This window comes from Terrapene carolina, unplaced genomic scaffold (genome assembly GCF_002925995.2).
Source record: "Terrapene carolina triunguis isolate 2854851 unplaced genomic scaffold, T_m_triunguis-2.0 Scaffold69, whole genome shotgun sequence".
Taxonomy (NCBI): domain Eukaryota; kingdom Metazoa; phylum Chordata; order Testudines; family Emydidae; genus Terrapene; species Terrapene triunguis.
Genome location: NW_020664420.1, coordinates 12577405 through 12649493, shown reverse-complemented (window position 1 = coordinate 12649493; position 72089 = coordinate 12577405). Strand labels below are relative to the sequence as shown.

At 40.7% G+C, this 72089-nt stretch overlaps 2 protein-coding genes across 8 annotated transcripts in view; one reads left to right on the top strand and one right to left on the bottom strand.

The window, feature by feature from the left end:
* The window catches only part of CCDC68 (coiled-coil domain containing 68), a 22717-nt gene extending 11175 nt beyond the window's left edge, over positions 1-11542 (top strand). For all 6 annotated transcript variants that reach the window (XM_024197176.3, XM_024197177.3, XM_024197170.3 and 3 more), the window contains 7 exons: positions 580-705; positions 1390-1518; positions 4014-4087; positions 5229-5334; positions 6927-7010; positions 9924-10000; positions 11000-11542. In XM_024197176.3, coding sequence (XP_024052944.2) covers positions 580-705; positions 1390-1518; positions 4014-4087; positions 5229-5334; positions 6927-7010; positions 9924-10000; positions 11000-11066 — 663 coding nt within the window. In that variant the 3' untranslated portion in view covers positions 11067-11542. The remainder of the gene's footprint in view (positions 1-579; positions 706-1389; positions 1519-4013; positions 4088-5228; positions 5335-6926; positions 7011-9923; positions 10001-10999) is intronic.
* Positions 11543-22734: 11192 nt separating this feature from the next.
* RAB27B (RAB27B, member RAS oncogene family) lies at positions 22735-59627 on the bottom strand. 2 transcript variants are annotated; one of them, XM_024197168.2, is made up of 7 exons: positions 59562-59627; positions 47457-47506; positions 32299-32470; positions 30414-30499; positions 28349-28452; positions 26627-26750; positions 22735-23594 (listed from the first exon to the last, which is right to left on the bottom strand). In XM_024197168.2, the coding sequence occupies exons 3-7, from the start codon at positions 32449-32451 to the stop codon at positions 23405-23407; spliced, it is 657 nt and encodes a 218-aa protein (XP_024052936.1). In that variant the 5' UTR covers positions 32452-32470; positions 47457-47506; positions 59562-59627; the 3' UTR covers positions 22735-23404. The 2 variants fall into 2 exon arrangements, with proteins under 2 accessions (XP_024052936.1, XP_024052937.1); XM_024197169.2 differs by lacking the exon at positions 47457-47506 and having other exon boundaries at positions 59562-59626.
* Between the last annotated feature and the right edge of the window lie 12462 nt (positions 59628-72089).

Here is a 72089-nt window from a genome sequence, read left to right as displayed (position 1 = left end):
CTGAAGAGAAGATCCAGTTTTACCTGGATTAAAGTTCCATCCCAGCAGTGGCAGGAAAGCAATCGTTCATCATGGCATTGCCCTCTCTATGAAGTGCAATAACCCTGCAGAGTCTCATCAGATTTTCTTATTAGGATGAAATAGATTTTTAACTAGCTGATGGTGGAATTCATACTGAAGCTGTTGTTGGGAACTACAGCTTGTTGGGCTGTGCTCTGGGTTTGGATTTTCTTGCAGTGGCTCCTGGCATGAAGTCTGCTCAGCCAGTGGTCTAGAGCAGGTGTGCTTGTAACCAGTCAGAAATGTATCAGTCATTTTAAACCCTCAACCTTCATCTCTGGTCAGGAGGGGCTGTTGTATCACACAGAAAATTTGCATCCTTTATTCAAAAATTAGAATTTAAATTTTATTTGCCATATATTTTTATGGGTTTGTAGGGTTTTTTTTCCCTGCAAGAATTGGTGCTAACAGTTGTTCAAACAGGATAGCAACTGCATCATTTTTGTGCTACCCGATTTCCACACCAAACTTTTAAAGTGTGACATACGTTATTAATCCTATTGCAATGACCTTTTCCAGCTGGATGCGACAAGAGAAGCAGGTGCACAGTCTCTAAGACATGCCTCGAAAAGTCTATATGAGAATTACTGCAGTCGGTCTGAAGAACTTAAGAAAAAGCACGAAGATGATAAACAGCTGATGCAGGTACAGCACTCTCCTGTGTGTGGAAAAGGCAAACATTGGAGCATGCTGGGATACAAGTGTTCCTCCTGTCCAATATGCTGGCAACTCCATATGTCAACATAATAAATCAGTACCTTGGCTGTATAAATAGAGACCTAACTCTTTAAAAACACGACTCTGTGGGTCCAACTGATGGTTCCTTAAAGGGGCCTGATTTTCAGAGGATGCTCAGCACATTCTGAAAACCAGGTCCCTTTCAGGTGGACACCCAATGTGGAGGGATCCAAAATAACTAGTCACTCTTGAAAATGTAGGTCAGGGCTTCTAATGCAGACTTCCATTGTCTTATAGGCTTAACTTTAACTACAGTACAATATAAAAATGGAAAGCTTAAAACAAAACACTTGTTCTGTTTTCCCTGTGTCCAGTCTCAGATTTGATGGGTACAGTGCTCAAAATAAGGCAGGAATAAAGGGGTAGAATTTGCCCTATTCTCTCACTGCTCACTGTTGGGGGGGGGAAATAGCATGGATCTTTCTTGACTACAGGTGGTCAGGATTTTCACAAGGGCCTACCGGTGGTCAGTTGTGGGACTGGCAACATACTGAAGAATAGCAGCAAAATGGTTTTGCTGAAAATGGAAATCATCTTCATTCATTGGTTTGTTCTTTTTTTTTTTGTCCCTTCAATTTTCTCTAACCACAGGCCTGCAAACTTGAGCAAGAGCAAAAATTGAAACAAAATCTAGAAAATGTCAATTGTGTAACTGAAAGACTCGAAGAAAAGTACAGCCGGATTGCAGACATGGAGAAACGAGTGCAACGAATGGAAGAGGTATGCTCATAGGGCCCAGTCATGCAGTTCCTGGATAGGCAATAGGAGACTTCCCTATGCAAGGATCACGGCCACTGTCTCTGAGGCCATTATGTGGCTTTTGTTAGTATCTGTTGCACAATACTGAGGCCTGACCTTGCGGGCTGTTAGCCATGTGGCCAGTCCTTGCTCACTTGCATATTCTTCTTGATCTGGAATAGGTGCTATGAGTAAAGGTGTCAAGCTCTGTGGAACTACAGTAAATATCAATTTCAATTGTATTAGCTCCTACCTCTTAAGTAATAGAACTAGAGTGTAAAGGGTATCCTAAGCACTCTTTATTGTCAGTCTCATGTTGCAATCTAATTATAAAGAAGAGTTCTATTTCTTTAAAAAGTTTTTAGGCCAGATCCTCAACTGGTATAAAAGTCCCCTTGATTTCAATGAGGCTATCTCAGTTTACATCAGCTGAGCATCAGGCCCTTGAAATGTAATTTGTAAATGAAACGAGGGGTCAGGTTTCTTTTTCTTTCAGTTATTTAAAAACTAGATTTTTAAATCCGTTAACTTACTTAACCTAAGTGCCATAAATTCTAATTTACAAGACTTGAAATGTCCTGGTTTCCAAGAGGATACACCTTCAACTCCTACTCTTGCATTGTCAAAGTATAGTGTATTGCAATATGCTATTAATCTCCTCCCCTTTGTAGTGAATTTCTTTCCAAAATCCTTCCCAAGTTCTCAGCTGATTCAGAAGCAGTGAGTGTTTATAGAGAACAACTTTCCACTTGTAGTAAATAATCGTGAGCCAGTGAAAGGTATTGCAATGAACATATCACATAAAATTTAACTTTCACCATCTGTTCTGGAGTCATTAAGAATGCAGCAAGATTACACATCACTAATACAGTTCTGCCAAAAAGTCAGATTAAAAGCATTTAAATGCAATGTGCTTTCAGGACATTTTTGTCACTTGTCGTGCCAAGCTGTGGTATGCTCCTGCCACAACTAAGCTGCAGCCTGTGATGGGGAAGTAGAAGAGTTCGGTAACTGGGAGTTCCCCCAGCAATGATGAGTGACTAGAGATAATTGGGTGGGGGAAGCTCATTCTGCAGTGGGTGCTGCAATGTCATTTAATAGGGGCAGCATGTGCACTCTCCCACCCCCATGCTGGATCAGCTCCAGTACCTCACCAGTACAGGAGCTGGGAGGTGGGCCATGTCTCCACCCTAACCCCATTCATCACTCCAGTGGTGCTAGATTCTCTCCCTGTTCTTGTGGTTAGGTTCAGGAGGACTGGAAATGTGGTTGGCTTATGCTCCTGCAGCCAAGTGGAGGGATAGTTCCTTGTGCCCTCTCCTCACTTTCCCTGATCCCTATCTTTTTGCACACCTGAGTAGAGTCAGCCACAATAACTCATCTTCTGATATTTTTAATACACCTCTGAACATCTTTCTCCCGGAGTATATTGTCCCTTACTGTGTTCCTCTGAAGCATTTCTCAGTGGTGTTCCCAAGCCCTTCCCTCTGGTACACCCAGGCAATACTCATGCACATCAATAGGTTTCTTACACCATGACCTTTCTTACCTCACTCCAGTTTCTTACCCCATGCACTGAAACTTTCAGAGGTGCCTCCTATACCTCACATCTGACTGGCCAGGCTGATAGCAGATGCGGTTTAGCACTGTGTAGTTTGGCATTACAAATCTGCACACAATCTGTTGCACTGTGGAGCTGGCTGAAGAAAGGTGCTGTGGGTAGAACACACAAAGCTTCATTTTCATGGCTACATGCACCACAGCTAGGATCTCTTCCAGCCAGCTCCATAGACAGACAAGGTTTATATGTTGATGTGTTTGACTCATATCTCTTGCTCCTAAAATTCTTTGCCGTATTGAAGTCAGTTGTAAAACTCTTTTTGACTTCATTAGGGTCAGGATTTCACCCTGACAGGCTAAGAAGATACATCATGGGGTGGCTGTATGTATTAATGTACTCTTTAAATTTACAACTAGGAATTATTGTACTTTGGTAACTGACATCTGACTATTTAGTGACCTACATTTGTCACTTAAGAAGAAGTTTTCTAGTTGGATCAATTTTAATCTCTTGACCCTCAGATCCATCTTTGCAATGCAAAGTACCACTGCCCTTTTGGTATAGTTCCTGGAGCAGAAAGTGAATTGAACACATATCAGTCAAAAAGCTAATCTTCCTTACTGACAGGCTTTCCTTTAAAAAAAAATTTCTAATTGAAATAATCATTTTTTCCACTGTAAATCAATACACAGCTGCTCCCTGGTAACCCTGCCTTTTCTGACCCAATTCAGAATGATGACAGATGCTTTTGGACCTTGCAAGGGGATGAGGGTATATCTGTAGGTAAATTTCCAGCTGGTTACACCTGACGCATCTCTGGTGGTTTTGTATGTTTTCAGATAGTGATTGAAAAATTAGTTAATCACTTTACATACGTTTTGTATGTGCACATTATTACTTCTTCATTTTTCCCTAGGAAAAGAAAACATTAATAGAAAAAAAGCAGTCGTTTGAAGAGAAGCTTCTATCAAACTCTGAAGATACTAAGAGGTGAGCAAATAGCATATGAAGAAATGCTTTTTCTGTTCTGTAGGATTATTTCAAGTGAAATACCTAACAATAACTTGGCTAAGTTCTCCCAAGTAGTGGATATATACATGGTGTTAGGCCTAACGCCTTCACTGTCTTTACTTTTTAAAGAAGAATATAATTTCTCCTGTGACATGTCCAGTAGGGTTTCCAGACCTGGGTTTATTTAGAGAATAAGTAATTGTTCTCTACTACTCTGACATGTGAAGGCATGCGCTCAAATCTTGCTGTCTTTACTCTGGGAAAACTCTTGGTTCAATTAACAGGAATTCTGAGTAAAGACTAATTACGGATTGCAGGATTTGGCCTGCAGAGAGGAAACCATTCTACCCACTTCAACCCCACCCTGTTAACCAGAATTAATATCTTAATGGCTTTTGGGGCCTCTTCCAAAGAATACATTTTAATAATTTCTATCTTCTGTTCAGTTCAATTTCCTCTAAAGCCCACCTCCCTCCCTAGACTTCAGAGCCTGGTCTCCCGCCCAAGCCACAACTTCAAAGCACTTTCAACGTAGCTAGCAGAAGCCCTACAAGCCCAAGTTTGTCAACCTGGGCTGGGAGGCTTACTGCCACAGGCTATGTAGATGTTCCCAAGTTACTATGCAGTACACTATTACTTTGGCAGTATGTGCCATGATGAACTGTTGAAGAATTGCTCCAATATATTATACCTAAACTTTATTCTTCCAGTATGAAGTATGAGTGGTGCTGTTTTTCTTATAATTGAATATAGTTGTTAAAGATAATGTAAGAAATAAACTACAATTGTTCCTTCTTTTATGTCAGACTATGCTTATTACCCATGAATTAAATTAGTTCACATACAGCTGATATGAGTCAAGGCCGATACAATGACTTGGAATTCCATGTGGAATGCAAATTATTGGATCTGGTCACTAAAGGAATCTTAATGCCTGTATTTATAATTCATATATTAATACAACTTTGGCCAAACCCAAAAGGTTGGTGCTCAGATTGCTAGTTGGTATATTCTTAGTTCAGAAAGCATATGTCAGGCCACTCATTAGATCTTTTGGGAATAATATATCCCCTTAATATCCACTGAAAAAGTTATTGGTAATCTGTCTTTTCCCCACCAGCTGTCTTGATCTTCAAGTGGAGATTTTCACGGTACAAGAACAGATTTCTCACTTGCAGCATGTGATCCAGACCCAGCATCAAAGCCTACGCAGTGTGATACAAGAGGTCAGGTTAACCAAGCACGTTTAGTGTATGGGGAACAAAAATTAGAGACTTGTTTTAGTGCTTCCTTCACTTTGTGAAGTTTATTATTGATGATGTGATGATCTCCATCACAGGACATGCAAAAACAGTTAGAAATAGATGTTATGTACTATTTTATATATAATTTAAAAGAAAAGAAAGCGGCAACACTTTAAAAAATGGGGGTGATTCTAACCTCCCAGAGTGACAGTGATTGAAATAGAATGTTGCAAGGAAGGAAGAAAGGAAGGTTTTTGTGTCCTGCAAGTGGGATGGAAGGACTGAGGTAGCTGCCCAAGGAGCATAGGAGAACAGGCCCATACCGTAGGGCTACATCAGGAAATACTGAGTCCCCAGCCAATTTAAGGTACATTGGGAATATCCCTAAAATGTGGCAGAGCATGGATACTCACTCCCCAGGAGAAGACTTAATGTAGCTTCTGAAATAGTGTTTGGTTAGCTACTACTGCAGACAGGGCCGGCTCCAGGCACCAGGCACCCAAGCTGGTGCTTGGGGCGGCACCTGGAGGGGGGCGGCGCGGCGCGGCGCTCCCGCCGCCCGGGAGAGCGGGGCCACAGCAGGGCTCGCCGCCCTGCGCTCTGGCCGCCAGAGGGGGAGAGCCGAGTCCCAGCCGGGGCTCGCCGCCCTCCCCCCAGGGCTCCGGCCGCCCTCCCCCGGCGCCCTGCCCCCGGTGCTCTGGCCGCCGGGGGGGAGAGCCGCGTCCCCCCCGGCGCCCTGCCCCCCGGGGGGGGGGGGGGGGGGCGGGCGGCCGGAGGCTTTTTCGCCTGGGGGGGCGAAAAAGCCAGAGCCAGCCCTGACTGCAGAGGCAGCAATGAATACAAGAGCTGCAAACCTCTTATGTATGTTCCACAAAATGAACCGCCTTTTTATGGGGAACATTGAGTCTATAATGATGCTTGGCTGCTGCAGTTATAGGCACTGTGTAAGACAGTCAATAAAATAAACAGGTGTCTGGAAATCTATAGGCTGTTCCTTACTAGAGACTCAAATCCTGCTTGCCTGATGCACACAAGCAGTCCTAGTGAAGTCAGAGACTAAAGCAAAAAGGATTTGGTCCCAGATAAAGCTGGCACAAAACTTGAAGCCATTTTAATATTTATTACTTGACATCCCATGTAAAGAGGGTACTAATATGAGCTACTATCACAAAGAGTATTAATTTGTGCTCAACTAAACTACCTGTACAAAATCTAATTCACATTTTGTGAATCGTCATAGGATCATCAGAGAATCGTCTCATCAGCCTTAGCTTGCTTAGGCTAAGAAAGCTGCGTGTGGGGAATAAAAGTGTGTTTGGAGACAGAGACCAAGAATAAAAAAGGCAGACGGGTTACCCTAAATGGAAGTGTGACTTCATGATCTGTTTAAAAATAAGTCATTACACTTTCTCTAGAGCATTTTTTTTTTATCATGTAGACTTCAGACTATATTGACTTTCTTGATCCTCATGCTCTGACAGCATATCCCCCTACTTAAAGTTTGGTTATTGAAAGTGTATCTAATATATTACAAGGTTTGAAAACCATTGCTAACTTTACTTTCTAACTCTTAGATTGAAGAACTGAACAACGGACTACAAAACCAAGATAAAAAAATTAAGGCTATGAAAGAAAAGATAAATATGCTTGAAGCTCAGGTAAAGGGAAAGATTGTATCATACCAAACTCTACAATTGTGAGCCTAAAACTATTTCAAATCTGCATCTTTTTGAGTCTCCTTTTTTCTTCCCCCCAAGTAGTCATCAAGAGATTTATATCATCATCTTCTGCCAACTGTATGGTACAATAAGATTCTTAAAGTATTTTTCTGATGACACAGAAGTGGGAGTGGTTGGTACAGTTGCAGGTGGGGTTTTCAAAAGCATTCGGCAAGGGTCTAACTCTGCTCCTATTGAACACAGTGGTAAGTTTGGTCAAAGTTAGATCAAAGCAGAGTGCTTTTGGAAATCTCTCACCTACATGTCCCTATGTCCCTAGAGCTATTTCTATTCAATATACAATATTGGTGAGTTTGGGGGGAAGAAAGTCAAAACTGCTAATTTCTATTTAACAGTTATTATTTGCACTATGGTAGCACCCACTGCCCGCCAGGCACTTTCCAAATATGTGCTAAGACACTGTGCCTGCCCCAAACAGCTCAACCTGAGAACACAAACAACGTATGAAGGCATAAAGGTGAGGGATGAAAGGATAATTGCTTTTTTTGTATCCACTTTCCCCAGCCAGCCTTCTGCCTAATCATAATTCCTTAGTAATTTCTTTTAGGCCACAGGCTGGAAGTGGGAGTTAGGGAGGAGAGGGACCGCGTTCTGCATTTCATAGGGACTGGAAGGAAGCAGTATGCATTTTGGGGTGGCTAGAGAGGAGGTTGTTGCAGTAATGCAGATGTGAAATGAGTGCCTGGATAAGAATTTTAGCAGTGAGGATATAATTTAGGCCCTGATCCTGCAAACACTTACCCACATGGTGAACTTTACACACCACCAATAAAGTGAAGCAATTTTGTAAATATTCTCAGCATAGGGCTTATAATATATATTTTGGGCATCATTAAAAAAGGGATAGATAATAAGACTGAAAATATCATATTGCCTCTATGTAAATCCATGGTATGTCCACATCTTGAATATTGCCTGCAGATGTGATCACCCCATCTCAAAAAAGATATATTGGAACTGGAAAAGGTTCAGAAAAAGGTAACAAAAATGATTAGGGGTATGGAATGGCTTCCGCATGAGGAGAGATTAATAAGACTGGGACTTTTCAGCTTGGAAAAGAGACGACTAAGGAGGGGATATGATTGAGATCTCTAAAATCATGACTGGTGTGAAGAAAGTAAATAAGGAAGTGTTATTTATGCGTTCTCCTAACAAAAGAACTAGGGGTCCCCAAATGAAATTAATAGGCAACAGGTTTAAAACTACAACAAAAAAGGAAGTATTTAGTCACACAATGCACAGTCAACCTGTGGAACTCTTTGCCAGAGGATGTTGTGAAGGCCAAAAAAGAACTAGATACGTTCATGAAGGATAGGTCCATCCATGGCTACTAGCCAGGATAGGCAGGGATGGTGTCCCTAGCTTCTGTTTGCCAGAAGCTGGGAATGAGCGACAGAGGATGGATCGCTTGATGATTACCTGTTCTGTTCATTCCCTCTGGGGCACCTGCCATAGGCCACTGTCAGAAGACAGGATACTGAGCTAGATGGACCTTTGGTCTGACCCAATATGGCTGTTCTTATGTTCTGATAGTCTTAAAACATGTGTGTTTGGATTTTCTAATAATGTCCCTTGCTCACTTTCAGCTTCTGAGGAAATATTACATGTTGGTATTTTGGAAAGCATTAGGCTACAGTGAAGAACTGTGCATTCTGTCAAAATAATTACCCCATATTTTCAGCATTGCATAGAAACTAGCCTCTTGCAATTCTACATAATCTTCAGTAGCAATACTGTTATTGTTTTGTGTGGTTTTTGGCAACGTTTTACAGTTTGTAACAATCTTGTGTAATGACGCATTGCAGCAATATAGTTCTTGACATCCCATTGTAAACATTAGTCTATAATTCTGGAATTTACATTGGTACAAACATTAAATATATTACAAATAAAATGCTTTTCTGCTATTCAGAATCTTAATTTCAGTCATAGCAGATCCAGTAAATTGATTCTAATTCCAGTATGTGTGGGGCATTATATATAATCCACACACACATATAAATATAATAAATACATATGCTGTGTTAATTATAACTCTAATTATATAGTTATAGACATTTTCAAAGTGACCTGTACAGGCTAATTAGTGTTCCCATCCAGCCACCGTATCCCATCCCATCCCATCCAGCCACCCATCCAGGCCATGCCTGCCCCCAAGGATCTCAGTCTAAATAATCAAGACAGACCAAAGGATAATTATTGCCATGTTTCAGACAGACCAGAGGGGGGAGACTAATGCATCATGCAAGATGTTGTCCAGGCCATCGAGGAGAATGAGGCACCACAGCAGAATACCCAAATCAAAATATTTTGGGGGCATTGTTTTTTTGATGGAAGAATATATAAGTATATAAAAAAGTTAGTGTAATCAAAACCTCATCTTTCTATTGGAAAAACAGATTTGATGGAAAGTTTTCAACCCTCAAAAATGCTTTTCAACTAACAAAAATACTCCTAAACTTCAAAAGAGCTGGGCAGGATTTTCTTACCAAGAGAGCAAAATCCAAACAGTGACAGTAATGCTGGGCACAGGAACTTGTTTCTTCATGTTTTGAGGCTCGGCCAGCATACCAAGACTTGCAAAAGTGACTGCATTGTATCCCTCAGTGCCTGTAAACTGTATTGACATTCTGGAAGACCCAAAGGGCCAAATCCTAAACTGGTGTAAACTGGAATAGCTCTATCGAAATCAATGTACTAATTGGACTTGTTTCTATTTATCTGTGTTGATTTATACAAGCTGAGGATCGCACCCACAAACAGTATCTTTGACTTCCTTAAATGCTATAATGTACTGGTGGAAATGAAATTAATTTAATGTCTCAATTTCAGAATAAAGAACTTAAATACAAGGTGGAATTCTGGTCCGGTCAACCCAAGATTAAAGTTTCAAAAGGTGTCTCAGCAATGTAAGATTCTTTTAAAGTTATTGCCATATATCTGAAATCTCTCTTCCTACACTGACTGCAAATGTTGTTAATCGTAAAAAATTGTGTCAAATGATTAATAGGTGCTATTTGTGCGTTAATGTCACATTTATTCCAAACTGCTTGAATGATTCTATTTTGGTCTTGTTAGAAATAGTCATAACGTTTTTATGCTGTAGATTCTTTATAAAGAAAGAAAACAAAAGCCTCAATGTGAGAGAGAAATTAAGTAATTGACATTCTAAATAACAGGGGTCTTAAATGTCCAATTGGCAATAAGTCCATCAATGGTGTATCCTTCTGCCTAAATCTCATGTTGCATTCTGACTTGCAAATGGGAATGGCCCTCTGTCTTGAAAGAGATGTGATGTCTGTCCTATTTATTGAGACAATGATGCAGTCAAAATCATATAACTACACCAACCAGTGAGCATCTGCACAAAATTTTGTCAGATCAACACTAAATATGAAAAGTAGCTTTTAATAATTGGTGAAGAAGATGCTGAATACTGTGATTAGTATGGGCTTAGAGGCTTGCAGTTTCACTGTAAAAACATTTTACAGTAGAGGAATGCCATCTCCATTAATGTCACTTTAACGATGTGTGTAATTACATAGGAGAGAAAATTACACATTCACCAAAACAAATGTCTGGAGGAAAAAAACATTAAGACCCTTTCAGAAAACCCTCAGGTCTTGTGTGGGATCAACTTTAATTGCATTAGAGGAAGTGAATTGTTCACCAGAGGACCAGCACTGATGGGCTCTGGAGAAGGGAGAGAGTCATTACTACAGAGGGAAGGCAGCCATGATTCAGGTCTCTGAGGAGAGACTGTAAGGGGGGAAGAATGGGAGTGGAGAAGACAGAGTGCATTTCACACCAATATCTGGGTACAGTAGAAAGTCTAGATGCCTATACTAAGTTTGTTTCATATTGGTGTGCTTCATATTCTGAGTAATCATTATCTTCTCTTTTTTTAGTTCATCCAGGATTGATGGGGTGTCCCCCTACTCATTGCTAGCTAGGCTACGGAAGCAAAATGGCTAGATGAGGCCATCAGTGGTGTCTGTTTCCAGCTTCCTCGTAAGAACCTCTGTGTCTCTCTGCTAATGACCCTCCATTCAGTCCTTTTATATATCTTGTTATAACACAGCATGCTTGGCCACCAGGAATGGCACTTGGACAGAAGAGGAGTCATTAAATGAATAAACAAATTTGGATTTAAGGCAAGAACTGAAGAGACATTGTGTTCTTTAATGGATAGTCAAATGACAGCAGCATCCTGTGGACATTGCTGATGGTGAAATAGATACCATTGTAACAGCTTCTTACATATCGAAGAGTCCATCTTCAACAAGCATTTTATGGGCCATCAGGTACATCAAACAGTAGTTAAGAGCATATTCAGGATTAACAAACCAAAATTTGCATAATTATATCCAAAAAGGATTGGTGTTTATCAAATTTTAACACAATATTGTAATGTAACTAGAACTTTTTAAAATTGAGACGTTAATTGTAAAAAGCTATTTAATAAATTATATTTAATCTTTTCAATCTTTACATGTTAGCATCTTAAATTTATCATTTCTAATCTAGAGTAAGTGTGTGTCAATGTTTTTTTTTTTTTTTTTTAAGCTATCAGAACACGATATACTAATAGGTTATTTTGGTTTTTATATAAGCATTTGGTACCGTAGCTTCCTCTAATGGTTGCACAAGTGATGACATGTGCTATGCATGTCGATTGCAGTATTTTCAGACTTTGGGAAAAGTCTAATTAAACAGTTTTAGGCAAAGCAAAAGCTTATCTTCTATGGCACTTAAAACAGAATTTATTGCTCTTCCAGACAGATGATGTTAAACTGTTTTGCAATAACCATATGTAGGTGAAAATGGTCATCTGACTTAAGTGGGAATGTTGTAATCCAGCTACAGTATTTATATTTTGAAGCTTTTCTATGGTAAGCTTTCTTCCCAGAGCCTTCCAATAAGTCTTAATTAAGCTACTGCTACCATCTTCAAGGAGCCAGAGTAATTGTTTCTGTACCCTTTCACTGCTGAGAGGGTCTCCCTGGCTGTTATTTGTGAGGGAATAAACATTCTAAGACCTGCAGTGGAACTGAGCTACTTTTATATGGGCTCTATTAGCTGGCAGTGACCAGAATCCAGTGCTAAATTGACCAGATTCAAACCATTGGTCTAGATCAGAGGTGGGCAAACTATGGCCCGTGGGCCACATCTGGCCCGTGGGACCCTCCTACCCGGCCCCTAAGCTCCTGCCCCGGGAGGCTAGGCCCCGGCCCCTCCCCCACTGTCCCCCCTTCCCCGCAGTCTCTGCTTGCTCTGCCGCCAGCGCAATGCTCTGGGCGGCGGGGCTGTAATCTCCTGGGGCAGCGCAGCTGCAGAGCCCTGCCTGACCCGGTCTTTGTGCTGTGCGGTAGCATAGCTGGCTCCAGCCGGAGGGGGGCAGGGAGAATTGGATAGCGGACAGGGGAGTTGGGGTGGTGGTTGGGGGTGTGGATGGGGGTGGGGTGGTTAGAGGGTAGGGAACAGGGGGGTTGAATTGGGGCAGGGGTTCCAGGGGGGCAGTCAGGGAACAGGGGGGGTTGGATGGGGCAGGAGTCCTGGGGGGGGGGCAAGAAGCAGGAGAGGTCAGATAAGGGGCAGGGCCAAGCCACACCTGGCTGTTTAGGATGGCACAGCCTCTGCTAAACGGCCCTCCATACAATTTTAGAAATCCGATGCAGCCCTCCGGCCAAAAAGTTTGCTCGCCCCTGGTCTAGATTCTATGATGCATTGCACCTGTCTACTCCCTCACACCTCTTCATAATTTTGTAATTGGAAGTACTGTAGTATAGTTTGACAGCCCTGCTGGTCACCTTGTTTATTTTCACATTGGGGGAAGTTGCTTATACTAGTGATGGATGCAGTATATAAACTCACAGAAAATTATTACAAACCCATAAATTTAAATGAAGGGGACAGTGAAATATCACTTTGCTGTAATCAATGCAAGGCTTACAAAAATGCTAGTGATTAAAGTTAGGTTCGGTTTTTTTGAATAATTAACATGTACTGATACACTAGTTTTATGCACTGGTAGAAATGTATACGATGGGGCCAACCTAGTAGAAAACAGGGAAAAGACTAACTTATACCCTCACTACATTTGACCCTTGGCTAAGCTGATCTCACGCTGACATCTTATGAATTCTGGCACTTTTACTTTCTGCAAGGAGCTGACTTTCCTGATGTTTAGACCAAATATGACAAGTGGAGAGTTTCATTCTAGTTACCCAATGTGTGAGCTTTAAGGGTTATTCTTTCCAGCCCAAGTTTACAAGGCAGTAGAATCTCATCAGGAAACACTTGCAGAGGAGCTGAAGATGTGCATTACATACAGGACACAAATATAATCAGCTGCCACATGGTATTCTGCTGCTGCTCAGGCTTGCTTTGGGATTGTTGGGTAGCAGACAGTCTCCACTCTCAGCTGTTAATTAGAGGGTTGTAGTTTAACGGAGATGAGCAAACTGAGGACTTGTCTACCTTAGAAGTGTTACAGCAGCATACTCCCGCTGGCATAATAAAACCACCTCTTTGAGAGGTTGGCGGGAGACGCTCTCCCACGGACATAGCTGTCCACACCAGCTCTTAGGTCAGTGTAGCTTAGTCCCACCTCCGAGCAATATAATTATGCCAACATAACCTGTAATGCGGACAAGCCCTCAGGAACACAGGGGGACTCTGCAGCAGTGTAACCGTCAACGTTTAATGCCAAGATGCAGACACGCTCATTGCCCAGGCTAGATACCATGTGAAACAGCTGTTTAATGGGAATGGTTGTTGTAGAGTTCAAAAGGCAGGGCTGTGACTGCTCAGCAACACTGGCCGTTGTTGGCCATACACCATTTTTCTTACTCTGGCTACATCTTACATCACATAAACTGAGTTGTCTATGCTCTCCTTACTTCTAGCTCAGTGGTTTGAGCATTAGCCTGCTAAACCCAGGGTTGTGAGTTCAATCCTTGAGGGGGCCACTTAGGGATCTGGGGCAAAATCAGTACTTGGTCCTGCTAGTGAAGGCAGGGGGCTGGACTTGATGACCTTTCAGGGTCCCTTCCAGTTCTATGGAGATATACCTATCTCATAGATTTCAGTAGTTATAGTCTCTATAGGCTACTCATGGATCTGATGGAGGGAAAAATACACTATATGTAGCTAGGAGTGGAATGCCCCATAATCACTTTTGGACAAACTACAACTCCCTTTAGTCATCTGTCTTAAAATGAATCTAATTTCAACAAGATCTTAGTCCTGCGTGACTTAATGGACTTTGTATTCATGCAGCTTGTCACTTCAGGATTAGCCCACTGTAAGGTACAAATGAAGTTTACCTTCCAGCTAGTCTGGCAGTTAATTCAGGTATCACGCTGTGCATGATTGAACAGGCATAGGTTAGGGGGGAAAAAAAAACAAAAAACACTTGATTCTTGCATAATTACTAGACAATTGTAGAGTGCTAGCCTTGATCACAGCAATTGCTCTGCCCAATGCAGTCAATCAGGTACGATTCAGTCTCATCAAGCCAATCTCTTTTTTTTCTTCTGAAAGTGAGATTGTGATTTCCTCAGTGCACCTGCTAAACAGATGTATTTGTATAAGGCTTCAAGCAGCATCCCCTACATATCCGTATAATTATTGGGCCAAATTCTGAGTGAGTTTCCAGCCCCTTGAAGGACTCAGTATTTGGCTCTTTATGTCATTTTGCAAGCTGCTACTTCACTCAAGAGGGAGATTTTTGCTGGAAATTTGAACTGACTTGGCAATCCGATCAACCCTCTCTACAGAGATAGAACATGGTGTACTATTAATAGGCATACCTTCAATGTCACAGTGCTGTATAGCGACAGTCATTTTCAGTGACCCTACCACTGTACTGATTTAGAAGAACTTGATCTGGTCTAACACTTAGAGCCAAATTAGGACCTGCTATATGGAAACAGCCAGTAAATAAAAAAAAAAAAAAAAAAAAAAAAAAAAAAAAAGTGATCCTCTCTCTCCCCCCTTGGTCAGTCATTCTAAACCTGGAATTTTTCTGTTGAAAACACTAGACAGCTGGGTCATTTCATTTATGGAGGAGCTTTATTTTTCCTCCCCTCCCCTCCCCTCCCCACTCCACCCCTCCCCTCCCCTCCACACACAGCCAATACAACAGATATAAAATGCGTTTTTATTTTGAAAAGAACAGTGCAGAAGCTGAATCACAGGATTACATTCCTTGACCATATCATACAAACCCAGACACCAGAGAATCATTTGACAATATATTTTGAAGCCACCAGTAAGTTGGTACAACAAAATAATGTTAACAGTGTTATGCAGGCACCACAGTCTATTAAGGGGCATACATAATAAAAATACTATGTTCAAGAGTTTAAAAATCACATTCATATCACTAGGTATAACGTTTACAGATCTGTTGCAAAGACAAACATAAAACATGCTTAAGGTAACATAACAGAACATTTAAAAGGTAACAATAAAACATTGTTAGCATTTGTCGGCTGGTTACCTTTAACAAAATCAAAGAACAATTTAACTTCCATAAATAAGGTCCAGTAAGATACAATTGGTATCAGAGTTTACAGTATGTACATTAAAAGCCCTATTGAGTAATGAGGCTTGACACCTTTAGGGTATGCTTTCTAAAGAATATTTTCAGTTTTTAAATTACCATACGAAAAAGCACACAATGAAGTTACCATCTGTATTTTCCTGAACTAGAGAATATAGACAAAGGAAAAAAAAATATCTAAACAGATCTGTCCAACAGCCAGAGGGATGGTTCTCAGCTGACTGCCTGGTTTCCTGTCCAAAAATTGTCCTATATGCAGTGAAGGGAGGGGTGTTGAGCAGATGGCTTACATGCTATTGATGACAGGAAAGCAGCTACGAAAACAACTTCCTGTTGAAAATACACCAAAAAGACATTGCAAGCCTGGTCTTACTTGATTCACGTGGACATCTTTGGAGTTACACCAGTGTAAAAATGGGGTTTTGAGCAAAATCAGAATGAGGCCTGAAATCAATCTCTCTATATATAGTGTTTTGTTCCTGTACTAGTGTAGCAGTTGCTAATTTCTGTTTCCTGTCGAATTACCAGGATCCTTCAATCATGGCACCACTCATACAAGTGACTCCATTAAAGAAAGTAGAATTGTTTACGTGTCTGAAGACAATTCACAGCTAGGTTTGATTACTATTGGAAGTACAGTTCTAGCTGGATATTTTGGGTCTATGTCTCTAGAGGCTGGATGTTGATCAAGAGATCTATTTGTAAGCCTTACAGTATTAATTTTAGGAGATGAACTCTCCACTTTGAGTGAAACAGGTTTTGAAATATTTGCTGTCAAGCAGGTATCAAAATATCTCTATTATATATCTTTTTTTAAAGTTAGTCATATGGCCCAGTGTTCTCTAAAGTCTAAACAAGTGTTTGATAATTCTTTACATATTCAAAGTGTTAACTAAGATTTAGCCTTCACGAAATATTTCTAAGGCAACAGATTTTACAAAATTAGCAGTATAGCAAAACGGCAGCTTCTCTCAACTACATGTTGTAAGACAAGTGATTTAATTGTGGATTTTTGGTACAGCATATCCAACATCAGTCTCATCTACATAATCATGGAAATATGGGAGTAACAGCTGAAGAGGCACCTATGATCAACTACAAGAAAAATGAAATATCTACGCTCCTTTTCACATCTTTTAAAGAGAGACAGTCTTTATGTCAAGCTCCAGAAAAGTGCTTTCTTGCCTTCAATGGCTATGGTATCATATACAAGGAATTTGATATATTTATGTAAGCAAGTTTTAGTTAAAAACATACTTAGGCTATTAGCAACCCAAGTATATCTTTGGATACCCAATATATTTTCAGAGATAACACTATCTTTTTAAACATAAAAGGATATGCTCTAAAGAGGAAACATGGGATTTATACTCCCCAAAGGAAGATAGCATTTGGGGTTTACATAAATCGACAGTGACAATTGCAGTAAATTCTCCAACCTATGCAGTTTAAGATTGATTGTTTTGCATTCTAATTTTGGGGGGAAAAGGTCAGAATTAGAACAAGAGAATTAGCATAGAAAGTTAGACAGATGGATGTATTTTACAGAAAAAGGGGAGGCTAATAGTAGGTTTCATAATGATGTAAATTATGTAAATAACAAAACGTAGAAGAGCATTTTAAGTTCAAACTTTTTTTGCTGTCACCTTGAGTAGGAGTTTAATCCTGTAACAGTTCAGGATAGGCAGTGGTGCTGCCACACAAACAGGTGAGTGGCTATACTCTTAAGCATATGATTTATACTGATATAATGTAAAGGCTGCAACCAATCTTTGAGGCAAGTTAATGAAAAAACACTTTTAGCATTTTCCCTAGTGCTGATTTAAGTTTTTCGAGTCACTGGATGGTAAAAACACCCCACAAAACAAAAACACCCTGTTCACAAACTTACATAGTTTAAAAAAGTAAGTATTTTCTACACAGTTGCATTTTTAAGGATTATTTGAACTATGGTTATTCCACTCTGGCAGTTCTATTTCTCTCCATAAAGGTGCTCCAGCTCCTGATTCAGCAAAGCACATTGGCATACTCTTAAACGCTTTGCTGAGTTGGAGACCTGGTGAACATTTTATGCCAGGTCTATAATCTAGGGGTAATCTTAGAGACAGACTCAACCCCCATGAAGATGTCACTATGGAAAAACCTATGCATCATGTGAACCCTTAAACTTTGAGATTTAAGTGGTGCACTGGTCCATGTTTGGGCTCCTGTACTGAGGACAATGTCACCCGTAGAGGATGCCTTGTAACATGCAGATTCCATAGGCGACAATGAAGGATTTAAGAAGCTTTTGATCACAGAAGTAGCTGAGACATCATTTTAGAGCAATGTAAACATGGCCAGTGTAAACTCACTGCAGAAATGTTTTCTATATTTGCAAAGAAGTTTTTGATTCAAGTGCCACCACACCAGCCTTCCTTCGTTTTTCCCCACAGACACATTTGGAACACCCTTAAAATTCAGGCTAGGAGGTAGAAAATAAGACTAATTTAGAACAAATAAAAGATATGGAAATGGAGAAGCAGGATAAAAAGGGTAACTTTGGCTAAGAGGACTTTCAGCTTTGGGGCGTGGCTGGGAAGGAAGGCTTGTCTAAAATATTTCCTAAAGGAGTTTTGTGGACTCTCAAAATGGCAGTTTTCATGCAGCAGAGCACCACTCATTTCAGAAGCTTAAAACAATGACTTTAAGACAAGTGTATTTACCCGTCTGCACTGGTATTCTTCTTACCCATTGTTCCACCTCAACAGATGGAACTGAAGGCTGGGGTGAAGGTTACAGAAATAAAGATTTTTATAATATATAATAAATACATTCTAAAATAAATCTTCATACAGCGCTGTGGTTGCTTAATACACTAAGCAATGTCACATTTTTACATTCATGTTTGAGATTAGGAGGACAAAATACTTGTAGATCAGGAAGAAATAATGGACTACTACCTGGAGCTCAGAAATGATTTCTGACACTACAGTAAATCAAAAAGTGAATTGAGCATGGATGGAGATGATCAAGAAAACAAATGAAAGACAAAAATCTGATGACCTCTGATTTGTATAAAGCCTGGAGGCTACCTAAGAAGAGAGATGATGAACTTAAGACATACCGGATTCAAATCCAACAATTAAAAAGAAATCAGCATATTAAACCCAGCAACAGAGTCCTTGAAAATCAGAACTACATAGGTTTGGCAGTATTGTCATCTTGGGTGCTGCATGTCATTCCTTGATTAAGTAATTACCATGCTCAGGGTTGGTTCATGCATAGCGCCATGTAGAACTACGAACTCAGAAATGAGCACTGCCTAGAGCAGTGGTCTCCAAAGTGGGGTGCGTGCATGAGGATCCTTGGGGGTGCGTGGCAGGAGTAGCGGCTTTTTTAATTTTTATTTATTTAATTTTTTTTTTGCACGCTTCGGCAGTTCGGCTGGGAGTCCGAGCGGCTTTTTTTTTTGCGCTTTGACACGGCAGAGGGTGCGTGCTCAAAATTTCTTTACTGATGGGGTATGCGATCAAAAAAGTTTGGAGACCACTGGCCTAGAAGAGTGTTCCAAAAAGGGTATTAAGGAGGGGAATTTTGGAGGAAGGCACACATTTCTAGGAGAGAAGACAGAAACCAGCAGGACACAGGGATCAATGTGTGAATTAAATTTAAAAACAAAGGTTAGCAGGAGCAGAAGGTTTATACTGATATTAAGTACTTATATATATGCATGTATAACTGCAGGAGTCATTGTTCCAATACCCTTGGGATAGTTAACCACGCTACAAGCCTTCTGTGTTTGTACATAAAGCAGATGTTGAGCTTCTGATCTAACTGTACCACAATTTATGCAATAGCAAAATTGAAATACTGGAGTCTAGATTACTTGAAAATGAGAGTGGTCACTCTTTGCTGGACATGGTACATGAAAGTGAATTCATTTTAGGGCCATGTGGTTCTAGGGGTATTTGAAGGAAGGATTATGCTCAAATGCAGTGCTCCAAAGAATATTGGTGTAAAAACAGGTTTTGCAGTTGCTAAACTCTGTAGCAGTTCAGAATGAAAACCTAAAAGTTTGAACTGGTAAATAGTAGTGTCATGGCAAGGGACTGAGTTCTCTCTACTTCATCATCGCATCTGTGTAGAAATTGAACTATTCTATTAATGTCTCAGCTGCAACGTGGACATTGGAAACTAATTGTTGCACAAACAATGAGTCACAGCCAGTCATACGTCACTCGGTATTGTCAGCTCAGTAAGCTATCAGTTATGGAAAAATTACATAGTGGGGTCTGTGCATAGTGAACCTCCAGTTAGTGAAAATCGAAAAGACTTCAAACTGCAACTGCAGCCACGCCCCCACTTTTCTTAGAGGAAGGGGTTAAGGAGTATAGGAACTGGGGCAGTAGGGTAAGACTTCACTACATTAGACTTCCACTGGATACAGGCACTTTAAGAGCTTAAGACACACTGTGCTCAAGATAAGCATTTCAGGGTAGCTTACAGTAAAAGGACACTAGCATGGGAACTTTCACACTTCCATCGCGTGCAGCAATGGAGACATCTTCACTGACATAAAGGAGTGATCCCTCAGCATCTCAATCACCCATTGAAGGGAATGGGGAATTGCACCTGCTCCGTAGTTAGGATCAGGCCCAAAAGGCTATTACACGAATATAGCAGCCTTCTCTCTACTAGAATGTGACCCTAAAAAACAGTGGTTAGGAGGAACAAGAAAGGTGTGGGGAAGTGGAAGCAAGCTGGGGAGACTTAAGAAATGAGCATGTTATCCAGTTTCTTGCGGAGAAAATGAATCTGGGAGTTCTACAAAGCAGTTCGTAGCTAATTGGAGTTTATTTTTAATACAAGTTGAATGCTACCCTGCAAAACTTCCAGTGTATCTAAGGGGTAAGGTATAGATTTACTTTTCTTCCCCTCCCTCCACACTATGGTTTGGTGGCTACCAGCCCATCCATATTAATATCTGAAAATAATTTATGGCAGCAGCAAGACAGTGATAATTAAAAATTGATGAGAGCTTTTTGGATGAGCTAGTACATTAAGGCAATAGAGACTATACCATACTCAACTGCCTACCGTTCTCAAGTTGTGATTGTTACACATTCAACCCTCAAGCAGTGGAATGTCTTAGAACAGTTAAATTTAGCGGGAACACCAGTTCTGAGACAGTCCTTTCCCTTGGGAGTTGTCAGGCGATGGAGTTTAATGGGGAGGACTATAGGGTCCTGCTGTAGAGCAGTCTACTTTGGATAACATGAGGGCAAAAGCCATGTTTTCAAGCGTGCTGGCCAAAATGGGGAAGCTGTTAACTGGGGGTGATTCCGCATCTTTAGGCTGCTTTGTACTTGGGGGTATGAACTCTTCACAGCTTTGCATGCAGTAGTCTCCCTAACTCACTACTCTGCTAGGCTAGCAACAGCCATTAGAATTCTCTAACAACTTTAAGACTCTAAACACCAACTTATGTCACTTTAGGAAATGTATTCATACTGAAAGTAAATAAGTGAGCTATTCTGAACTAGGCTCCTCACCCTGTTTGAATGGGCAAAACCAGATACTGTAAATTAAGTACTGATTCTACACGGTTGAGGATTTTAAAAAATGAGGAGGCAGGAAATCCCAGGTTACAACCATTCCCACCCTTGTCACAGTCTTTGGAGGACTTAGCTGAACAAAGCTCTGGTATTGTTTAGTATTAAAAGGAAGAGAAACTCCACTAACTCAGTTTCCCTCAATTTATTTTGTGGGACTGTGCTTGAAGTTTAAACAGCCTACTTCAACTATTTATAATCTTTGCCTAGGCAATAGCTACCAATTATAACAGTGGCTGTCTTGCAGCCACTGAAGTTCATGCGTAACGTGCGCTTTTGGGTTACAAAAGGGCAGCAGGTATTTCAGAACTTGCTGCATAGGGCATGTCTTCATTTAGACACTTAGCAAACTGAATTTTTTCTCCAATTTGTTTATAGTGGCTATTTGGTTACTCACCCTACAAAAATGGCTACCCTTATTGTCAGACCATCTGCCCTGTCTACATGCCAAATCTTTCAGTAAATATCATTGGGCGGGATGGGCAGGAAGTGTGCTGCCCAGTCACCAAAGCAGCTGGTAAACCCTCAATATTTTTCAAAAAAAGGTATTGAATCAGATAGTTTGTGGACTAGCCACCTGGTAAGCTTAATTGGTTCAAAATCACAGTACTTCAAAAAAACTAAAACTGAAAACCTCACATTTGATTTAATTTTTAAAGCAGCGGAAGTCTGCCTCCCTTCCACCATCTCCCCCAACCCAACCAATTTAGTTTTGCTCTTTGGTAGAGCTCGTCTGTGAAACATTTTTCCCTGGAGTGATTTTTAAAAATTAGTCTGGAAGTACAAATTCATGGAGTCCTTTGAACATGTTGTTAGATCCTTACCTATTTAATAGAAGTAAACCCTAAATATTTTCTTGTACTCTTTGCTTTTAAATGAGAAGCCAGTGATGAGAGAGACATGCTGTTGTAGAAGAACTTTCTCATTCCTTCTCTCAGCCACACTCAGATACACTGAGACAATACAAAAAAATTACTCACATTTTACCTTCCTGCTTTACTTTTTAATGCAACTGGTGGTGCCTTCTAATTACCTGCCATAGCACCCCACTTCTATAGGCTCTACACAATACAATACATTTTATCTAGTGTTAGATCACATTTAATATGTTGGCATTCCAATTCCCCACTCAGAAGTATTTTACAAGGAGGGTCACTTTCTAGTCTATTTTGTATATGCGAAAATTGTGCTCATTTGAAAGCAAAGCATACTGGCAACATCACAAAATCATGGCAGGTGGTGAGTTCCCAGTCAACAACTCAATAACTTTTTAGAGGATCAGTAAGTGCTATACAATTTTTGCAACTCTTTTAGACAGTGACACCATTTTCACAATTCCCCGTGCACGCCCTACCTGATGCACACAGCCTGTTTTCTGGTGTCGAACACTGAATTTTTCTGACTAGCAAAGAGTGCTTTTGCTTATGATGAAATTTGTAAGACACACCACGAAATGCATTCTGCTGGCCTCAAACAGCAAGTGTTGCCACTTTTCCATGTAGTGCTGGAATTTGAGCATCTTCTCCCTATCCCCCTCACCCTCCAAAGCCTGCTTGATTATTTACTAGCAACACAAATAATGTTGCATGTTTCCCTGGTTTTATTTTTAAAAAAATAGCCTCCACCCCTTTCTCCTCACACATTAGCTTATCATCAGTCAGTCACACCATTGCTTGCTTTGTGCAAGTAATACACCACATAACATTCTCTTTACTCATATCTCCACTTTAGCAGATGCATGGTCTCTGATGTAAATACAAAGTAGTATAAAGAAGCAAGATTCAATTAAGACCGAGACCTAACAAAGTACCCCTTTTTAGTTTATCATGATATCCAAATTATTTATCTTTCCCCTCCTCCCCCCATACAAACAATAGTTTTTTCTCCTTCCAAGGTAGGAGGGAACATCTCTCCTACATTTTCTAGCCTGATTGTATTAAGATGAGGGCGCTTTTAGATCTTCCATGGTGCCATATCAGGAATATTAGTTCCAGCACAGAAGCCTCCCTGAAAACTCAGTTCTCTGGAGAAGAACAAAAACCCAAACAAGACAACTTTGTTTCTGTGCATGGCCAGGTTTGAATTTAGTGGTAAATCAGCCATTTTCAGATCAAATATTCGTATTGGTTCTCACAGTTTAGAGGTGAAGTCTAGCAGGCACACTTTTTCTCCTCTGGCTTTGCTGAATCTAGCTTCCCCGAGCTTCCTCCATTGGCTGTGTCAGATACTTGTGTCTTGTCAACACATTGTTCCATGCGCTTCATTATCAAGTCCAGGAGCATTTCCACAGCTTTATCCACATTTTGCCCAGTAGCTGCACTTGTTTCAAAGTATGGTATGCTAATATATAGGATATGAAAAAAATTAAAAAGCTCATTAGAAAGGGCTTAAAATGAGAGATAGGCCCCAGAGCAAAACTCTTGATCCAAATACCCTTGAACAATTTTCTTGGTGGGGGAAATAGGGAATTTTGGAATTCAAATCTGGCTGGCCTTTATTGCATTAAGTGGGCTGAACAAACCCCCAGATCTTTAACATAGAGGGTTGGGGGAATGGGTATTAATATCAAGGTAAGTTTTGAACCAACTGCCAGTTTTAACTAACTTGAAAGTTCTGGCTTCAAACCAGAATGGCAGCATTTGCATAAACTACAGCTGAGAGAAACAGGCCTTCATAAAAAAAATTTACTTTTTCCAAGGTTCTGTAAAGAACTGCAGTGCCGTCTCAGAGAGATGGAACAGGAAACAGAGACGTATTGACAATCACTGTTTAGTGCATTCAGGAGCATTTCCAGTTAAGTTTCTACAGTCACCCTCCCTCAATATTTGGCAACATGGATTTCCAGGCTTCAGAACTGAAGTATCTGCAAATTTGAAGTATTTCATACTTTTATTCACAGGCAGTCCATTTTATGTCACCAAAAGTTTCTGGGTGGAAAGTGAAGACTGTCTGTATCTACAGTAACTCTCAAGGAACATGGAAAATGCCATATCTCCAATAGAAGCATTTATCTGAAGGAAAAAGGTGCAATAACTAACTATCTACTAGACAGTTATGGAGAAGGCAACCCATAATGGGATAGAATTAAATTTTTCCTGTGGGGAGCAAGAGGGTTTTAATTTCTATTTGAAGGTTTTGTTTTTGGATTCTATTTAATGTAGCTGTGGACAGTATGAACTTTGCCTCGGATATCCTGTGTCCGTGAGTTCCACAGGTAGATTCCTGCTTTACAGATTTAAAATTGTTGCCTTTTGATTTTAATGGAACACATACGGAGAACAGGTAAGTAGGAGTGGCCACAAGGATTTTTAAAATATATACACACACCTTCTTATCTAATCTTTTCAGAGAGGAGTTTAGTCTCTTTATAGGGAAGTTTTCCCATGTTTCTGATCATTGTTGTCTACCTCACAAATCCCTCTATTTCTTCTGTATCCTTTTTGAAATGAATGACCAGAATTGAACACAGCATTCTGGGGCGGGGGGCACACCATTAGTTTATGTTACAGCAGTATATTTTCAGTATTGCTTTCTTCTCGTTCTCTATGCATTCTAGTATTTTGCATCAGCGGTCAAACAGCAACAGCAAGCAGAAGTTCTCATTGAGTGGTCACCATTATTACCAGTTCACTTTTGAGTTGTTACAGTCCATTTAGAGTGCAGCAGTATGTAGGAGTAATTCAAATTATCCCTTTCAATGTGAATGAACTTGCATTTCAGAACATGTAATTCCTCCTGCCATCGAATCATTAATTAAACAGTGCCGCCCTCTTATGGAATACTGAGTTACACTACTCTTCACATTTTGCTATAAAGTATACTATTCATTCTTACTTCATTTTCTGTCTGAGATCCAGGATTGTCACGAGTAACAAACTGTCACTCTGACCACTTAGTTTCCTTAATAATCTCTTTTGAAGGACTTTTTCAAAATACCTTTGTCAAAGTGTCGGGGCAACTGATTCTGTACTGTTTTGTAGACAAGCATAGAATCCTTAGAGATGAGGCACAGTTTTCCTTTACAGAAGCCAAGCTGCATTGTACAATCATGTTCTAGGTGGTTTACAACGCTACTGCTTTTGATTAGAGTTTCAACCAGTTTACCTGATGGTGAAGTAAGCAACACTGATCTAAAATATGAACAATGCTTTTTCAAAAAAATCAAGATAGGTACAACATTTTGCTACTCCCTAGTCCTTTGAATGAGTGGCTATTTCAAAGAGATTGTCTATTTATGCATGCAGCTTAGCCTCCTCATTCTTAAATCCAACCTGGAATTCAGAAGAATGATCATTTTACTTGTTAGAAAAAGCAACAGAACTAGAGGGCAATTTGCTCCAGTGCCCCCACTTTTGACCCCTCAAATCTTTAATATCTCATTGATCTCCCCCAAATACTCTTATGCAAGTTCATGCAGCCCTTTCACTTCTCTGCAATCCTCTGCAGTGTCCTTACTCCTTAATTGACTAAACACAATTCTTAGGCTTTCTACTTCTCATGTATCTAAATAAGAATTTTTTGTCTGATTGCTTGTTGTAGTCCCTCAGCTTTCCTCATCAAGTTCTCTGTGAATAGCCACATTAAGCCCTAGTGAATCAGATCAGGGGGGAAAAAATGACACTATCTATTTAATGAGATAAACTCAGAAAATAGCACTGAGTGTAACAGGCAGTTCAAACAATGTAAGAGTTAGTTTTAATAAATGTTCATACTATGAATTCCCAAAATTGTAACCAAATTTACTGTAATTAGAAGAGGGCATTTCTTGTATTAAGCTTTGCTCATTTAAAAACACAACAACAACAATAATAATAATAAAAAATTACAGGGCATGATTATGCAAAATTTGACGATTCTAAATTGTCCAATAGAAAAGGAGTTGAGGCCATCAGTGTGTTACACTCTCCACTTGTAAGATCTTGTAGACACTAGGTGCAATCATGACGGGTAGAGCATGTTACCAGTTTCTTTAGCCATGCAGACCTTCTCACAGTGAGTTTTAGGGCATATGCTTTTGACATTTTTTGTCCTAGTTCTCAGGACTAGCCAGCTGAATTAGAATATAGCTCTATAGTAATTATATTTTGTTTAAGCATCACTACGCTATAACACGATTCATCTTCTACAGTGTTATCTAACTTGTCAAACTTTGAAACATGTGGACCACAAATTTCAAAGTGTGACAGGGTGGGCAGCACTGTAGAAGATTTTGCACACCAGACTAATTTCTATAGCATATCAATGTTTGTAAATCTCTAACCAATCTAACTGGTTCCCCAAATTTCAAAGCTGCATGGTGGCAATTTAGGTTTTAAGAACATTACACTGATGTAGAGATCAGCTGGAGTAATTTTCCATCACAATTTACTTACCCATATTTATCTGCAAGGTCTCGTGCTTGTCTCTCATTGACTTCCCTCTGATCTGATAAGTCAGCCTTGTTACCAAGTAATACTATATCGGGATTCTCACAATATGCATTGGCTTGCAGTTGACCTAAAAAAAACAAACCTAGAGTAAAAAGTATTGAAATGCCACTAAGGGCCAAGATTTTTTGTTTAAAAAAATGAATTCTTGTACCATATGGACTTTTCATAATACATTGGCTCATTAAAGTAATTTTCTACAGGGGAAAATGGAACAGATGTGATTAGGAATTTATTTCCAGTGAACTATTCACTTCCCCTCCATACAACCTAGAAAAAGAGGAGAATCAAATGCAAATATGTGTTCTACATACAGTACTTCAGTCTACAAATAATAGACATCAGTACATTTTGGTTAGGTTTCCTTTAGTACGGACAGACATTTTCCTATTCAAAGAAACCCATTAGGAGATCACAGAAATAAATTCCAAATGCTTTTCACAAGCAGTTATTTAGAAATTTGAGGCCAAATCTTCAGCTGGGATAGAACTATGTAGATCCAATGATTTCAATATTTAAGTAATTTCCTTACGCTTATCTTTTCTTACCTCAAAAATTGGGGGTAAGAAAAGATGAGTAGCTGCAGTATATATTATGTGGAAGAAATTTAGAGGAGCAGTGTGTCAAAGTAACCACTGAAGCAGATAGATTCCAATGCATTAACTTTTCCGTAGCCAAATAGCGGACTGAAGTGGGAGCATGGCTATTGTTTTTTCTATCAATAAAGCTATAGCTTGCTATGAAGGGATTTATTTGTATTCCCATATTGCCGTTCACAGTGTTCTTCTTGTACACACAGGCCAGAATACTCCCAACTATCACGCAGAAGTTAGTTTACTAACAAACCGCAAGTTTGAATTATACAGAACCTGAAATTAAGTCTGGTCACCTTTTGCATGTTGTTTTTTCCTCCACTATAATAGCTTAACCAGTACTGGACAAGAACACACACCCACACCTCCCTATCTTTTAAACACCTTTATTTTAAATCAGGATGATCCATGCTCTCTAGCAATTTTGTTTTAACCTCGCTTTAGGTTATCTCACACGTTGCTTCTGCATCAGATATTTCTGCCTTGCAAAATAAATAAAAAATAAACCCCTCAATTGAAATATGCATAAAATACACATATATTTCTCATTTTGTTTGGCAGGCTGTGTTTAAAATCTGATGAAACACCTAACCAAACCTTAGGCACTGGACTGTATTAAAGACCAATAAATATCCTTTATACAAATAAAAATACAAGTAGAAAAATCAGAACAATGCAGCACAGCCCAAATAGTGATAATACAAAATGTAACAGTCCATAACCAGTAAATAAGATCATAATAAGCACATGTAAAATAAAATCAATCATACCATATAAGTCCCCAAAATTGACCACCACAAACCTCTTCACACAACCTCCAACCCATCCCAGAAAAGGCCAGAGGAATAGATGTGCTTTGCAGAATGCTCTGAAGTTTAACAAGTTTATGTAATTTTCCAGAGCTGGGACTTCAGAGCCCACCTACCCAAGCCATAGGTTTATGACCACCTGAAAAATATTGGACCACTCTTTGAAATTAACATTATGTAAATGAAGACATGCAATATACTGTAACCTAAAAACCACAAGAAGCTGCTAGTTATCGGATACATGCAAGTTGTTCTGTTTTACTTACTCATCCAGTTTCTGACATTTAAGAAGCTCTGTTGACTGGTGAGATCAAACATTAATAAAAAGCCCATGGCATCTCTGAAAAATGCTGTGGTGAGACTTCGAAATCTGAAGGAAGGAACAAATAAGCAGCTCTGTTAACACAGACTGACCTCTAAAATTACTAGGTAATCATTTTTAGTGAATGACTTTCTGGAGCAAAAAAACCAAACAGACAACCATCCATCAAAGGGGAGATACAAAAAAAGCTTTACTGAATCTCTTTTGCAACAGGCAGTTTTTAAAAAATAAAATCCAAACCCAGAGAAGTTGCACAATTTATCAGCCAAACGTTTTCATAATAGTCAAAAGCCTGTGGCCCTCCTTTTGGCTAGATTTATCATAGCTATCAGTAGTTACTTATCAAAGTGGGTGTAATTTACCAGAGGATGCTTAGATGTGTGAGAATGTTACGTTGTCAGTGACACATTGCTAGTTCAAATTCTCTGTCCTTTGGACTAGCCTAAAAATTAACATGTTGCTTTTTAATCACAAGAATACAGATGCATTGAGTGCATCCCTAATCACTGGGACATAAAATTGGTTCAATTGATGAACATAAGAAGAGTATTGTGAGGAAACGTTTACTTGATGGATAACCACCACCTAATATGGCAGAGATGAAAGAAGTATCTGGCCATTTAATCATAGTTTAGAATAAAAACAGTTTACTGGGAAGCTCATCTACAGAGGCCCTGATTTACCTGTAGTTGACAAGCTGAGCTCAATGAAACTTGAGTAATCTCTGAATGCACAAAGCCATGGACCCAGCACCCAAAATATAGCCCCAGTTTGCTGCCACAGGACCACAAGCCAGAGTCTCAAATAAATTAGGAAACTAAACACATTAAGAAACTTTCCTACAGAGCTAGAAAACAGAAAATGGAATTCGGTGCTCTGTCTTAAGCCACCACATAATCTGGCACATCTATCAGTAGCAGATGTGGTAGATAAGATACCCCAAGGCACATGTATCAAAATTAGAACAAACTACTGCTGCAGAAGAGAGCCACACACGCATGAGGTTTCCCAATGACAAGTTAGCTGCAAGAGTGCTACCATAAGATCTCTTTTGTAGAAGTGATGCCTTTGACAACCACATTTAGCCATACTGTATAAAAGAGACAATGGGACAGATTCAAACCAGAAAAATGGGTGTGTCTTAATAGAGGCCAATTTTAATATAGCACCATAGTAAGGGTGTTCGCTATCTACAAAAAGTATGAAGACAAGGTCCCTACCTTGAGGAACTTATAATTTAGACACAACACAGACTATGGACACAGGGATGGGTGCTTTAGCTGTGATATTTAGCATGCATCCAGTTCCTCGTTTGCCAGTCATTTATTTTGTGACCTCTCTCAGGGGAGGTCTAGGGTACAGAGCCTACGAGGTTCAGGAGGGCTTGAAAGAGAAGCATGGAAACATGGTGGTTCAAACCAAAATTAGTCTTTCCAGGTGTGGAAGCCACACAAAGGTGACAAAGGCTCAGACAATGCAGTTGCACTTGTTTTCCTCTATCCATTGAATTTTGCTGTAAGCAATTTTCCTTCAGTGCTTTCAGGTTCCCTTTAGAAGCATGAAGACAGCTTGTACTCATGGTTTCCCCTTCTCCATTTAATGAGTTGTTTTAGGCTGTTTCCCACTCCAGTGCCTCAATATTGTTTCCTGTTACATGACTGATTTCCCTTCCCCTGCCCACTTCCTGTCTCTAGGCACAGCCAATATTTAATCAAGAGTAGGCCAAGTCATATACTGTATGCTAACAAACCACCATGAACTTTACTGCTACTCCAGAGTAGCTGGGGGAAGCTTACAAAAGAAGTGAATACAGTATTTCAGTATGATCACAGCAAAGCAGCAACAGTTTAAAATTATCCTTCAGGAACAAGAGATGGATTTTTGTTTGTTGTCAAAACCAAAATCTGTGACAGAAGATCAGTGTTTTTTCTGACTCACTTGTCTAAATTTTAGAAAAATTAATAGAATTCTGATTAACTGGATATGAGATGCTGAACTCTGTACATTACCTTTCCTGCCCAGCAGTGTCCCAAAGCTGTAGATGGACCTTAAAGGTTTTTCCTGGAGATCCATTTGGTCCTCTGCTATTGTATATCTGACAAACACAGAGTAGAAACAAAGGAGTAGTCTTTTGCTTAATTTATTAATGTATTTCCCATTACTAAAATTTTGCCCTTAGCACATAGTGCTGTACTGAAACAAAAAATTCTTCAAAAACAAATGGAGAATAAGTTGGTTTATTAACTATAGCTTATACTTGCTACAGAGATTCACATTCACTAATATTCCACTTCAAAAGGGCCTCTTACAAAACAATATTTCAAAACCAGAAAACCAATACTGTCTTCTGAAGATGATTGAGTATACTTAATACTGCCATTTAGATCCCGATTCTGCTCATCTCAGTATACAAGTTGTGCTGAAATCACTTCCTAGATTTAATTTCTTTAATATGGCCTGCTGTGCATTAAAGACCTGCTTTTTGCAAAATGCTCCATTCTGGCTGTGGTTAATGCTTCCAAAACACTTCGCAATGCCATGCAAGCACTTTACATACACTAGTGAGTTTAGGGCACTTCCCTTTGAGTTAGGCAAGTATTAACATCCAAGGTTAGAGGACAAGTCAGTTGTAAAATTAGGAATGGAGCCCAGATTTCCTGATTTCCGATCCTATGCTTTATTAGGATTGCTATTGTGCTTCAAGCAAACCAAGAGCATTCTTATCTGAAGGCAGAACTTTTTTTCTACATTGTGCAATAAAAAAATATCCATTTTTGTCAAGGTCTGTGGACATGCACAATAGTTGTGTTCTATTAAAACAGTGGCAATGAATGTTAGTACACATGAAAGGAATCAGGTTGACAGCACGGAAGATTGTTATCTTCCATTTAACATTAAGGAAGAAATACACCACAGTACAAGCTAGCACACACTGTTCTACAAGTGTGTAACTGTAGCCTGAAAGGGTCACCTATAGAGGCATGAAGATAGTTCAATCTACAGCCACATTACTAAAGTGAGTCAAAGAAGTCAATAGTTTGCGCTATAGACACCTTGGGAGGCAGTATTTACAGGGGTTGGCAACCTTCGACACGTGGCCCATCAGCGAAATCCGCCGGCGAGCCACGAGACATTTTGTTTACATTGACCGTCCGCAGGCACGGCCCCTGCAGCTCCCATTGGCCGCGGACCGCGGTTCACCATTCCTGGCCAATGGGAGCTGTAGGAAGCGGCATGGGCCGCAGGGACGTGCTGGCTGCCATTTCCTGCAGCTCCCATTGGCTGGGAACAGTGAACTGCGGCCACTGGGAGCTGCGGGGGACCGTGCTTGCATACGTTCAACGTAAACTAAATGTCTTGTGGCCTGCCGGCGGATCACCCACATGGGCTGCGTGCTGAAGGTTGCCAACCCCAGATCTAGTTGGCTGAGCATTGGGCAGGAGTATCAAGACATGGGTTCTACTTCCAGTTCTACCATTTACCTGGTGTGTGATCTTGGGCAAGATACTATCGCTGTGCTCTTTCCCCTTCCATTCTTTTTCTGTCACCTTATTTCTTTAGGCTGCAAACTAATTTGTGGCAGAGGCGGGCTCTGTAATGTGTTTGTACATCAGCTAGCTAGCACAGTGGGCCCCACTGGAGGCCTTTTGTGCTAATGTAATGTAAATACATAATACCCCACTAGGATACCAGGCAGCCATCTGAGGGCAACAGCTTCTCCCCCACTCTCTTCTAATTTTGACTGGACTCAAGCCAGAAACTAAAGCAGAAAAGGCATTCTCAACACACCTTAAACCTTTCAGGAAGAAGAACTGTATACATTGACGTAAAGCACGTTTTCAACACTATTGGAAACTAGAAGAAGTGAAGACATTGATGACTTTAGAAACTTACCACACGTTTTTCCCGAAAGTCTATTCCTACTGTTGTGATGAATTTTGGGTTGAATTTGTTGTCTGTGTATCTGTAAAGGAATGTTGTCTTCCCAACCCCAGAATCCCCCAGGGCTAGGAGTTTGATCAGATAGTCATAGTCCCCATCAGTCATAGTGCTGATCTTTATGAACCTGCAGAGAGAGGAAGAACTGGTTTTAAAACAGTGATAAACATAAGAACATCCAGACTGAGTCTGACTAATGGTCCAACTACCCCAGTATCTTGTTTCTGACAGTGGCCAAATGCCAGATGCTTCAGAGAGAATGAACAGAACAGGGCAATTTTGAGTGATCCATTCCCTGTTGTCCAGTCCCAGCTTTTAACAATCAGAGAATCAGGGACTCCCAGAACTTGGGGTTGCATTCCTGACCATCTTGGCTAATAGCCACTGATGGACCTATCATCTATGATAGAGGTGGGCAAACTACAGCCCGCGGGACCCTCCTGCCCAGCCCCTGAGCTCCTGCCCTGGGAGGCTAGCCCCCGGCCCCTACCCTGCTGTACCCCCTCCCCCGCAGCCTCAGCTCGCCCCACCGCCGGCGCAATGCTCTGGGCGGATGGCTATGAGCTCCTGGAGCAGCGCAGCTGCAGAGCCTGGCCTGACCCGGTGCTCTGTGCTGCACAGTGGCGTGGATGGCTCCAGCCGGGCAGCACGGCTGCCTGTCCTGGTGCAGCCGCGCTGCCAGCCACCAGTGCTCCAGGCAGTGCAGTAAGGGGGCAGGGAGGGTTGGATAGAGGGCAGGGAAGTTCGGGGTGGTGGTCGGGGCAGGGGTGTGGATAGGGGTTGGGGTGGTCAGAGGGTGGGGAACAAGGGGGTTGAATGGGGCAGAGGTTCCAGGGGTGGTCAGGGACAGGGAGAAGGGGTGGTTGTATGGGGCAGGGGTTCTGGGGGGCGGCAAGTCAGGAATGAGAGAAGGGGTTGGATGGGGGGCAGTCAGGGGCAGGAGTTCCCGGGGCTGTCGGGGGACAGGTAGCAGGGAGGGAACAGTGGGGTTGGATGGGAACAGTGGGGTTGGATGGGACAGGAGTCCGGGGGAGGAGGGGGGCATCAGGGGGCGAGAAGCAGTGAGGGATAGGGGGAGGGGGCCGGGCCATGCCTGGCTGTTTGGGGAGGCACAGCCTCCCCTAACCAGCCCTCCATACAATTTCCGAAACCCGATGTGGCCCTCAGGCCAAAAAGTTTGCCCACCCCTGCTCTGTGAAGTTGTCTAATTCTTTAATGCCAGAAGTATAACTGGGTTCAACAAATGAATTCTTAGTATACTTAATTTTAAAACAACTTTTGTTCATTTGACTGAATTAATTGCTATTGTCTGTACTCAAGATTGTCTGCTAAAATGTTTACATAGGAAGAGAGCAGAGGAAGGAAGCCTTTAGTTTTAGGTTTTAGCCCATGTAACATGAGAACTCAAATCCTAGTTTGAAAGTTTTAGGGCATGGCCAAGGCTAGTCTAATTTGTAAATCTTGCGAGTTGGTGGAGGCTGGGACAAAATTTCAATTATACTTTCAAACACCTCAATTGAGTCAGAATTTAATGCCAAAAGGACCACCAGATCATCTTGTCTAACCTCCTGTATGTCACAGGCCACCACCCCCACACAGCACCCACACACTAAACCCATCAACCAACATTATACCAAAGTATTACAGCCCACAAGAGACTAGACCAGCGGTTCTCAAAGAGCAGGTCGGGAGCCCAAAGTGAGTCATGATTAGGTTTTAATGGGGTCGCTAGGGTTGGCTTAGACTTGCTGGGGCTCACTGCTTCAGCCCTGTGCAGCAAGGCTCAGGTTACAGGCCCCTGCCTCAGGCTGAAGCCCTGGGGCTTTGGCTTTGACCCCCACTCCACCCAGGGGGGTGGGGCTCAGGCTTTGGCCCTACCACCTGGGATGGTGGGGCTCAGGCTTCGGTCCCCCGTGGGGTTGTGTAGTAATTTTTGTTGTCAGAAGGGGGTCGCAGTGCAGTGAAGTCTGGGAACCTCTGGACTAGATTATGATGTGCCACAGACAGAATAGGAGGTACCTTCTGGTACCCACAGGGTAACACCAAAACTCAGGGATACAACCTTCTCATCAACCCATTATTTTACTGTAAATTAAAAGAAAAAGGGTAATGCAGATGTAGTTGCATGTTCTTTAAATTCCTCTAATCCTATAAACAATAATAATCCTGTTAATTGTTCAACGGATATGCCATCTGTACTCAATCTTCACACTGAAGAAGCTCCCACTCGCTAAGGTTTACACTGTTTAAAAATCACCAACACTGTAGGAAAGTCACAGACACAGTCTTCTTCACATCACTTAGAATATAATTGGGTAACAGAGGAAAACGGCATCGTCTTCTCTTGATGATTTGGTATGCAATAGGCCTTCCAGGCTAAAAATCAAAACATTCCTCTAGATTGTTGGATTATTCCTACGAATGGCTTTGTAAACTCCTCTGTATCGTACAAGTTGTGTGGCCTGTTCTACAGATGCTTCATGGGAGGGTGTGTGTGTGGGGGGGGGGGGAGGGGGGTTGGGAGGGTAGAATCAAACTTAGCTTAAGAACCGATTTATCTTCATGTTCCAAAATGGGGGGGGGGGGGGAAGGAAACTGTTTTCCTTTTCCATCTTCAAGATCAAAGGAGACAGTCAACAGGAAAAAAAGAATCTCAGATTCTTGTGATCAGATGACACTATCAGTGCTAGACTCACATACATAGGTAGGAGGTGGTCTATTTTGCTACTCCATGATTTAAGTTAAATTTCAGTAAGCAACTGTCCAAAAGGTCACTACTAAATGCAAGAACACATCTAAAGCCAAGTTTACTCTTTGGCATGGTTATATGGACAGAATGTGTCTGTCATGTAGATTTCAAGTGGTGTATACTAGAGATGCATGAAATTTTTAGGAGGAAGTTTTTTTTAAACTTTAAAAATATAGATTTGGATAAACTGAAGTATTTCTTGGATTTGTGTTGAATTCACCAAATAGTTTTGGCTAATTAAAAAACAAAAAAAGGGTGACATTCAAAAATGTCAAAATATTTCATTTCAAAATGACATTCCATTTTGGAATTTGGCCACTATAAAAGCCAAGAAGCACCCTAAAATGACCAAATCAAAATGCAACACCCAAACTGTTTCACTTCATTCAAAATGAATTTTTTCCTCAAGTTTTTAAACTTGGGGGGGAGGAGGGGGGAGAAAGAGAAAGATTTTGGTTCAAAGCGAATCAAAATGTTTTTAGGATATTTTTTGGTTCGGTCCCTGTGACCAAGTCCCAGGGAGCCTCACTGAGGCTACTCAATTAGGGTGAACTGCAAAGAATGGGGCAGATAATCCCCAAAGCTGGTGAATATTCCAATACTTAGATTTGCCAAGCCAGCACAAAACAGCTTCTATAACACCTTACTGGTTTCCCAGAAGCCAACAACACAGTGCCCTTAAAGAAACCCAACCTTAGGCCTCCACCCAGACACCCAAGTCAAATATGATGAGGATTACTGAAAATCTTATTCATTAACCTGGGAGGTAATGTGTCTGATCCTTTGGGATTGGTAGAACTTTAATATGACGACTATTTCAGATCGTACCCAAACGCATGCTTACAGCCAATTCTTATTAACTAAACTAAAATTTATTAAAAAAGGAGAGAGCATGAAAGTGAGTGTATTGGTTAAAAGATCAATATACATACAGACATGAGTACAGTTCTGAGATCATATTCATAGTAGAGATGGTGAGTTTTGTAGTTGCAAAGAACTCTTTCAGAATTAGTCCATAGGTTTAGTCCAATGTCCATATTCAGGGTGATCCAGTTAGGACTGGAGATCTGTCTTGTGACTTAAGCTTCCCCTGCATGAAGCATCAAGCAGATCTGATATAAAAAGGATCAGGACCCAAAAGGTTTTTATATAGTTCCAGGCCTTCTCTTGACAAGTCAGAGTCCTTAGGTGAACAATAGGCAATCATGGAGATTTTGAAGTAGACCTATTTCCTAAGCATCACTGGTAATTAGCTACAGATTAACATAATACAATTGCCTGTTTTTCCACCATTCGCAGGTGATTTGCTATACATTTCAAAGAGATGAATAGAGTGATATTACTCTGTTTACAGTTCATTTAAATGTTAAAATGTCTTTTTGATCTCTGAATTAACAAAGAATGAGGAGTACTTGTGGCACCTTAGAAACTAACACATTTATTTGGGCATAAGCTTTCGTGGGCTAAAACCACTTTCCACTTCATCAGATGCATGGAATAGAAAATATGCCAGCAATGCCCCTCTGTCCATGTACACGTACATGGACACAAATCAGACGTCAAGAATTAACAAATTCAAAAGACAGTCGGAGAACACTTCAACCTCCCTGGACATGCAATTACAGACCTAAAAGTTGCAATTCAACAACAAAAACTTTAAAAAAAACGGACTCCAACAAGAAACTGCAGAACTGGAATTAATTTGCGAACTGGACACCATTAAATTAGGCTTGAAGAAAGACTGGGAATGGATGGGTCATTACACAAACTAAAAACTATTTCCCCATGCTAACTTTCCCCCCTACTGTTACTCACACCTTCTTGTCAACTGTTTGAAATGGGCCATCCTGATTATCACTACAAAAGTTTTTTTTCCCTCCTGCTGATAATAGCCCACCTTAATTGATTTGTCTCGTTAGAGTTGGTATGGCAACCCCTGTCTTTTCATGTTCTTTGTATATACATCTTCCTACTGTATTTTCCACTCCATGCATCTGATGAAGTGGGTTTTAGTCCACGAAAGCTTATGCCCAAATAGATTTGTTAGTCTCTAAGGTGCCACAAGTACTCCTTGTTCTTTTTGCTGATACAGACTAACACGGCTACCATTCTGAAACCTGAATTAGCAGAATACAGCACAGACAGGGACTGTTTCATATATATTGTTAGAGGTTAACAATGTCTATGTAAACACAAAAATTATCTACCAAAATGTCTAAGGGTTGAATCTGGATCAATTGGCCAGAAAGGATTAAGCAGCTTGCAAGCTATGTGTCACACTTTGTAGAAGATTCGTTGCAATTATAGAACAGTGGTAGCAACAATGATTTGCATGGTCATACTCTAGTCAGATAATGTCACAGTACCCAAACAGAAATAGTTCACTCAGCTTGACTCCCTGCCTTCCCTCTTCTCCCTCTACGTTCCCCCGCCAAAAAGAACAAAAATAATTATTAAACCAACAGTATTAATAAGGTTTTAGTTTAATAGTAGTTGGGAATGGCATGAGGAAGGTCATATGTTCAGGTAGTTACTTGCTTAGGGAGCGTGTACATCCTGATGCCTCCACTAAATTGTTTAAAAAACATATATGGTAAGTTATTCATATATTGAAGGCAAGTAAGAATTTTGCCAAGACTCCAAATAGGTAATGTTAACACAAAACCAACTATCATTTATAATATAAATGCTCAGAATTTAATGTTGTGTTTCTATGTCTAAAGAGAACAATGGACTAGATCTATGGAAGCTGCATCATCATACACCTCTGCTACAAATATTTAAATCATTAAGTTATAGAGGATAGCACAGAGTCATGCAAGAGTGAGAAACATTGAACAAGATCTGCCAGGCCTGTTCAGTTTGCACTGAGCATATGCTCTTAGAACTAAATAGCTGCAATAGTAACACTTCTGAGGGACTTCCTTTGCCCCACACAACAGCTGTCTAATCTTGTTACTTACACAGTAGGGCCTCTGCAGGTTGGCAGAGTTTATTTGGGGAACCCAAATACAGCTTCAGCAGAGAGGAAAGGATGGTTGCGAAGCCTCATTCTTTTGTGACAAGGCATATTTTATTTCACTTCTCTCTGTCAGCCACCCGGATCACTATTTGCTGGGCACACTACCAATCAATAGAAGCATTATTCTCCAAACCAGGACAGGAACTACAGTATGCCAGGAATCATGATCATGAAAGTGGTACAGTAAATCTCCAAAGTGCTATGTGTACTAGCTTTGTACAGCTTTAGTTATAGAATTGGAGGTCAATATCAAAAATATTCATAGGAGCTGACTGATTCTCCTCTTCTTTTCATAGAATTCATGCCCAGAAGGGACCATTATGATTGAGTCCAACTTTCTGTATAACAGGTCATGGAATTTTCCCCCAAAATAATTCCTAGATCATCTCTTTCCCCCAAAACATCCAATCTTGATTTAAGAAATTGCCAGTGATGGAGAATCCACCCTGATCCTCGGTAAATTGTTCCTAAAGTTAATTACTTATCAACCAAAGGGCAGAAACTGCTCTTTTGCTTTCTTTGCAGTAACTTGAGTTGCTGGATCTGGTTGACCAGAACTTGGAGATATGTTAGTTACTTCATCATATTTCTCCCTGCCACTTTTATTTATTCAGTTACTCCCTCTCCTTATGATGATGGCAACCTCAATACCAGGAACTCCCCCCTGTCCCCCCAAGCAATAGGGAAAGATGCAGCACCCGGTGGCACTGGTTCCTGAGCAATTCAGGTGCACACTACAAGGTCTAGCATCTTTCTGTACCGATGAATAACCGCAGCAGGACACTGTGTGTGAAAGCATGAGAGTGGTATGCAAAGATCAAGTGCCATTTATTAGTAGCCATGGCTCTTACTGGTTTGGGAAAAGAGATGATCACAGTTCTTAACAGTAGTTCTGACCAACAGAGGTCCCAACTAGCCCTCTGTTGTGGTTAATTTGCAGGATGCAAGCCCAGAGAGTCCTGCAACCAGACAGTGAACTCTTAATTGGTTAATACTACGCTAGCGTATGTGCCTGACAGCTAAGAAACTGCATTTTTGCAAGATGGTGAAAATGTTCACCATCTGTTCTTGCAAAGAAGCACTTATGAAATTTAGACATTGGCTATTGTCCCAAATCTGACAAATTAAAAAAAAAAAAAAAATCTTCAGATTAGCATCAACTTCAAATTTAAGGCACCATAGTTTAGCAGTGAAAACAGGGGTGAATTGAGATTCAGTAGACCTGGATTTCATACCAAGTTTTGCTGAGGACTGGTTGCATTATCTTGGGTATTTAAAGCAACATGGAAACTATTCGTAACAATGTTCCTCAGCTCAAAGGTCATGACCCCCAGGAGTCCCAAAAGGCAAATGGGAAGGAGTGGGGGTCACGAGGCATTGAAAATTCTATTGCAATTTAAAGCAAAGAAAATCTTGTTCCCCATTCCCTGTGGTACGCTCCATCAACCTCTCAAACACACACGAATTATATGGGCCTATTGTTATCAGATATGTTTTATTCTTACTTTTATAGTAAATACAATGTGGTTTTTTATTTATTTATTTTTACTTTGAATCAGGTTGGCAATCCCTTAAGAGGCTGATAAATAAAATAGGGGTAACAATACGTACCTACTTTTGTAAAATGCTTTGAGATCATGAGATGAAAGACTATGTACGTGCAAGCCATTTTACACAGCCTCTCAGTCTTAGTACTCTTCATAAGTAAAAGCTTTTGCTTCCTTATGAATAGAGTCTAGTGAATCCTTAGTGTAGAAGAGGTTCTATTCTATTCAAACTCTTGAATTGTGTGCATCACCATGTCATCTGAGCTGGATTCCCTGGGTCAAATTCTGTGCTCAGATACTCCTATTTGCACCAGTGTAATTCCAGTAGTTTCAATGAGAACAGAATCTATCCCCCTTGGCACATGAATAAGGAAGTGCCAGCTTGCTTTAACTAACAAATTTTGACCAACCTGAAATTCAATTTGTTTTCATTTGTTATCTGTATGGCTGTGAGAGCCTCCCGAATACAATACAGTTTCACCTACATACGTGCTCTTTGACAAACATGAAGCAGCCCAGCGACTGCAAGAGGCTATTTGGCATCTTCCGACTTGGGAAAGATCAAAAGAATTTTTAAAAGTCTAGCAGCAGCAGTTTTTGTGACAGTCTATTCACAGACAGCTTGGTGTCTCCTTTGTTCTGTATACTGCAGAGAGAGGACAGAAAATTCACTGGATCATTCTAGTTCTTGCCAGAGTACAACAAGCCAATTGCATGACGAGTTTTTCCTCATCCAGCATGCATGTCAAAATATGGAGCAGAATTACATGGCCTGAAGTACTGTTCTGTACAACCATAATCTCATGTGACCTATTAGATAAAGCAAAGAAAGAAAGGCATCTTGGGAGTGGCCATTATTCATTCACAATCTCAAGTAGAGGTTGTGTACTCTACACCTACTGTATACAAATTTTTGTGTACTACACCTACTGTGGTGCTCTGTCCTCCACTATTCTGAGCCACTTATTAGAGGCTCATAAGGTCCTCTTTGGCCTTGGCTAACAGAGCTGAATCTTCGATCGGGCAGAATGGAGCATTGAAAACTATCTATCATAATCTATAGACTCAGCATTAGTCCCGAGCTTCATGTTGCTTGAAAGCAATGTTTTAAATTTCTCTATCAAATAAAAAGGTTTCAGTGTACAAAGTGAATGGTCAAATGTACAGGGATGGAACTACAACTTACTACTCAGAGTCTGATCATCAGAATGCATTGGATCTACAGGTGTTGGACAAAAGATACTACCAGATTAGCAAACTGGGTGTGAAAACTAAGTTTATGGGTCTACTGACATGAGTGCATGTGGGAGACCACTACCAATGGCATCAGGTCATCTCCACTCAAAGTCTACTGGTAAGCACACTAGAGGCTGTGTTGATTGAGGGCACAGGTGCTATAAAAGCATGAGAAAAAATAAAAATAAAACACACACACCTTAATAGCTCTAGTCCTAACAATAAGAAAACTGAGCAGCCACCATCAACCGTCACATGAGGGAAAAGGATTGGCTATTAACTCTGCACTCAGCCAATCTACTATGAACCTCTGTAGACAAAGAGGCAACATGATCATTTGTCCAATATATTACTTATTTGTTTTTTCACATTTTAAAACAGGGACCACTGGGCTAAATTCATTTCTGCTACAGGTAGAAATTTCCTCCTGAAGTTAACATATCTTAAATCAGGCAGCTTGATTAGCTGTTTGATGGGAAGTTTTACACCTTCTTCTGAAGCATGATTATCCAGTCTCCAATGACTCACAGACTAGATTGCCCTACTTCTATCATGTGTCCAAAGGCTATTTTAACACACTGTCAACACTTGTATTGCTTGTCGTACTAATTAAAATCTTGTGGCATTGAAGTTTTCTATATCCTAGACCAATGGCTGTCCTTGCATTCCTTGATTAGAATTATTCAAGATTTGTCCTGAATAACTGTGTTTTTTAAAGGTTGCTTTAAATCTGTCAACTCAGTCCCTACACCAACTTTAAAGTACTTAAATGTATTCGATTGAGCACACCGTATTTTACAAATCCACTTTGGTTTGCCTCTACAATTGCACTACTACAGTGCATTTATGTTGAGTGCACTCAGAACAAGGAATGTTTTACTTTGGTTTATGTGCATGGTTTGTGTTTTGATATTACACAGTATAAACAATCTAATGGATTGTCTCTTATGAGAAAGGTCTTCTCTAAGAGTTGCCAGCCAATAATTGTATAACCAACAGTAGTGCTAGATGACACCGAAGGTCACACACATTCACACACACCTGGATGTTTTTTCTTCTGAACTAAAAACAACAGCTTAAAAAAAAAAAAAAACCACCACCTCACTTTTTCTGAACAGTATTTAGAGAGAAGTGAAGTGATTAATAGTAGGTCTCCACTGGTCATTCATGAGTAACTTGGAAGAGGCATGGCCTTATGTCTGAATCGTGATTCCTGAGTCATGTCTCCCTGATCTGTGATAAATGAGTGCGGTACACATGGGATAGTACAACTCTATGTGTCTATTGCAGAGACCAGTACAAGAAACCACAGCATTTCAACTCATTGAGCTCATTCCAGTACTGCCTGTAGCAAGGTTATAGTATTAGAACTGCAGCATTTAAAACCCATGGCTATGAGAGCCACGTCACTAACGCACCCATATTTCCACTTATTCCCTAGCACATTCCCTCCTCAACCCCCTTTCCGCTCTCATTCACACAAGAAAAGGTCAACAAGATCCACTGTAACTTCCTCCGGCTCCTTCCTGGTCACTGACAGGGTTCTTAGGTGCCCTGTTCCACTAGTGCGGCATTTCTCAGACCATTCTCTCTGGTTTTCCTAACACCTCTCTAATTGCTCCTTCAACATCTCCTACCCTCCTCCATTCAGTGAGACCTTGCCTGCCCCTCCTCCCCCCAAACTCTCCCCCCCCCACACACACCCCCTTACATCCTGTCTAGCGATCTCATTTGCTCACACAGCTTCCAACTAGCACCTATATACAGATGACTCAACTCCACTTTTTACTCCTCACCATGCAATCTCGCCTTCTAGCCAATTCCGTCTCTCAGCCTGTCACCCTGACATCTCCTCCCAGATGGCATACTGTCAATTAAAAAATTTAACATGCCTCAAACTGACCCCTTTACCTTTCCTCCAAACCCCTCCTGTCAATCAGGCCAATAACCAGGGAGGGGTGCATATGTCATTTTTGACACTTCTTTTATTCTCCCCCCCCCCCCCCCCCCACTCTGGGGGAGTAGGGTAAAGGGGGGGGGGGGGGGGGGGGAAGGGGAGGGAGGGAGAGAGAGGGGAAAGAGAGAGGGAATAGATTTTTTTTTTTTTTTTGTACAGACAGCCAAGGCTCTCATCCAGCCCATCATTCTCTCCAGTCTTGATTACTGATTTTTCTCTAATATTCTCTAACTGTAGTATGGCAGATAATTGAAAGTCTGCCATTTGTCAGCAGATATTCCAGAGTATCTGCGTTGGATCATGATTACTTACGGTGCGTAGATGATACTGCTTCAAATAAGTCAACTGAATATCTTGGAGGCTGGGCTATAAAAATTGCAAGTGGAGGGTATCTGCTCCTTTTATGCACAGATGTGTAGATCCATCATTGTAGTTGAAGCAGAGTGCCTTTTCGTATATCTGTTTCAATGCATGGTTAACCTGCCTTGTTGTACTTTGCCACATTGAAGAAATTGGTGTCTTGATTAATTTGTGTATGCTAGTCTATTAAAGTGCTTTCTGATCCCAATTCTCTACAGAAAATTTGAAACAAAGATCAATCAAACCACATAATTTAGGTGAAAAGGGTCAGTCTGTTTTAATTATCCAGCCTATTTCAAGATTTAAAAAGTCAGCTTGTGGTCAAAGACTACATGTAGTTTGGGGAATGTAGCCAAAATGTTACGAGAATTTGCCAATATTTGAAATTTTACTTTTTCAGTTTGAGATCAGACAATATGAAAGCTGTGGCACTAATTTTTAATGTAAGTGTCCCTTCCCAGCCAGCTTCATTCCTCTAGTCCTACATGCTTAGGGCCCTACTAAATTCATGGTCCATTTTGGTAAATTTTACGGTCATAGGATTTAAAAATAGCAAATGTCATGACTTCAACTATTTAAATCTGAAGTTTCATGGTGTTGTAATTGGAGGGGTCCTGACCCAAAAAGGAGGTAGGTAGGTAGGTAGGTGTGTGTGTTTTGCAAGGTTATTGTAGGGGGGTTGCGGTACTGCTACTCTTACTTCTGCACTGCTGCTGGCAGCGGCTCTGCCTTCAGAGTTGGGCTTCCGGCCAGCAGCCACTGCTCTCCCACTGCCCAGCTCTGAAGGCAGCGCTGCCACCAGCAGCAGCACAGAAGTAAGAGTAGCAGTACCACAACCCCCCCTACAATAGGGTAACATGGTATGGTATGCCATCCAGCTCTGAAGTCAGCACAAAAGTCAGGGTGGCAATACCGTGACCCCTTAAAATAACCTCGTGATCCCCCCTGCAACTCCTTTTTGGGTCAGGACTCCCAATTTGAAAAATACTGGTCTCCCCCCATGAAATCTGTATAGTATAGGGTAAAAGCAAACAAAACCCAAAAGATTTCACGATCCACGACACGTTTTTCATGGCCATGAATTTGGTAGGGCCCTATACATGCTCCTCATTACCTTTTCCACCGTCCTCTCCTTTTCACATCCCTTCCATGACCTAGCCTGTATAAAGCAGCAATTTCCCCCTTCCCCCAAATCCTAGAAGTAACATTATCGCTACCAACCATCACTCTTCTTGCATGTTGCATCCTTTCCTCCCACCCTTTTTCAGTCTTATCTACTCAGATTAAGCTATTCAGCTAAGGAATGGTCTTACATGCATTTGTGTAGCAACTAGCCTCAGTCCTGCTGGGCACCCTAGGTTCTACTGTCATGAAAATACAACATGCAGTTTCAGGGCACTGAATCTGAAACACTTCCTAGAATAAAACTGCACTGTTTAAACAACATAACCTGGTACCGTGCGGAGCTGAAAAAACGTAACAGGGCAAGTACTACCAACTGTCAGCAAGCTTATTAATGGCTGTAGTGTTCCTTGAAGTAACCCTATTCTTTGCCTTTGCCATAATTAAGGTTAAGATTTTGTCACAGGTATTTTTAGTAAAAATGTCAGGGACGGTCACAGGCAATAAACAAAAATTCATGGAAGCCCACGACCTGTCCCTGACTTTTATTAAAAATACCCCGGGGTGGGATGCGTGGGGCGCAGTGGACACTAATAGTTGTGGGTTCACTGCTGCCCCCTGCTCCAGCCCTGCCACTCTGATGGGGCCTGAAGCCAAAGTAGTCATGAAATCTGTGACCTCCATGACAAAAATCATATCTTTAGCTACAACCATAAGGCTCCTCTCTCTGTAGTGAGAGAAAGAAGCATTCAACCAACTATATTTTCTTGATGAACCAGACTGTTCCCTAGTGGACTGCACAGGATTAAGGCAGGTGCCACATATTGCTGCTTTTCTATGCAAGGAGGGAATGAGGTGCAGGGAGGAACACATACCAATTTGTTTTCTTCTTCCAATTAAGACCGTACATATATATTGATTATTCCTACCCTCATCACAGAAGCTGCCAAGAACCGAATAGTAAACAACACCTGGTAGTTCATCAGAGACTTTGAAAACAAATTTCTATGTAAGAAATAAATGTACTTATCAGATTTTCTGTTGGTTGCTTTTCCCCTGTTAACGGGGATGTGTGTGAAGACAAGATCTCTTAATATTCAACCCCTGCAGTAATTATTTGTGATGTCACTAAGCAGAGCGTATTCCTAGAGCAGGAGGAAAAAATGAGCTCTTAAAAAACAAGAGATCTTGTGTTTGTCATTAGTGGGAGATCAGGGAAGAGCTGCACGAACAATAATCTATTGCATAAAACACGACTGGCTCTTAAGAGAGCAGGATAAATTCCCATAGACATATGGGTACAGGGCACTAAGTGTGCTAGTGGGACACTATCCCTTGTGAGGGAGTGACATTGGCAACACTGCTGGGGTTCTACCAAGGATGGCAGCCTTAAGCTCCAGAAAAGGCACCATGGGAAACAATGCATGAAAGACTGCCCTGGAGATACACATGTCTCTAAGGTTTTCCTATAGTAACCATCACTTCAGTATCCAAGGTTAGCATCTCCTGGTCATACTAGGCCGGCCTACTTTGGGAACTACACTGGTTAGCTCTACGCTCTGCTGGAGTGGGGCTTGTGGAAATTTGCACTGCTGTGCCCCCATTCCCAGTGGACTTTCTTCTGCTTGGGCCCAGAGCCTGGCCTCCCCTAAAACCACCAGGCCTTCACCACTGCCTCCTCTTTTTTATAGTCTCTGTAACTTGTACGATATCCACAGCTGAAATATATTTAATGCACAAAGAAAATAACAGTGAAAATACAAGTGTTCTAGGTGCCCTGACCTCCTACAAACTCCTACAAACGCACAATGCAGGCAGCAGCATTAAGGAAAGTCAAACCAACAAATTAGATCAACTCAATCATCCTGCGAGAGTCAGCCACATACATACCCTCAACCTTTCATTTATTTGCTCAGGCTCTTGGCGTTTTTAGGAGGGTTCCCATTTAAAAAGAGATCTCCAAAATTTTACCCTCCCCTCTTGCCTTCAGTCATCAGCTTTACCAGGAAATGCATCTTTCAGAGATGAAATGTGTAGTTGCACTACATGTATGTCTGCAAATCCCAGCCAACAGTAATTTTGGAAGTGACTAGTAGCTCCATCTAGCGACTGAAATAAACAGGACCTGGGAGAGGATGGATTTAGAAGGCTTAGAGACTGCTTATGCAAACATCCTCCCTAGAGCAAGTCTCTAAGAGGAATTGTCTTGGATTCCCCTTGCCAAGCAAACTAATAGAAAAAGTATTAGTGAGAATCCTCCTCTACTCCTCCTATTCAGAAGCAGGAGAATTAGCACCTTAAAAAGAAAAAAAAATCATGGAAGGCTATTGCAAGAGTTGATAATTGTATTTGCTTCTGAAATTACATCAAATTATTTCTTCTTCCCCACCACAAGCTAATTTAAAACTCCTGCAAAATACAGAGAATTGGTAAATTCCATATAGCATATGCACAATAGTTATTCTTTATGCTCCACTCAATGTGACAACAAGCAACTTTCCAGATAGATTTCAGTTTTCAGGCACACCTTGGCAAAGGGATTTCCCTACCTTTCTATCACCGAAGTAAGTCCCTTACCACAAACCAGATCCTAGCAAATGAGTGTAACCAACTGCTACTAGGATTGTTCCATAATAGAACTTTGATCATCATTCAAAAAGCCTTCAAAGCGCCCAGTGTCTAGGACTGGGTCTCAAGATGGAGTTTTGAGTAGCATATGTAAGAACCCGGACTTTAGATATAGCCCAAAAGTCATTCTTAGTTCAGAATGGAAGTGCTTTTAAAAACAAACAAAAAAAAAACCCCACCGAACTCCCCCCTCCCCCCCAGAGTTTTCTCTTCCTTATTTGAGACATGTTTCCCCAAGGAAAGATAAAGGGTGAGGTCACGGGTGCAAAATAGGATGAGGGTGCAGGAGCCAAATTTTAAGGGTTTGAGTTACCCATGGATGGCCTCAGGGCTGCTTCCTGAAAAGGGGAATAACTAGATCGATCGCTCACCTTTCTGTTCTAACCTCAAGATAAAACCTTTTCCACCAATCATACCAAGTTCACACTACTTCATCTGGAATCATGTGGCCAAAAAGGAAATCATCAAACCCCACAAAATAAAATTGAGAACCTTTGCAATGAGCCAACACCGCCATCTCTTCTGAAGGAATACTCAACCTGCTGGAATTGAAACAGCATCAAATTAGTGTGGGATCACAATCAGGGCCCCTTCTCCCACAATAGGAAGAAAACCAACCCCCCCCCCCCACCACACACACTATCCTGGAGCCCTTTCAATTCAACTATGTCATACTATGTCATTCCGGTGCCTGTCAATCTGAAAGTGAAATGGATCTCGTCATTTTCCAAGCTCAGAGAAGACAAAAATAAGTCCCAGAGTACCAAGCAGTAAGTTTGGTTCACTGGGCAGTACTGGGGACCTTGGAGGGCACAAATTCAATACACGTATGCACCACTGAAATCAATAGGCTTCTGCATGTGAAAAGCTTTTTACGATCAGAAACAGACTTCTCACTCCTTCTGGGATAATAAGCCAAGGTGTTATTTGTAGCACACAGATGTATATACAGTCAATTGAAAGTGTCCCTTTAACACAACATACCATCAACATTTAGAAGTTTGAATGCACTTCCTTTGACAGCTCACCAACAACAAAAAGGAAGACACTCTAAAGTACACCCTGTATTCATTTCTTTCAACAACACGTATCAATATTTACAAGGGCCAGTTTATTAATTTAGTATGCATACTATAATACAGACTTGCAAAGAAGCCAGCAGATCTTAAGATTCAAATCCTGCTCACATTACTCATTCAAGTAGCCCCACAATGAGTCTATTCATGCAAGTAAGACCAGCAGGATTTGGGTCTAAATTCAGACATTAGCAAACATAACTACAAACACCACTTTTTAAATGTGGTGGTTAAACAGAAAGAAAAATGCAACAATTACCCATTCAAATTCACTTTTATTCTAAGGGTCATTCATAAAAACGCACTATAAAACATGTTCTGAGTCACCCAAGGACATCAGTATTTCCTAATGCAGCTTCTTGGTCTCTTGCTTTTAAATGGTCTTCTTTACAACCTCAGACCATACTTAAATAGGCCTGAAGCAACACTGAATTCCTTCCCCAATTCCCTAAACAAAAGTTCCATGTAGCACTGGTTCCCTCACCATATGTGCACATAATAAAGTCACATTTGCACCTCTCTCATGCAAAGAGAGTCTGATTGTCTAATGCAATACAGTAATAATTTTTCAGTACCAAACAATATGAAAAATAATTGAAATAAAGAAAATAGTTGATTGTTTCTTAAAGTTATCATCATTTAGAAATACACTTGGCATTTTTTGTTCCATACTGGGATTAGATATACCACAAGGGACCATATAAATTCTTCTCCGTTTCAAAAACCTGTTCAGTAAGTAGATGATTCAGATCCATGGTTGACTAGTCTAGGGTATGCCTGCCTCTAATATGCAATCCATTCTGTCATATTTGAGTGATTGAATAGCGTAACTGTGATTACTGACAATAAAAATAGTATAGAAATACCTACCAAGATTATAAAAATATAGAAATGCTAGGATTTTGACAATATCAGAAGAAAACTGCTAATGAAAAGTGATAAATATTTCCAGTTTTTCCACCCACATTGCAGAAGGAAGAAAGAAACAGGTATAGAGATTTAAGCAGATTTTTATCAATATCATCCAGAGGAAAAGAAAAAGGATGGAGGGGACTCAGGGTTATTGTACAGAATCATATTTACCTAAATCTAATCCATGGGCAGTCATATATCATCTGAGACGAAATGCTGTGCAAGGACTAAACTTCATGGGGTAATCAGACCTAGTGTAGGTGTGATCAGGATACCTACTATAAGTGTGATGTCACCTCTCCTTTATTCTTTAGGGGCTGAATCCAACTCATTGGGAAGTTAATGGGAACCGTTCAAAATACCACTTTAGCTGCTTTTTGCTGACTTGCAACTTGGTTGCTGATCAAAACCTCTAAATCCCTTGCTATCAAAGTGAAAACTATCCTTAATTTTGGTATTTATCTGCCAGAGTGCTAGGAAAAAAATAATAATTCTGTGAAATCTTATGAGCTAGTGCAGTTATCTGAAAGACAGGAACTGGGTTAGACTTCCCTTATAACTGCATAAGCATGATATCATTATCCCATATTTCATCTGTTTGACCATAGCTAAGTAAGATTTTAAATCTGAAATCATAAGATATCTATAGGACTTCTTTGTAAAGACAAAGTCCTGTCATTAAGACTGAGTACACTGGCTATGCCATATTTTAAATAAATGCGGACAATTAAAACCAACCAACCAACCGAAATACGGTGATTCAAAACTTTGAAGCATAGGTGAAGAATCCAAACCTGAACATTATACAAGAGACCCAAATATTTGCCAGCTTCTCATGTTTTTTTAATCTTCCTACCTCTTCCTTTAAAATTAGTGCCTGGGTGTAACCAAGGGTTACAGACAGATAAAAGGAATACACTCTAAACCCTAGAATTTGTAATTGAAATGAAGCACTTGTTTGGGGCCAAATTCTCAGCTGGTGTAAGTAGAAGGAGCTATGCTGATTTTACACCAACCTAGGATACAGCTCACAGAGTACACCCAGATCAATTTCATTATCCTAAATCCCTTTTTAGGGTCTGTTTTTTGTTTTTTTTAAACTACTTAAATAATGTTTTGGAAGCAGCTATAGTAAAGAGGTGGGAATACAGAGCCTAAATTGGGCCTAGTGATCCACCTAGCTAGGGACTCACCTGCCCACCGTGAGACTTGAGAGGCACGGTTATTATGATTTCTATTCAGTAGTGCCTAGTGGCTCCAGGATCACCTGATTGTCTCGTATAGTTTCAGTGTCCTGGCTAGTCCCATCAACAGCAGTTTCCTCCCCATCTCCTCCAGTTTCAACTTTCTGGCCTCCTTCTCCCCACCCCCTCCTGTTCCTTGCCTGCCCAACCACCTCTCCCAATATTACATCTCTACTGTCCCAGATCCTGCTGCGTCCGTGTTGGGCCCAAGTGACCCACCTCTGTCGGCCACAATTCCATTGTGTTACCACACACTGTATTACGTGTACAAATGGACATTACAGTACAATGGATTGTACTGTAGCCTCACTACATGCATATCAGCAGCATCAGATCCAGTGAAGGCAGCTAGGGCTTGAAGCGTCTAATAGCAGACAAAGAGGCTGGCAAGGTAGGGGTCAGGGAAAGCGGGGAATGGGAGGAAGTGAGCTTGGTTGTATGCTAGAAGAGTGGAAGAACTGGTGACTTGAGGAGTCAATCTCATCCCTTCCTCCCATCCCTGCTCACCCCAGTTGTTAATGCCGGATCACGTGTGCATTCTATACTGGGGTGGAGCTACGCAGGGAGCTAGAGGTTTCCTGGTTTGGTATTAAAAAAAAAAAAAAAAAAAAAAAAAAAATCTAGTCACCCTTTACCACCACTCCTGGGGCTGTGCAGTTTTCTGAGGCTCCATTATTTCTAATGACACCGCATAAGCTGTTAGATTCATCTGCTGCGTCTAGCAAACCGCTACCAAGAGTTCCTACCAAGAAGCAGGAAAATGCTGGGCCAGATTCTGATGCCCCATTGAATGGGTCTGTTCAAGGTCAATTGAGGGTAACTGTCTGAGTAAGGTATTGAGCAAGGTGAGTAAGGGGTATCAGAATCTGTCCCTTAGTAATCAAAGAAAGGAAGGACAGAAAAAGCACACACAGCAATAAAATGGAAGATTAGTGTGCCTGGTATTTTCAGAAACTGCTGGTGGGACTCTTGAAAGAGATTAGTTTTCCTTTATTTGTATTACATTTTAATTTTTAAAGGATATTTGAGTACTTTTTTGAAATGTGGATCTTAGTTAAACACATCTTAGGTATCATTTCCTATATTGCTCCAGTGCGGTTCTCCTCTGGTTCTCTGTGGACAAACTTTGATAATTTTCTATGTGACATGTTTCTGTAGCTGAGTGTTCAAAGTCCTCAAACTTTCTGCCTACACTGTAAATGAAAGAAAAGGGCAAATCTCGCAGATTATCAACTGTCTGTTGGATCAGGGGAATAAGAAAGAGAAGGCACCTGAAGCTAAATTGTACCTTCAGATAAACCCAATGGAAGATGACTGTGTAACAGGAATTGTTTATGAGTATCTGAGCACAGAATTTGGCCTCTGGTGACAAAGCTGCCTTGACATTTGCCAAATGGAATGTTGTGCTTAGGACTACAAGCCTGGCCCCACTAACCACAGCACCTTCTTTGACAGAGGTGAAACTAAATTATCCTCTTGCTCCCACAGCGTTACCCTTAGAGCTGGCTGGATCTCGGTTTAGTTGGAAAATGCCAGTTCGCCAAACCTGAAATTTCTTGTGAAAGCAAGATGGATCCAACGAACTTTTACGGAATCACAGGCCGGTTTCACTTCTTGCTAATTGCAGCAGTGACACTGACAAGAATGTCAATTTCGCGCCGCAGCTGGGAGCAAATTTTGTTTCAGAAACACCATGTGTCAATGTTTCCAAAACAAAGGGTGTTTGTTTGTTTTGGTTTGGGGGGGGGGGGGATTTCAGGTTTGGGGGAAAATGTCTAAATAACAAACGCTCCGATGATCTGGAAATCCCACATTTCAGACATCTCTGGTTACTGACTACAATGTGCTTAACCAAAGGAAATGAGGAAACATTTTGACCTCTGTTACATATCTAGGGCTAAATACTGTATTCTATACACCAGAATCTAGATTCTTTATATGAGAATTCTAAATCCAGAATCATTCCACATTAGCCTTTAGACTGAGAATAGATTACCTGCAATGTCATACCACATTGCGCTGTCCAGCCAGTGGCCAGAAGAAAAGATACATGACCAAAAATTTACTCTTGCACATATACAGTATTTGTGCACAGTTCCCAATGGCTTCAAGAGGAGTTGCTCCTATCTATATGAGGGTAGAATTTGGCCCATGATATTTTTATTGGCAGATAAAAATATGTTCTTACTTTTAGAAGAAGGAAGTGAGGAACAGAACAGTCTCTGCTCACAGGATAGAGATGAAGCAGGAAAGAAAGACCCTAACTGGAAACAGGAATCTGACATATCAAGGCCCTTCTGTGTGCCTAGGGAGGAAAAACAGAAATGGGAGCATCAGAGCTCCAAAAAGATTGAGTAGCAGCATTAAAATGACTGGTTGGGTAGGAAATATTCCTTGATTTAGGGAAAGAGACTTGAGTAGGGAGGCAGAACTGATTGGGGAGAGATTTAATTGGAATAGAAATAGACAGAATTGACTGGGATTGAATGGGTTTATTTGTCGAGCACAATAGTGAATGGGGGAGTGAAGATCCAGTAATGGAAATTAAACATCCACTGATGTGCAGAGTTGGTGTGGCTTTGGGGGTGCCATTTTTCATCCACTTAGTAGGCTTGGATGAGAAGGTGTTGGTAAAAATTTTCCAGCCCCGTCTACCTTAATTACTGCCTAGTCCGACAAAATGGGTGGGAGAAATCGAAATGCATATTGTCATTTGGTTTTGGGAATATTAAGGATAACTAAAAATAATTCCTAAACACTTCTTTAAAATTTGAACAACTACACTGCTGAATCATATTTCTTAGACCTGGTTCTAATCTCACTGATACTGGTTTTACACTGGTGTAATTCCATTGACTTTAAGGGAGTTACTCCTAATTGACACTCCTGTGAGTAAGATCAGGCCCCATTATGCATTTGCAGCAATTTATTTCCAGGCACTGTGGTAGGCTCCAGACCGGGGTGGGCAAACTACAGCCCGTGGGCCAGATCCGTCCCACGAGCTGTTTTAAGTGGGCCCACGAGTTGCACCATACGGCTTGGCCCTGCTTTAGCCGGGGTGCTGGGTCAGGGGCCACACCATGTGGCTCCTGGAAGCTGCGGCATGGCCCTGCTCCAGCTCCTACGCACTCCAGTGGGAGCTGCAGGGGTGGTGCCTGCGGATGGGGCAGCGTGTAGAGCCGCCTGGCCGCGCCTCTGTGTAGGAGCCGGAGAAGGTACATGTCACTGCTTTGGGAGCCGCTTGAGGTAAGAGCGGCTCGGAGCCTGCACCCCCTGACCCTCGCTGGTCACCTGCCTGGGACCTTCTGAGTAATTTCCATCCATGTCAAGGCCTCTTTATGCTACCAGAAAGGCATAAAAGGGCCTTAGTGTAACTGAAAATCAGGTCCTTCGTCTCAGGCTGTAAGTTCTGTGGGATAAAATAAACATTCTTTAATGTTTGGAATGCACCTAGCACATTGTAAGTGCTACCAGAAACAAATAAGAATATTAATAACTAAGATAAATCATGATAATAGCTGATCCCTCTCCCTACAATATGTTCAGGCAGTTCACATTTCCCGTATTGTTCTGTTTAAATAAAAAATGTACAATAGCGATCAAAATTGTTTGGCTTGTCAAATCTTCTATTTAGTGTGACTCTTAAAGGACTGCACATAATAAAGAAAGGTTTCTAACTGGTAGTGGCATTTTAGTCAGGAGTGAATTCTAAAGCATTGAGGTCTTTTATGCCTTTAAAATCATCACTTTTGAAATAGTCAATTATTTCTCCATTCTACGGGAGGCCCACATGAATATTCAAGCAATTTGATTATTCAGTGAAAAGTTCTTGGAGTTAAAACATATTCCGTTCTGCAGACACAAATCACTACACTAGAATGCTTAACACTTTACAGTGCTGAGGGGGGGGGGAAAAAAAAAAAAAAAAAAAAACCCCCAAAAAAGAAGAAAAAAAAAAAAAAAAAAAAAAAAAGCTCTCTCAGTGAGCGGCATAGAGGCAATGAAGAGTAAAATATTTCAGCATATCCTAGAACTGCCCCCTAACATGTTCACCATCTTTCCCCAGTGCAAAAAAGCATGGACTCCACACACCAACAACTGCAATCTAAACTCTAATGTCTCCCATCCACAGCTTCACCTACCTGCTGCTAGCCAGATCCTGTGCCTTGTTTTCACTTATGACAGTTTTACACCAGTGGAGCTACCTTGACTTCAATGGCGCTACTGCAGATATATACAGGTCTCAGTGACAGGAGAACCAGGCCCTTAAAGTTTGAATCCAGCGGGTCCCTCTCTAACCTCCAGAAACATCCATTTCTGGTCTCACCCGGCTAATTGCCCAGCCCAAGGGTGGAGATGCAGGTTCCTTGGGGCAGGTAGATTTGAGATCAGTGAGAGACTGTGGCTGCAGGGAGGTGAAGTGAGTCAGGACCAGCTTCAGGGAAGATTAGCAATTTGCTCCACCTCCCTACTGCCAAACCCTTCCTGATACCAGAACCCTTCTGACAGCCATCAACTGGCTGTGTTAGATCACAGAATCATAAAATATCAGGGTTGGAAGGGACCTCAGGAGGTCATGTAGTCCAAACCCCTGCTCAGAGCAGGACCAATCCCTAGACAGATTTTTGCCCCAGATCCCTAAATAGCCCCCTCAAGCATTGAACTCACAAGCCTGGGTTTAGCAGGCCAATGCTCAAACCACTGAGCTATCCCTCCCCTAAATAGGTATCTGGGAACTAAACAATTCCTTAAGGTTTAAATGAAAGCCAACATCTTAGATACTCTTTTGGTACAGAAAATGTAGTTTATGTGAACTCTACAAGATTAACAAGCATATAGTCCATTATCTATTGATCCACCAAGGAATCATTTATTGCATTCTGAATTTGCTGTGGTTTAACCCACAGAAGCAATTCTATCTCTTCATTCTTTCAGGTCAGCAATTAAATCTGTCATTTAATAAAACAACATTAGCTAAAATAAAGACACTTTGCAGATTATTTGTATTACAATACAGGATACTAAGCTGTATACAAAAGGATAGGGGTAAATGGGAAGAAAATCAGACTCATTTTTCTAACACACTTAGGGCCAAATTCATCATTGCTATAAATCCACTGAAGTGAATGCTATTGCATTTATGTCTCCATGTACAAAGTGCAAAACAAATACTTTCAATCTAAAATGAATGTATTAGATTGAAGGGGGAAAACAACCTAAAAGAAATAACAAAAGTAAAGTCTCAATGAGAAAGAGCAGAGCGTGTGTAGTCTCAAATCTGAGAACAAAATATAGCTGTACTGTGCTCACCCAGTGAGCTCAGAAATTTAAAAGTTCAGCACAGAAAAAAAACCCCAAAAGACTGTAGAGATTCTCACATCATGACTTAATTCCACTCTCTCTGTCTAAAAGCCATAACAATAGCATATAAAAATCATGGGTGTTGAAAGGCATATGATATACCACAGTGTACAGTTGTAATGTCTGCATTTTACCAGCAGTTCTTAATCATGCCATTTTCTAAATAGCAACCTCTACATCTAAATTCACGTACTCTGGCAGCAAGCACATTGTGTGTCCTGGAGTCCGCCCTCCGAGTTTCTAGGTATACTAAGGGAGAGTTTATGAGGACATTTTAAATAGGTTGCTACACCCTGATGCAGATTATAGTGTTGTTTCTCTGAATGCAAACATGAAGTGCAGTGCCATGAGAGCTGTTGCTTATCTCTACAGCTGTTCAAACTTTAACATCACAACTGAGCGGGACCTGCAAACATTCTGTATGCAGGGCTACCAACTCTGGCTTCTTTAGCATTCACATGCAAGCCCTGACTTTTGAGAGTATTGCACCACACTGAAATTCAGTTGAGCGTTTGGAGCTTGGGAAAACTCTCCTGTTTTTAAAAAGTCTGAATCAAGAATTAAGAACATTTTGGGACAGATCCTCAGCTGGTCTCAATGGGCATAGCTCCAGGGTTCAGCCCTTTCTTTTCACATGCCTGAAAGCATGTGATTTATTTTACCCTTGGGTGAATGCTTTTTGCCTCCAGACTGATGTGCACAATTAGTTTAAAAGATCTTGTAACACAGAGTTCAGGAGGGATATAAAATAATGATCTAGTTTTACACCTTCCCAAAACACATAAAAACAGACTGCAGAATGAGGTTATAGCTAGGAGTTCTGCTTTGTTATCATTTAAAGGACTAAATATGTTTCCTTGTGGCTGCAAGTGCATGAAATGCTATCTGAAATGGTGTCAATTTGCTCTAAACTGATATGTTGTGGCAATAATATTTCTCAATCAGTTACATTGTGAATGAAAAGCTGTGTATTTTACTTCTACATAGAAGATTTTCTTGTACACGCCACACTATATTCTAGCTTAACTCATTCTCCCAGCAGTGGGGCAGAAGTGTTAACTACAGCAGAATTTGGCGTTCTATGAGTTTGCCTACACATGGAGTTATTCCAGAATAGCTATTCCTGAATAATTCCTTGTATGGACAGTTTTATTCCAGAAGAAGAGTATCGGGTTTTGGTTTTGCAACTACTGTCTCTCTTGCCCCTAATTCAGAATGACCCTGTGCCTCCAAGTGAGTGTATTACAGGTTTCATCTCAGCAGAACAGGAAATGGATTCTTAAAATATACAAGAAGCCTCTTCTCCCCCTCACCCCCCCAAGAGATCAACTGCTTCAAAGGAATGAATTGGGCCACTCAAAATGTAAAATGTCCCACAAATGTATCCACCTATAAAACAGATTTAATATATCTATATCACCCCTTTAATGAAAAAAAAAACACTATCAAAAAAGACCCACCAAATCGACTGCAGATCGCTCTCCAGTCGACCCCTGTACTCTACCCCCGGCGAGAAGAGCAAGGTAAGTTGACCGGAGATTTTCTCCTGTAGACCCACCGCGGTGTAGACCCCACGGTAACTTGACTTAAGGTACGTCGACTCTAGCAACGTTATTCACGTAGCTGGAGTTGCGTAGCGTAGGTCAATTTACCGCAGTAGTGTAGACATAGCCTGAGTTGCCAAAGTGGATTTGCACCTCTTCTCCTGTACTCCTAGCTGTTCTGCTCCTTCTGAGCCTGTTGAGATTGAAATAGACAGGAATTCTCTAGAGATCACTTGTCAATTTCACTTATCTCCTTCCTCAAGGACAGATTTCCAGAGGAGTAGACAGCTGGCAAGATATTTAACTTAATTTATTTAGACATATATAAATGTGTCCACTCCTGCCTCTAAAAGAGAAAATTAAATTAATTAGTTATATCCAGACATATACAGACTGGCCCCATGTCCCTTACTAAAACCCCATGACACTCAATCCTGTCCATCCCACACTAAGATTATAACTCTCCACTCCTATCTGCTAAGGAGATTAGTGCATCCACAATCACAACAAACCCAACACTCTAGGGCAGTGGTTCTTAAGCTTTACTGCAGCCTGCACCCCTTTGGTTCTCAAAATATGTTCTCGCACCTCTTAACAAAAATCAACATATGTTCTTGCACCCCTTAAACCTAGATATATTTGTTGTTTGTATATTACAGTAATCATTAAAAAATGTATAATGTTAATAAAATACATAGGTTTGATGAAACTAAGTAGTTGTACTTACGTGCCTGAGGTTAAATTTGTGTTTTCAATAATTTACCTTCAAAAAAAAAAAAAATCTGGCATCTCTCACACCCCCAGAAAGGGCATCTCACACTCCCAGGGGGTGTGTGCGTGCACCCCAGGTTTAGAACCACTGCTCTAGGGTTATTCTAAGTGGACCACTGAATTATGGTTTATTTTTTATTTGGAAAGCTAACTGAGCCAAAAAAAAAAAAAAAATGGGGGAAGAGGGAGAACGAAACATTTTGTGCGTGTCAACCTTGACAGTGTCCATTTAAGTGACATCTGCCAGGAAAATAGGATAATCCAATTTCTGCTGAAAGTTTGCATAGTCCCCTCATGAGCAATAATGGTGAAACTCAAATAGCCCTTCAGCGTAGCAGAATCAATATAACCTTTTCATTATTGTGAAGCAACTAGCTATTGATTGCAAGGAAACCTCTCTGCTCCCCCAGGAAAACCTCTTAATACATTGACTGTTCAGCAGCAGGAATTTATTCCAGATACAACAAGGTTTCAGAATGCAGGAATAGGAGGGAGACAATGTCCATTTTGGTATGCAAGCCACAAGTTGAACTGCTCACATTTTATACACAAAAACTAGCCACTATAAACAAGAAGCAGATTTCTGCTCCCATTTATGCCAATGTAAAACTTGATGTGAATTCAACTGCATCCTTCAGCTAAACTTGATGTAAATCCAGAATACCCATCAGCAGACCTTGCCCTTAACTGTCCTACATTTTAAATAACACAGAACTAGGGAGACCAGTTCTGTTCCATTTACATGTCATGCAATCCTACTGACTTTCATGGGGCATAACTGAGGACCAAATGTTTTCCAGGTTGTCTAGTGCTATAAAAGTGCTAGTACTTAACTACAATCACCCTCGACAATGAGTAAAAACTACTGTCCGCCGTGACAAAATTCTTTTATTTAAAACTGGAGGTAGAACATAACAAGAACGCTTCAGCAAACATCAGCAGTAACCTCTTATTAAAGTAAAGCAGAACCTTGTCAGCGTTCAGAAAATATAAGAGTGCTGTAAGTTATAAAATCATATACAAAAGTCAAACAATAAAGCGGGACAAAGTGGCAGGGGGGGGGAAAAATCACAACTAAGTTCATAATAAAAGTGTAAAGAATGGGGAAAACATTGTGCCAACCTCTTTTCGTTTTCCTTAGAGCTCTTAAGCACACGTGTAAGTTCTATCAGCAATAAAATGGAAGCATTGACACCTTGATGCTCTTTTAAACCAGCTGTTTGATATGCAAATATTAAGCAGAGGGCACCAAGCAACAGTTTTCTAGTGACCTGTCCCTGAAGATGTATACCTGCTGGCATATAAATCCACATGCCTTAGAAAAGTGTGATCTTCAGAAAAAATAAAAATAAAAAGCCTTTACAATAGAATCTGAAATGACCAAAAGGTAGAAGAAGCAAAGAAATAAAAAAGAGCTGTTTGCCATTTGAGGCCTAACTTCCTTTTCACATAATTGCGGAGCAGTTATGAACACGCTAGATGGGTGTGAGGACATTCCAGCGAGCAGTAATGCACAGCCACTCTCTCTCGCTTTCTCTCCCCTGCTTAACAAACTCACCAGCTTGTAAACTTGGGTGTCGGATTTCAGGGACCGATGTTTGCTTTACCTTTCCGTCCCGCACTCAACTCCTCCTAGGCAAACGCAGTTTTTGGTTGGAAATGTTTAAAAGTGCCAGCCAAGAAACTTACTCTGATAGTCCTGAGCGATTGTGTAGATCCCGCTGCTGGCAGGGCAGGGAAGGAGTTGAAGTCTGTTTCAGCACCACCCCTGGGAGCTAACCTGACAAGGCTTCTGTCTGAAAGGCTTGTGTGAGAAGAAGGCGTGCCCTGACTGCCTGTACACGGATACAAGGAACTAACCCCGGGCAAATCTTGCTTGTGACTCAACTGCAGGCACTAACTGCTAAATACACACTCTGCCCTTTGTTAAAGGCTCTACCCTGTTTGATGTTCTGCACACAGGCTAACAGCTGTGTGGTAGCAGTGTCAGGCTTAATAAAATGTGATCAGCTGCTGCAGGTTATCAGCACCAATTTAAGACCCTTTTTAGCATGGGGGGTTGCATTGATTAACCTAGCAGTATGGTCTCGAGATAGAGAGATACCACTTAATATGCTTGGGTTGGTATTTTTGCATTCAGGGTTACTTTTTGTGTTTGTAGTACTCTGTGTTGCTTTTAACAATTGTTTCTATGTAACTATATGTTTTATTGCATTATCACCAGCCCTCTGAGCCTGCCAAAGGCCAAATATGGGGCACAGTGGATGACAAAGACCTACAGGACACCAAAAATTATTCATGCAGGAAATTTAAAATGCTGTGATATCCCTTTCTTTAGTGTAAATGACTCTTCCTATGATCTCTGGTCCCTGACTCTTTATGTCTGATTTAAATGATTTTCTATAATAAAAGCAAGGGGGTGCTAAATTTGTTGGCAATTTTGAGAGCAAAATGAGTAATTTCTCTCCAAATGTGGTAAAGTTGAGAGGTATGCATATTATCCGCTCCACAAGTGGCACCATGCATAGGTTGTGTTCAAATAGCCACCGCTTTAGCAAAACAAAATAAAGTCAAAAAACATTTTCCTGGACTGTTATATGCCCATTAAAAGGAACATAGTCAAAAGTCCGTAATAGCAGAGCAAAGGGTGAATACTTATTTCCTTGATTAGTTTCATTGGGTGACCCCCTCCCCAGTGCTTGTGTTATGTGAAGGGGTAAATAACACTTCCTTATTCACTTTCTCCACACTATTTGTAATTATATAGACCTCTATCATTACCCCCCTTAGTCATCTCTTTTCCAAACTGAACAAGCCTTTCTAATCTCTATTCATATGGAAGCTGTTTCATAACCTTAATAATTTTTGTTGCCCTTCTCTGTACCTTTTCAATTTCTAATATATCTTTCTTGGAGCTGGGGTGATCAGAACTGCACGCAGTATTCAAGGTGTGGGTATACCAAGGATTTATATAGTAGCATTATGATATTTACTATCTTATCATCTATCCCTTTCCTAATGGTTCCTAACATTTTGTTAGGGGGGGGGGAGGGGAAAGGAAAAAAAAAAGCTCCCATTACACACTGAGCAGATGTTTTCTGAAAACTATCCACAATGACTCCAAGATCTCTTTCTTGAGTGGTAACAGCTAAATTAGACCCCATCATTTTGTATGTGTAGTTGGGATTATGAATTACTTTGCATTTATTAACATTGAATTTCATCTGCCATTTTGTTGCCCAGTCACCCAGTTTAGTGAGATTCCTTTTGTAACTCTTAGCAATCTGCTTTGGACTTAACTATCTTGAGTAATTTTGAATCATCTGCAAGTTTTGCCACCTCACTGCTTACCCCCTTTTCCCAGATCATTTAGACTCCTTCCACAAATCTCTTAGTATTAATATAAGTCCTTGAGTTGTTCTTTGTGGTATCCCAGAAGGAAATAAGACAGAATGCAAGCAGAAAGGAACATCTTGCAGCTCAGTCTCAGATCAACAGAGTTAGTCTCAGGTTGTGGGAGACCCAGCTTTCACATCTGTGTGTCCAACATGGATCTGTAATCTCTCTGGAGGTGGCATCTAGATCTGCAATACAGGTGTGTTTCTGAGAAAGAAGAAGACTGTAGTATTATCAGAAGTAAAGGCTCAGAGATTCAGAACAAAGCATTGCCCTAAATATTCAACCCATTCATCTACTTATCAGTCTCTGAAATCATTAAGGAATAGCAGTCTTTTAGATTATAAGATCTTTGGGACATGGACTGTCATTTACTAAATGTATGTAGAGTATCTAGCACAGGTCAGGGGTCCTGACCTGCTTGAGGACTCTAGATGTTTCTACTATAATATAAATAATAAATATATTTCTATCTAAAGCATTGTCTAACTTTCTAACTAGTCAATATGGGAGGAGAAAGCATATTCTTATGGAATACTGTCCCACTAAGTATACAAAGTCACTAGTTAGCGCATAGATAAGGGGTCTGTATATTGTATAGCCTCACTATATTGTAATCAGAGTAATAACTATTGCATTCAGAACGAATTGGAGTATCATGAGGAACTCAGACTACATGATCACAGTGGTCTCTCTCCTGGTCATAGAATCTCTGAATATAGTTTGCTTTAGGCCATGCAATAAAGTTGTTACAGTATGGTGTGGCCTAAAACAAACTATATGACAAACACTGGGAAATACAATAATAACAAATGAGAGAAGGAGGAGCTTAAGGAGGCTGGTTTACACTATGTGTTGATGCACATTAACTTTTCAACTTCTGAGACCTGGGTTCAAATCCATCTCCTAGCACAACTGAAAATGAATTTGCTGGCCTCACCTTAGTCCACTCAAGCAGCAGCTCAGGATTGAGATAGTGAAATGTATTCTAGATCAGTATATTATGCAATGCTGTGAAGGGAAGTTTGGTGGTAGGATGAAGAAACTTGCATCACACCGCTACTAACTGGTACATGTGAGACCCCAAGCAAAGTTACTTTCCATTTTAAAAATAAAAACACAAGGAAGAGAGAGAGGCAGAGCTGTGGGAAAGGAAAAGCAATAACAGTAAATAAGAAACAAGTGTTTTGATTATCTCACTTTATTTATTTTTCTACTTAATACATAAAAGGAAATAATTGTATCTTGCGGCTCTCATGAAAAATCTTCACTTAGGAGTTATAGTTTTCCTGGAATTCATTGATAAAATTGCAGCCTTCCATATAAATAGCATAATTGTCTATTGGTGTGAGTTCAGAGCTCAGAACTGACCAGGAGCTCAGATACCATGGTGATGAGCATGGTATAAATACCTAGATAGATTGAGGAGGACTGTGCATATAATATAACTGTATGTGGGATATCAGAAAACTAACTGCCAAATGCACTGCTCACTTACCTGTGGAAAACTCCATTGGTATCTGTTAATGTTTGCCCATTAATGCCACTGGTGAAACTGGTTTGAACTAGCATTGATGAAGTGCTAGAATTTTGCATTTTTGCCTTTTCTATTTACAATGCTGGACCTAACAGTTAGTGAGTGGTACCTATGGCACATGTTTGGTTTCCATGAAAGTCTTTTGGTGTTTAATTCTTTGGGGTCCTTTAGACTCTGCCATCCTGTCACCCCTCCTTGCCCTCAAAGAGCCAAAAACGGTGGGAAAGAAGAGGTGCATAGGAATTTCCACACTGGATCAGACCCTTGGTCCATCTAGCCCAGTAGCCTGTCTCTGACAGCAGCCAGTACAGGATGCTTCGGAGAAAGGTACAAGAAACACTACAGTAGGTAGATGTGGGATAATCTGTCCCCCAGGAGTGTATTATCCTAATCCCTAATAGAGTTTGAGTAAACTCCGGAGCATGAAGTTGTATATCCCTTTTAATGCTCTTTTTTAGGATTAACTATTATAATTCTTGTTTATCTCATTGAGAGAGAGAATAGTGGGGCACAAACTAGGTTGGGAAAGAAAAAAAAGAGTAGGGTTACAAGTCAGGGGAGAAAGCGGGGAAAAGAGAATGGGAGAAGTAGGGCAGGCAGAGAGAAGGGGAGCGAGAGAAGAGACAGATACAGGTGGGGAGAAGTGGGCTCCAGGTGAAAGTGAGGGGAGCAGAGAAGTGAGGGAGCAGGGTTGAAAGAAATAAGGGATAAGAGGAAGAACAAAACAAGAAGGATATGAAAGAAAAGAGATGAGAAACAAATACAATGGAAGAAGAGGGCAGTGAAATTCTCAAAGCTGGAGGAAATGGGGTAGGGACCCAGTCAAGGGGTAGCTTTCAGGTGGGAGGAGTGGTGTAGAGGACAATGTGAGGCTGAGGTGGATGGACCTAGCCACCCAAGTCCAAGCTTGCCTGACCCCCCAACTCCGAACTCAGGCAGCTAGCCTGAGCTGCCAAGCATGCAACAACATCCACACTGCTCTTTTTAATGCGCTCCCGTGAGCGAAGTTAGCATGAGTCTGTCTACCCATGCTGGGAATCCCACCTCCGTGCTGCAGTGTAGACATACTCAGAGATGCTCCACTTATTCTTCATGTCCCAGGCCTGGTAGATCTTGGCTGGGGGCCTGAATAGATTTATATGATAAACTGTGTGGAGCAGCTGCTATTGTTTTGTAGAGATGTGGGGTGTGTCTGGAGAAACAAAAGGTCTCTGATGGAAGGTGGGGCTCTCACCTGCAGAGGGGCAGAACAGATGGGGGCAGGTTGTAGCGGGGTCTCAGTTCGTTGTTAGAGAATGTCTAGAGAAAATAACTGAGAGCTCCCTGCCTTAGTAAGAAGCACAAACAACACTGTGATGGCTGATTCTAGTATGCAATTTGAACATGCAGGACCCCTGCTGACTTTGGTTGGTTGGTTTTTTTGTAATTGAGTGGGTTCAGAGAGGCATGCAAAGTGGAATAGCTGCAAGTAAACTTTCATAATCCTTCTGGGCAATTGGTCAAAATGCACATGCTATGTCCAGGACCGAGGGATTACCAGCTCCTTATAATTCTGTGTAAATGATATCTGGAGTTTGTTTACTGGCTGCATTTACAATTGCACCATCACTACCACTGGCAGCTGGTCTCTCATCCACAGCCTGAACAGCTTTATTCGTTTGATTTCATTTGGGCTTCTCCACATAGTGCTGTGTGTGTCCTTTTTTATGGCAGTTCCAACACCGCTCACCTGTGAAATGACAGCTGCTCACTTCAGCTCATGTGGCATGCATCACTCTTCCCACAGGTCATTTCCCCTGGTACTTTTTCCCCCTGTAGTCTCCACTGATCCAGTAACAACCAGGGCTTGTGAGCAGATGAAATCAAACTCTGTTGGCAAACGCTTCAGTAAGACCCCCTGCTTCAAAACAGACACTCTATGATCCCTTAAAGCATCCTCCAAATTGGCTTAAAATTCACAGTGCTTCAATTCTGCCACGTATACATTTACTGACTCTGCAGGTTACTGGTTCCATTTATATTGCTGGAAATGACAGAAGACTTTAGAGACAAGTACCTTCACAAAAAAGTTCAAATTTCTGGATAACTTTTCTCTTTTAGTTTGAATTGGCTGTGAGTACATGTAACAGTCCATATGTTCTGCTTCTTTGGGTCTCTTAAACAAAAGGAATGTCTCTCTCTCAAGGGCCACCTCGATTTCCTGCCTAAGCCTCTGCTAATTAAAATTAAGTATTATTTTCAAGAACAGGAAATGTGTCTGGACCCTGTTCTTTCCAGATACAGAGAAATGTCATACTGTACATAGTGACTAAACAATTACTTAAAAAAATGACTACAGTAAAAAAATAAATAGATCTCATGTATTGAATGAACCTTCTCTTAGAAGAAAGCTTTGGATCTGAATTTATCATCCCTCTGAATAGAATATTTGCATTAACTGTTATATTACACCACACTAAAAGACAAACACATTATTTTATCTCTTCTTTGAGTACCTACATAGTTGACTGAGTGTCCCCAGGCAACTGCTGACTGAATCCTAAGATATGTTTTCCTTCTCTTTAAGAGCAATTTGCAGCCATCTTTCTCCCCTCATATATTACTCGACGACTTATCCTTTATCTGGTCCAAACTACTATCTTCTCCCCGTTCAAATCCCTCTTTAAAGCTTGCTCTACATTGGAAAAAATTGAATTTGAATAATTAAATTAATTTTAATTCAATCTAGTTAATCCAATGCAAGCCCCCTAGTGAAGACACACATAAACAAATTTAATTCTGGTTTAAATTAGTTTAGCTTAATTTTGTAATTTCCTGATGCAAACTAAATTGATTTATATTCAATCTAGTTAAACTGATGAAAACCCCTCATGCAAACTCCTAAAACTGGTTTAACTCTGGTTTAAATCAGGTTAGTGTAAATTACTAAATTAAGATAAACAGATTAAGCAAGAGGTGAACTAGTTTAAGTGCATCTACATTAGGGGTTTGCACCAGTTTAGCTAGACTGATTATAAATCAATGTAATTAAACCAATGCAACTTTTCTAATGTAGACAGAAGAAGATTTACTTCTTCCTCAATACCTTTAAGAAGTCAGTCAATAATTATTATTATTAAAATCTCAGTAATTAATTAAACCATCCAGAAATGCACATGCCTAAAAACTGAGTAATGACATAATCTCACTGATTTTTTATTTTTATTCTCTACCCTCCTATCCCATGATTTATAGTTTCCTATTTGCCCTTGTCTCATCACCTCACAAATTCGATTGTTAAATCCTCGAGGCATAAACTGCATCTTTCTGTTTGCCCTGTAAAGCATTTAGCATGTTCCTGGGCACTGTAAAAATAAACAAACAAACAATTCCTGGCTCACAATCATTATTTTAAGACCAATTCTCTGAAAACAAGATTTATTTACTTTTGAAAATATACATTAGATTGAAAATCAGGGTGAATGCATCAATTCTGGGTAACGGCCTCATTAGGTAGGCCACATTTTTGGAAACCAACATTTTTTATCTGAAAGCTGACAAAACCAATAAATGGTTTGGCCACAAACTGTTTTTGTGTTTTAATTTCCAGATGAAAAACCATTTTTTTTCTTTTTTGAGGAAAGAAGCCACTTTCCATTTAATAGAAAACCCATATTTCCATCAGAAAAAAGTTTAAATGGAAAATTTTCAACCAGCCCTAGTAGTGCACTTTGAATAAACATTTGGGCTAGTATCTGTGAAATATTTGACATTCACAAACATTTTCATGACTAAATTAGTGACTGTCTTGATAGTTGCAGTTGGGGAATATGAGCCAACAAATAACAGCAGAGAAATCTACCATATTAAATCACTGCCGTATTTAGACAAGACCTCTTGTAACTTTGCCTGTAGACAGATTGATACCTGTCATAATTAGAGACGTTTTAGTGATTAAACCATTGAGTTAATAAGGACAGAGTAAAAGAGAAAGAAACTGAATAATTATCATCACTCCCTAGCAATTGTCATCAGAACTAGAGTGTGCCATGTAACGTGTTATGAACTTTGCTGTAAGAAAGGCCCAGATTTGATTAATTAGGCAGAACCAAAAAGTTTCCATGCAGCTACAAGACATTCATGTTGCTATCACGCCCGAGAAACGTTCAAAATCTGGGCAGAGTATTAGAATATCATATTTCAAATGTTACATCATTTAACTACAGGCTCTTGGCACTTATGTAATTTGGCACTTATGTAACACACTTGGGTCCTGATTCACCACCAGCTTGCACCTTTTGGAGTCATTAACGCTTGTGCAATGTAAAGGGCAATAATTGGCCACCCTGTATGCTGTTTTTTAAATTGGTGCCTCTGCCCGAGCACCACTGCTCCTTACCTCCCCCCACACCAGCTAGAAACAACACCAACAAGGCTCTGGGACCTTAAAGGGTATCCCCACACCCACAGCAATGGCTTGGAACAGTGCATCCCAAAGGTGTTGCCCCATTAAGCACACAGACACACACACCAGTTACAGGGCTAGTGCTGAAAGCTGTTGCACCACTGCAGCTCTGGTCTGGCCACTTCTTTTGCAGTTCTCTGGGACAAAGAGGATGACTGCCACTTTAAATGGACTCCTTAGTCCCCTCCAAACACACACCAGCCACTGCACAAGAGTATCTCCTGCCCGGCTGCCCCATTCCTCCAATATCTTTCTGAATTGATAGTTTACATCCATTGTTACTGGAGTAGATGACTCCACAAGGTTAGGGTTGCCATTGGACAAATTCCTGGAGATTTCATCACATGACATAATCTTTAATTAAAGATTAATCTTGAATTCCTGGAGGTCTGGCAACCCTACACAAGGTGCAAGGCTATGGAAAATCAAGTCCAATACCTAACTATCCCAAAGCACTTTACAAAGGTAGCAAATACCATTGTCCCTAGAGAGGAACTGAAGACTCTGAGAAGTTAGGGTCAAAATTGGAAAACTTGAGTGACTAAAGTTCAGTGTCTAAATCGACATGGCCTGTTCAGAGGCTGCTGCTCCTGTTAACTTCAGTGCAAGTTATGGGTGCTCAGCACCTCTGAAAATCAGGCCACTTTATTTCAGGTGCTTAGCACAGTCCACTCCCATTGGCAACTTTTTGCCTTAACCTCTCTCTGTCCTAGTTTCCTACTCAAAGATAATAATACTTTGGTTGTTTTATGGTACAATTTTAGGGAATTGATTTTTCTGTAGTCTAAATGGCTGTAAACCAGCATACAGAGTCACCATCCCGGGAGGGGAAAATAAAGGCTCAGTTACAGGTCTCTTCAGGGCTTGCTATAGTTCCAAAACACAAACTCAAAACCAGAACCAATCAGCTCAAGCTACTGGGTGATAATTACCCAAGGCCTTTCCAGCTTTGAGAAGAGAGAGGACACAGTATTACCCTGTGATCCATAGATTGTGAGGCCAGAAGGGACCATCAGATCATCCAGGCTTATCTGTAACACACAGACCATAGAATTTCATCCAGTTTCTCTTATTGAGCCCCAAACTTGTGTTTGATTAATGTATATCTTCTACAGCCCATGTCTTTGATAGCTTCCTTTTACCATCTTCCCCCATCCTTTTATAACTCATCCCAGGTCAGCCATGTAATAGGCACAAATCCAGTAATCCCTTATTTATCAGCCAACCTCTACACTTCGTCGCAGGTGCCTAACTTTAGGCACTGCAATTTGAACATTTTGGCCAACACTTTTACTTAAGTGGGATACACCAGATGGGCTACCAGGGAGCTGGAGATCTTGGGGAACCTGGGAGGTTTTGTTTTGGTTTTCCCAGCGGAAAGATCAAAACTTCTGGAAACATTGAAAAATTTCATGTTCTAATCTAGTCTAGTCTATATACATTTTTATACCATTCTTGTCATCATAGTATCTGAGTTACTTCCAGAGGCGTATTAAGCAATAACTTAAGCAACATATTTTGTGGAAGCTGAATTTCTGATGGAATGGTTTTCCAACAGAAAATTCCTCACCAGCTCTCTTTGGAAGACCAAAGAATCTGGCCCATATTGTGAAGATAATTCAATGTACATTAATCTTCAGAGCATCCCTATGAGGGAAGTATTACAATCCCCATTTACAGACTGAGCCATAGAAAGGTTAACTAGAAGGTTAACAAGTAGAGTACTCTAATTGGGCAAAGACCTAACAAGATCCAGTGGCTGGACGTTGAAGCTAGACAAATTCAAACTGGAAATAAGGTACAAATCTTTTAACAGTGAGGGCAATTAACTGTCGGAAGAGTATTTCCAGTGGATGTAAATAATGGATATGGTGGATTCTTCATCACTTGAAATCTTGGAATGGATGTTTTTCTAATTGATATGCTCTAGTTCAACCACAAGTTACTGAGTTTGATGCAGGGATTTCAGCATGAATAACTATGCTCTGTGTTATTCAGGATGTCAGTCTAGATGATTAGAATGGTTCATTTTGGCATTAAAATCTATGAAAGTGATTTAATTAAGATCCCCTCACCCCATGAGTCTGCAGCAGAGCCAGGAATAGAACCCAGATTTTCTGACTAGCAGTTCCAACTGTAATCTTTTGATTGTACTAATGTAGCTTTGTCTGAGCTACTAGCCCCTTTATGTAAGTAGTTCCTCATATCTGCTCCCATACACATTTTCAAATTGTAACAATCTATATCCTATGTTCACCACTTTTACAAGACAATGATAAATTTTGTACAAAGTATGCCTTGTGAGGTATAATTTGAAAACTCATAATTCACTGACCATTATTGCCCTGGTAAAATGTGTGTAGCAACATTGTATGTAAAGTTATAAGATTCTACTGTATGACATTGCTGAGACATGCTCCCAGGTTAGAAAAACAGGCACAAACTAGTTCATCAGAGAAAAAAGGCAAACTGACACCTCAGCCAGGTGTCAACAAAATCAGATGGGCTATGACCTGGGTAAGCAGCTATTCTTTGGCAGGAAGAAGGGTGTAGGTGAGAAATGTACATGTTGGCAAATAAAAAGCTGGGGGTTCCCATCCCAAACAGATTTACTGTTGCCAGAACCCAGCTGGAGATGATTTTCAAAGAAAATAAATGCTATAAAAAGGGAGAACAGAGGACACAATTCATCTCTCTTCCTTCATCTCTACTCACGGCATCAACAACATTTGAAAGACAAAGAGCATAATTGAACTGGAGGAGTGGTCCTGGTTGAGAGATCCAGCCAGACTGTTGTGAGCATACAGTGAGAAAAAACTTTTTGCTTCAAGTCCACTTAGGTCAAAGTGTATACTACCACTTATGTTGGCAAAACTTATGTCACTCAGGGATGTGAAAAAACCATGCTTCCTCAGCTACATAAGTTTCACCAGCATAAGTGGTAGTGTGCACACCATTATGTTAGTGGAAGAGTTTCTCCCGCCGACATACACCTCTACCCCGATATAACGCTGTCCTCGGGAGCCCAAAAAATCTTACCATGTTATAGGTGAAACCACATTATATCGAACTTGCTTTGATCCGCTGGAGTGCGCAGCCCCCCCCCCCCCGGAGCACTGCTTTACCGCATTATATCCGAATTCGTGTTATATTGGGTCGCGTTATATCGGGGTAGAGGTGTAGCTACCACCACTTCTTGGAGGTGGTTTAATTATGTTGATGGGAGAGCTCTCGCTGGTTGGCATAGAGCGGCTACACTAGAGGTCTTACAGTGGTGCATTGGTACAGCTGCGCCGCTGTAAGGTCTCTAGTGTAGACATAGCCTAAGCTTGTTAAGTTAGGGATTAGTTAGCGTTTTACCTTTTATTTCTGACTTTTATGCCTCATTGCTTGTAATCACTTAAAATCTATCTTTCTGTAGTTAATAAACTTATTTTATTGTTTTATCTAAACCGGTGTGTGTTTGGGAACCTCCATTTGAGTTAACAGGGTTTGTGCATGTCATTAATAAAATGATGGACTTTCTACGTTAGTATTGTCCAGGAGGGTGCTGGGCAGAAAAAGACACACATTTCTGGGGACAAGTCTCAGACTTGGAGTTTGCTTGTGTTGCTCTGTAAGGAGTGGTTGGCTAGAAGCACTCATGTCATTCAGTTGGGAGTGATTTTGCATGCTTGAGGCTGTGCATGAACAAACCCGGAGTAGCTGCTCTCACAGCAAAGCAGTGTAAAAGGCCCCTCAGGTTGGAGAATTGAAGGGACACAGCTATTCAGCAGTCCAGATTGTATCTTGCGGAATGTCACACAAATAGATCCCTTTTTAACTGTAAAAGCATGATGAATCCCTTCGTTGCACCAAATACTCTCATTTTTGATGCCATATGCAGTATGGGAAAAACCTAAAATGCTTTAAACTAGATTAAATCTCTAATATCTAGAAACTGAGAGCTTTTTAATTAAACTTTGCTGGTCAATGGAAAATATTATTCAGTCTATGGAGTTCTGAGCAAGAGGAACTCTTCACGCATTGTAAAGATTAATCTAACAAAATTGTCAGAAAATCATGATCTTCTCAAAAAGAACCTCTAAATATATCTATGACTAATTCTGTGAAACTGCTGCAAGATAATGTTATTGTTAACAGAGTCCAGATAATCATTTGCTGTGAGTAAGCATTACAGTGTAATGTGTGATAAAATATAATGAGCAATTTTGACCTACCTGTCAACAGTTCTACAAAGAGACCAAACTGCTCCCCAGTGTACTAATACGGCGGAGGTCCTGGATTTATGAATTGGAAGTAATGAATATTGACCTCACTCTCAACAAGAAGCCTAGTTGTAAATGCTTGGACCAACTATTGCTCCCTTTTCAACATTCAGGGAAATTAGGTACATTGCAGCAGCCAGAAAAGTTCTAATGAAACTTGGAGAAAATTGCGTGCTAAATGTGAGGAATCAGCTACAGAAAAAAATCTGTGGAAAAGAGGTTGATGAAGCAATTAGGAGAGTTGTTGAGGGAACAGGAGTGGCAGTCCCCCTGGGAGCCTCATAAAAATTAGAGAGGAATGTGGAGCAATTTGAGTGGATAAAGCAGGGATATGTTAGAGACATGGCCTTAATACAAGCTACAAAGGCTGGAAAGGTGGCTGAGGAAGTTGCTGGAGACTGCACCTGACTATAAACAACAGAAGCAAAGGGAGGGGTTTATTGGGTAAAAAGAAGTGATGCCCAGTTAGGAGGAAGAGAAGGAGAAGGAGGTTTGGCCAGAAAGGAACAGGTAAGACCACTGCAACACAGTGGGAGAGCTGCAAACTTTTGACACACAGTGGGCTGTATCAC

Coding starts and splice junctions, on each gene's coding strand:
- RAB27B (XM_024197168.2), bottom strand. CDS start 32,451: ATGACTGATGGGGACTATGACTATCTGATCAAACTCCTAGCCCTGGGG. Junction 30,500..32,298: donor ACTTTCGGGAAAAACGTGTG/GTAAGTTTCTAA, acceptor TGTGTTTGTCAG/ATATACAATAGCAGAGGACC. Junction 28,453..30,413: donor GACACTGCTGGGCAGGAAAG/GTAATGTACAGA, acceptor TCCTTCCTTCAG/ATTTCGAAGTCTCACCACAG.